Consider the following 72,089-nt stretch of genomic DNA (forward strand, 5'->3'; position numbering starts at 1 on the left):
CAGGCGCTTTGTGTGTGTGTGTCTGTGTGTGTGTGTGTTTTTCTCTCTCCTGCGCTGCTGAGTGTGTGTTATGTGTGTGCACGAGCGTAAGTTGACACCATGCCAGTTGTGTGTGAGTGAAGCACCCCCTCTGAATGTCAAACACACACACACACACATTAAAGGCGAGAGAGAGAGAGAGAGAGAAAGTGTGAACCGGCACGGTGTCAAATTAAGCGCGCACACACATAACACACACCCTCAAAAACTGACACACAGTAACGACAAGACACACACACTCTGCAGCGCAAGAGAAAGAAAAACACACACACACACACATAACACACACACTCAAACACTGACACACAGTAAAGGCGAGAGAGAAAGACAGTGTGTGTGTGTTTGTGTTTGAACAGGCGCGGTGTTAATGTAATGTGCGCGCACATACATAACACACACACACTCTGCAGCGCAAGAGAAAGAAAAACACACACACTCAAACACTGACACACAGTAAAGGCAAAAAAAATAGAGCGTGTGTGTGTGTGTGTGTGTGTGTGTGTGTGTGTGTGTGTGTGTGTGTGTGTGAACCGGTGGTGTCAAATTATGCGCGCAAACACATAACACACACACTCTGCAGCGCAAAAGAAAGAAACACACACACACACACACACACACGGATTGATTATACCAGTAAGGGACGAGCACTAAGACCCAGCAGGGGAGATGAATACCCGCAGCACCAGAGAAAAAAATTCTCGGAGCTCGTAAACCACGACAACGCTGTTTTTTTAAATTAAATCTTATTAAAAATCCTTGCTCTTCTTTCAGGACACTCGTAAACCGCATTACTCGTAATCCGAGGTTCCACTGTATATACTCAGCAAAAAAAGAAACGTCCTCTGACTTTCAACTGTTTTACTGTTTTTAGGTGCACCATTTTGGTTTTGACTCTCTTGCATCATGAGGAACTATGGTTTATGAAATGCTCATAAAGCTATTAGTTTCCAGAGACATAATTTAAGCAAATATTTATATCTGTTTTGAAATTGTATGAAATTAAAAAAACAAAACTTATCTTACTAGTATATAAGTCTGGCAGATATGTGTAACAGATAATAAATTAATAATAAACTATTTTCCATTTCTCCCCTCCAGGAGTTGCTGTTCTGTTACTGACACTATGTACAGCATGTGGAACTTCACTTTACCGTAAGTAAGCCATAACAGAATCAACAGAACTTCTGAGACACATTTTTTTAAATGTTCTTGTATAATGTACATAAATTAATTGCTTAATTAATAAATAAATGAACAAAGGAAGTAAAATAATACTTAAACATACACTGACAAGGTATGTTTAAGTATACACAAACTAATACAATACAGACAGGGGATACATACCAGACAAGACAAGACTAGAGGACTTAGAACAAGCTTAGATCACTGCCGAAGCCAGGCGTAGGATGCAGCAGCGGCCTGCACCTAATGCTGTGTGGCGGAGGCGGCAATGGCTTGTCCTCGGGGCTGAGCGGTGATGGACTCACGGTGTCATTGCCAGGTGGCGGAGGAAGCAACAGATCGATGGTGTAGGCCGGGCGTTGAAGGCAGCGCTGTATCGCTCTTGCATGCAGAGCGGCGCAAGCAGCACTGAGTCGCCCTCCAAGTTGGCCGGCCAATGCAGCACTGGGATGTCCTTAGGCTGGGCGGCCGATGCAGTACTGGTTCCTCTTTTGACACTGGATGGCGACAGAAGCACGCTCTGGTTCCGCCTTCAATGTCAGGCATCGCAGTCATCGCAGCCGGGCGGCGGCGGTAGCTCTGGCTCCTCTCTTGAAACCAGCCGGCTGAGGACGAAGCTGGAGAGCGTGGTGAGGGCTTTCTCTGGGCATGGCTGGGTTTTCTGGAGATCTGGAGCCTCCACTGAGGCTCTCTGGAGATCTGGAGCCTTCACCTACTGGAGATCTGGAGCCTCCACCAAGGCTCTCTGAAGATCTGGAGCCTTCACAAAGGCTCCCGGCAATCTGAATTCTGACGTGGGGCAAGCTGATTATCCCTCTCAGCTTGCTTCGGCATCCCCGCAGCATTCCCACCCCCCAAAATTTTCCTCCGGGGGGCCCCTCTAGTATGCCTTTGGAAAGGTCGAGCATTTGGACTTTCAATGGTAGTGGTTTGGACCGTCAATGCCGGCGGTTTACATAATTTCGTGCATCTAGGGGCCCAAGAGGTGACGCTCAATCGAAATTGGGATTGTGGGAGTTAAGCCAGGGAAGACCTAGCATGACAGAATGATCTGACCAAGGTAGAAAAAAAAATTTTAACTCCTTAGTATGATCGCGGAAGGTTAAACGTAGTGCCGCTGAAATGAATTTAATAGGCGGTTGTTCCAAATCACGACCATCCAGAGCTTTAATGGATATCGGGTACGGAACGAGGTGGTGAGGGCATGGAGCGTCTGTGAGGAGAGGTTGGCGGAGAGCCTGGTATGGCGAGCTGCTTGACACAGTGTGCTAAGTCATTACTGCTCGCGCCAGGTTATCAATTTCACACTGTTGTAACTTGACATACCGGTGCATTGGGGTGTCTTCCGCTGGCAGGGGGACACCTGCTGCGTCCTGATAGGTCGGTCCATCTGTCATGTTTCCACACAAAGGCCGGACGCAGATGCAGGTGTGGGAACAAGTATAATTTATTCTTCTCGACAAGAAACACAAAAAGTAATTCAGAAAACACAACTTAAAGTCTCTTTTCTTCTGTGGAGTGTTCAACAGGGATTTTGACTCGTGACTTCAAAGTCTGTTCATTCCTGAGAAACAGGCAAACACATATTCTTACAAATGGTCTCAAAACACACAACATATGCAATCACAACGGTGGACGGACATGGAGCTACGGGGTCGGCTGGTTTATGTAGGATTGCACACAAGGGAGACACAGATAAATCTACTTTAGTGATATCAGTGAGACACATACACATGCAGACACACTAGGGGGAGACAAAGCGCCGGATCAGTAGTCCGGAGAGCCAGATCTTTTTCCTTGAGGCGGTGGTAGCAGAGGTGTTACAGTTTGTCTTGTTGTTATAAAATAAGAAGACATAAAGTGAAAACAATGAGCAATATAAGAAGTTTGAATGTGATGTATTTGAAGTCACATACTGCACTTCTTTTTTTTTCTTTGTTTCTCAGATGATAATTGTTGTGTAGGATGAGGAAAGTTATTTGAGCTCAATAATGAACCTTACAGCTTGTTTGGGAACATTTGCTCTTGACTAAACTAACCCAGTTACATAGTAAATTTCCTTCCAGTTAAATCAAATGCATTTCTCTTGTAAATCTCAGACAGAATGTTTAGACATTCTTTTGCTCTATCATGAGTTCCATAATCAATAAAGATGAATGAGAACATTCCATAAGCAGCTGTGTGAGCCCAAGGCATAACACTACCTTCACCATGCTTGTCTCATCAGTTTGTATGTTCTCGATTAGAAGCTGATTATTTCTTTTCCATCACTTTGGTAGCAGTCAATTTCAGTTCCAGAACATTTTAGGCTTGTCTCTGTTTCTTAGTGAATTCCAGTCTGGAATTCTTCTGATTCTGATGCTAATAAAAGATATACATCCTGTACTATGGCTACTATAGATCTGCTTTAGAAAGATTAATTGTGAAACCTTTAGTCCTTCCTTGTGACGGTTCCTTTTTAATTTCACTGAGTGGAGATTTGGGGTTTCCCTTCAGAGCAAAATAATATTTTGTCATGAACTGATGTTGGCTTCATTGGCTGCCCTGTTTAATGTCTGGTTACACCAGTGGGTTCTTCCTCAGTCCTTTTCCACAATTTAGTAGTGGCTATGTCAATGATCGGTTTTCCCTCTTTTTCTCATTTTCAAAATGATTTGTTTTTTTATACTGAACTATATACTGTATAAGCACTTAATATACTGTATATGGAATTTGAATTACTTTTATATTTTTTTTTAGGATTACCTGTTGTCTTCATGAACTATATTAACATGGAAGACATCTTCGCACCCAGTTACTTTGACACAAATAGCATCTCAAATAAAACACTAATGTCAGATGTGATCTCGCTCTCTCTTCCCCAAAACAGCTTAGTATGTTTTGAATTCGTAATTACACTAAAACACACCAAAGTATGTTATCAGTTGTATTTTTTTATTTTTTTTTTTTTCAAGTAGAGTAAATTATAATTTACGTTTTTTTTTGTTTGTTTTTTTTTCCCTTCGGCTAGGAGTTAGTCCCCAGTGCCATTCTGTCCTGCATGAACTGGGACACAGTAAAATGGCTTTGTTTTATCTCATAGACCCAAAGAAAATACACTCTATGCTCTTGCTATTCTGGAGCTGCATTTGCTGTCATCAGTGAGACTGACCCATGCATGGTAAGACATGTTTATCTCCTTCAAAATCATCACTTTTATGTGATTTTTTAAAATTATATAATTTTATAATATAAATTATAAATATAAATTCATTACTTGATAAAAAAGGAAAAAAAAAAACAGAACCTTAATTATGTATGCTAAAAGATTATGTGGTTGTTTGACTTTAGGGCTTCCTATTAACTTTCACAGTCTCATTTTTACTTATATTCAACACCCCAACACATGTAAACACACAGACACAGGTTTCAGTCTCAGACTCTGAGTGCAAACCCACCTTAGGGTAGCTACAGCAGCCCAGAGTGCCTCCCTGACCCAATACTTCTCAGTACTTTTTAAGGTAGCTAACTAATGTCATACAGCTCTACACAGTGATTATGCCTACACTAAGGTGCAAAAAGAATTAAGCATTAAGGGATAAGAGCAGTAGTGCATATAGTGCTAAAACATCAAGACTGTAGAACAAATATGCCCAAAAAACAAAAATCCTATTGATCTCTAACATCAGAATTATTTTTTATTAAGTCTGCTCATGTTTACTATTTTTTCTAAAATACCTAGAGAAAAGACTGTATAAAAAGTTACCTGTTTCGTATGTTGTACTACATATATCCTATAGATCAATTATCACACAAGGTAAGACTTATGATTCTGTTATTCTTTAACTGATAGTAAAAGTGATTCAATTTTTTAATTTTAATATGTGTAGACTTAAATTTTAATGTGTTAGTTGCTGTGTCGACTGTGATGAATTATTTAATTATGGCACTGAACCTTATGTTAAATGGTAAAAAAAAAAAAAAAATTGGGTGAATGGATATATGGACTATGGAGATATATTACTTTATGTACATGAGAAACTGCTGTATTTACTGAGGACAGCATTAGATCATGACAAGATCTCTAGTATCACTTTTCAAACTTTAGGTATGGAACCTGCTATAAATAGGAATAATAGACCTATACTGTCTATCCTGTGTGTGTTACTGTACAAATCCATTAAACATTCTACATGGAAGTGTAACACTCCCAAATTGGTCAAGGGCAAGCTAAACCATAACTTAACATCAACAATTCTTAAATAACATTAGCACATTAGCCGTTTTTCATAACTATCAGGCTATCGTGCTAGTCACGAAGCACCCATGCTATTCGTGTGCTTAGCATGCCGACCTCATGGCACCCCTTCAATTTAGTTCAATTAACTACTTTAAACACTACTTTAAACACAGAACTCAGCAATATCACTTGAACAGTGTATGAATATGAACAGTGTACCTAATGGAAGTGTGTTTTGTGCATTTAATTATTGCAAATACCTGAACAGAAGATTTAATTAAGAAAATTAATTAAAGACATGCGCAGCAGTGATGGCTTCCTCAACGCTGTATTTTACACGAATGAAGCACAGCACATGCGCGCCACCTACTGAGGCATGCGATGACGTCATGACACAGGTATGCCGATTAACAGGGAGCACTATTTAAAGGCACAGAACACCCTTTCCTTGAGTAAGCACAAGTAAGCAGTCAACAACCATTTTCAGAATCACATCAACATGACATGTATACAATGTACTGTATATCACACTAAGCAGACTTAGCAATCTTATCAAAACATTTAACATAATGTGCATTTACTATAGTTATCACAGAAGAAAACTTTCAACTTTAAGCTACAAGTCAGCTGAATCCTGACTAATATCTTTTCAGAAATTCAGTTTTTTTGGAATTAGTTTTACGTCCAAATTCCAGCCAACTTCACCCTTATACACATCAATGTAAGCTTTTGGCATTTTTATTTTTTTTAAGGATTCATAATTTTTAATAATTACTTTTTCCTCCTTTTTGTCATCGACTAGGAGTTAGACGGCATGACGGCATTCTCTTATGTGCACTGAGGGAATGGCATCGGTGGTATACAGGTGACTGTCGTGTCACACAGACCAACAGCACACACACTGTGTGTTCTTGTGATCAGCTGGAAACCCTGGCTTTATTCATGCTGACTATTTCATGCAAGGTATGGAATTATTATAACCTCAACATCTTTTCTTTAGTGCCACTGTCTTTAAGCTGTAGAGCATCGCTGTCTTACCATTGTCTTGAACACCTTTTCTTTCATTCTCGCTGATACTTTTTTATTACACAACACACCTGACACTTTTCTCTACCAGTTCCAACCTGCCTGCACACGCCCCTTCACCTGACCTTAAGTACTTAAAGTCCTGCACCTTCTTTACCTCTGCCCCCTGTAACCTCACCATTCCACTTAGGTTCCTCTCATTCACACACATGTATTCTGTCTTACTGCAGCTAACCTTCATTCCGCTGCTTTCCAGAGCGTACCTCCAACTCTCCAAATTTCCCTTTACCTGTTCCCTGCTCTCGCTACAAAGCACAATGTCATCTGCAAACATCACTGTTCATAGAGACTTCTGTCTAACCTCATGTGTCATTCTGTCCATCACCAAAGCAAACAAAAAGAGGCTTAGAGCCGATCCTTGATGCAGACCCACCTACACCTTAAACTCTTCTGTCACACCTACAGCACATCTTACCACTGTCTTACAGCTCTCATACATGTCCTGCACCACTCTAACATACTTCTCTGCCACTCCTGACTTCCTCATACAACACCACAGCTCCTCTCTTGGCACCCTGTCGTACGCTTTCTCTAAATCTACATAGACAAAATGCAACTCTCTATTACCTTCTCTGTACAGTACTTCTCTATCAGCATCCTCAAAACAAATACTGCATCTGATGTACTCTTTATGGGTATGAAACCATATTGCTGCTCACAAAAGCAATTTAAGATTTTTTGTTAATATTCACTATTAACTTCACAGTAAGAAAATAAACATTAAGCAGTATTTAATGAGTACCTAGCTACTTCTACTACCAAGTTTATTACTCTCTAGTGTTTTTTAAAGCCACTGCTTTGACAGCTGCTTAGACATTCACATTGAATTTGTTTGTTTGTTTCATCTGTTTGCTTTGCAATTTTTTAAATTAATTATGCTTTGTGATTTAATTTTGGGTCAGAATAGGGTGGTAAATATGATCAATCAAAGTGTAGTGCAAAATTAATTAATAAAAACAATGCTGGTTGCATGGATACCAGAGAATTTACAACATCAGAGAATTGAAAGTGGATGTTGGAATTTGTTGCATTATTTAGCATATGATGTGGTATCAACCAATGTATGCCACATTAATAAACCGAGTAGGAATAATAAATAAAACATTTAAATTAAAAGGTGGCTTATTGTATCTTGCATCATGAAATATGGATCTATGCATCATTGTCGAACAATTGTTTATAAAACAACAAAGTATAACAATTTTTACAATTATCAAACTTAATATGTGTCCTACACATTTGAAAACTCCTAAGACTAAACTTTATACCATGGGAGATCGAGCTTTTTCTCAGCTGCACCCAGACTGTGGAATGCTCTCTCTGAGTATCTGAGGACGCCACAAACTGTTGATGCTTTTAAATCTGGTCTTAAAACTTATCTTTTTATCAGAGCTTTCGGGTCGAATTAATTTTGTAGCACTTTGAGATTTGTTTCAAATATAAAGTGCATTATAAATAAAATGTATTATTATTATTATTATTATTATTATTATTATTAAGAGAGACAAAAAGGATGAGTCAGATAAGTTATGACTAAGCTTGATGGCTGACCCTAATGCCCAATCAAAGTTCCCTCAAAATGAACCTTCCAACCAACTCAATGCTAATTTCTTTTGCATTATTTAGCATATGATGTGGTATCAACCAATGTATGCCACATTATTAAACCGAGTAGGAATAATAAATAAAACATTTATATTAAAAGGTGGCTTATTGTATCTTGCATCATGAAATATGGATCTATGCATCATTGTCGAACAATTGTATATAAAACAACAAAGTATAACATTTTTTACAATTATCAAACTTAATATGTGTCCTACACATGTAAAATTGTCTGTATTGTGTTATCATACCATCCATGAATATGCATTTGAACACTTGATAAACTATTTAATGAAAGCAATCCAAAAGGTTTTGTCCCCTGATACTGTATAGAGTTTATGCTGTCTCCGCTGGGTATTTATTTTTGTTGTTTTCTTCAAAGTACTGGGGTAATTCAATTGAATTGAATTAAATTTTATTTACATAGCAATTTTAACAATGGTCCTCAAAGCAGCTTTACAAAAATGAAAGAAATTCATTTAAAAAAATAAATAAAATTTATTTATTTTAATTTAATAATAATAATAAATTGTGTATGTGTGAGAAAATGTGTCTAGATAATAATGAGATGAATGAATTAAATGTCTCTGATGAGCAAGCCAAGGGTGACGGCGACAGTGGCAAGGAAAAACTCCCTGAGATGGCAATAGGAAGAAACCTTGAGAGGAACCAGACTCAACAGGGAACCCATCCTCATTTGGGTAATAACAGAGATGATATAACATCATGTGTATTATGCAGCTAAAAGTACAATATAACAAAAATTCTTTAAATTAACATGAAGTCCAGTTCAGCATAGGGATGAGTCAGTAGGTGCAGAGGCCAGATGGCGGGGGTCCGCGGCACACCACCGGGCGATTTGCCCTCTTCGTCCGGGAAACGCGCAGCCCCGGTGAGCCAGAGGAGAGACTCACCGGGCTCCCTCCAAATCTCCAGCACGACCGACACCACCACCTCTCATCTTACTATTCAGGTAATCCTCCAATTTGGCCACAAACGAGTCAAAAGTGTAGCGTTCATCGACTCTGGTGCCGCCGGCAACTTTATTGACTCCACTTATGCCAAAGAAATGGGGGTAAAGATCGAGGCGTTATCCCAGCCAGTGCAAATCACTTCTGTCGACGGACGGCCCCTGTCATCCAGCCCCATCACCCACCAGACTCAGACCATAACCCTCATCATAAATCAACACCACGAACCCATTCAATTCCACCTCACATCCATTTCCTCACCTCCCATTATTCTCGGATACCCCTGGCTGCTACAGCACGGCCCTCTCATCTTCTGGATCAGAAATAGAATCCTCCAGTGGGTGCCGACCTGCACTGAGTTGTGCCTACGGGACCCAGCTGGGACGTGTTCCATGGAGTCCGAGGCCCCGATGTCGACACCAACGCCATTCCTTCTGCCTACCGTGACCTGGCTGCAGTTTTTTGTAAACGGAGAGCCACTCACCTTCCACCACACCGCCCTTACGACCTGGCGATAGAGCTGCAGCCAGGCTCTGTTCCCCCCCGTGGCAATCTGTACTCGCTGTCGGCTGCTGAGACACAGGCGATGAAGGAATACGTCGCCAGTGCCCTTCGCCATGGAAACATCCAGCCCTCCTCGTCGCCAGCGGCCGCTGGCTTCTTTTTCATGAAGAATAAAGGGGGTGAACTTTGTCCATGTGTCGACTATCGGGGGTTGAATAAAATCACTATCAAAAAACGACATCCGTTGCCGCTCACCAACTCAGGCCTGGACGCCCTCTCTGGTGCCACTGTGTTCACAAAGTTGGACCTCCGGAGCGCCTACAACTTGGTGCGCATCAGAGAGGGCGATGAGTGAAAAACGGCCTTCATCAACTCACGGGACATTACGAGAGCCTGGTCATCCCCTTTGGACTATGCAACGCACCCTCGGCCTTCCAAAAATTCATAAACGATGTCCTGAGAGACATGTTAGGCCAATGGGTCTTTGTATACTTGGACGACATCCTCATCTACTCTCGCACCACTGAAGAACATATCCAACATGTACGGGCGGTACTTAAGAGATTGCTCGCTCACCAACTGTACTGTAAGTTGGAAAAGTGTGCCTTTCACCAGCACTCCACCACGTTCCTGGGTTTTGTCATCTCGTCCCAGGGTGTGGCCATGGATCTGCAGAAAATGGAAGCTGTTGGTCATTGGCCCCTACCCAGGACTCTCAAACAGCTTCAACAGTTTCTCGGGTTTGCAAACTTCTATCTTCGCTTTATCCGGGGCTACAGTACAGTTGCAGCACCACTAACCAGTCTGACCAGGCCCTCCTCTCGTCCCTTCCATCTCACTCCTGAAGCCACCTCCGCCTTTCAAGAACTCTGTTACTGCTTCTCCACTGCACCCATTCTTCTTCACCCAGATGCCAACCAACCGTTCGTTATAGAGGTGGACGCGTCAGATGTGGGCGCTGGCGCTGTTCTCGAGCTGTTGGCCATAAAGTGGGCCTTGGAGAAATGGCGTCACTGGTTCCAGGGCGCCAGTGAGCCGTTCATGGTCTGGACGGATCAACAGAACCTCATCACCATCCGGAATTTAAAACAACTCAATCCACGACAGGCACGGTGGGCATTGTTTTTTGAACACTTCAACTTCCATCTATCATACCGCCCGGGGTCCAAGAACACGAAGGCCGACGCCCTCTCCCGCCAACAAGAAGGGGAGATGCCCTCACGGATCATCGCACCCCTCCACTGGGACATAGAAACAAGGGTTCGCCAGGCACAGGCTGCGGAGACTGGGCTGGCAGGTGCGCCGCCTGAAAGACTCTTTGTACCCCAGCATCTGATACCCGAAGTCCTCTAGTGGGGCCACTCCTCGCCCGTCGCAGGACACCCCGGGACCCGGCGCACTCTACAGTTTGTAAAACGGGCGTTCTGGTGGCCCACCATGAGGAGGGACGTTGAGGAGTTCATTCAGGCATGCCCGGTGTGCGCCAGGGCCAAGGACTCAACCCAACCTACCCCCGGAGAGCTCCAGCCACTGCCCATTCCCCGACGGCCCTGGACGCACATCGCCTTAGATTTCATCACGATCCTGCCGGTTTCCGAAGAAAAGAACACCATCTTAACCATCAACGACCGGTTCTCCAAAGACACCGCCGAGCTGATATTGGAACACATAGTCCGCCTGCATGGGTCCCCCAAGGACATCGTCCCGGACAGGGGGCCCCAGTTCACTGCCCGGTTCTGGAAGGCCTTCTGCGGTCTGATCAATTCCACCTGCAGTCTGTCTTCCGGTTATCACCCCCAGACTAATGGTCAGACGGAACGGGCCAACCAACAACTGGAGCACTACCTGAGGTGTTTTGTTTCGGATCGCCAGCGCTCCTGGGCCCGCTACCTCAAATGGGCCGAGCTGTCCCACAACCTCCACGTCTCCTCGGCCACCAACCTAAGTCCATTTGAGGTATGTTATGGTTTCCAACCTCCAAGGTTCAACCATAAAGAACCGGAGGTTGACGTACCATCGGCCCAACAGTTGGTCCGTAGGTGTCGGTGGTTATGGAACCAAGCCAACCTCGCCATCCAACGCGCCATTACCACCTACGTCGCCCAGCATTGCCGCCGACACCCTCCGGGACGATTGTACCACGTAGGTGACAAGGTATGGCTCTCCACAAAGAATCTGCACCTGCATACAGAATCCCGCAAACTATCTCCCAGGTTCATCGGTCCATACCGCATCACCCACCGAATAAACCCTGTCACCTACCGGCTCCAGCTGCCTACGGCGCTCCGGATCCATCCAGTTTTCCACACCTCCCAACTAAAACACTTCACCACCTCTCCAATGAATGAAATTTGTGTTTTTCCCTTGCTCCCCTTTTGTGAGAGTCCTAAAAACTAAAACGCGTGGTTATCCTACCTACTCACTCTCTTCCGCGTTTGGCTTCACCATCCACGCTACATTGGGCTAATCGCTAAAGCTAAGTCATCTGGTCGCCTAGGTTAGTTCATCCTGACAAATTTCCCACGGGATAAATAAAGTTCCTCTTATCTTATCTTATCTTATGTGCTGATTTCCATTTTTTTATACACATATCACACAAACAGTGCTTAATTCTGCATTTGGTCGGGATTAATTATTTTCTGAGAGAATCTACATTGACTCTATGCAGAACATTCAACTTGCTGCAGTTTTCAACATGAACAAAGAGCCTGTGTGTTTATCTGTCAAATATTAACATACAATCCATTGTGAAACTTTTCCGTGAACAGTTTCATGTTTGGTTGCTGCTTGTTTATTTTAATAGATAGTAGTACATTTTATGGCTGCTGTGTGGTTTTGTTGTACTGCTGTGCATGCAAATGAATAACAGGTTCTGAATGGAGAAACACACTAGCATGTATAATAAGAAAGAGGTTAAAAAAGCAACTTTATTTAAGTAGATATAATGTGCATATGGCAATTGTAAAAGGTTGGCTTTCATCAAGGTTGCAGGTCCAGTATGTTAGAATTTCAAGAGGCCCAGAATCTGTACTGAATGATGAACTGCATAAATGATAATAATAATAATAATAATAATAATAATAATAATAATAATTATTATTATTATTATTATTATTATTATTATTATTATTATTACATTGCTGTGGCTTGTTTGTTTTTTACTTTTAGTCCCTAGCCTAGAGAACCAGTGTTGAAACGCATGATGTGTGCTATAAAAAACCCAAAGTCTTTGTTTAATTAGACAACATGTACTGTAAAATAGAGAAAATAGGATTGAAATTAAGTAAAGCTGTTAGAACTAGACATCAAAACTGTTCATGTTTAATATTTTAACACAGTAGTTGGCAATGCTTTTTATTTATCAATTGCTTTGTCCATAATGAGTATTAACATGTACTGACATTAACACAAATAATATTGTAGTGTTAATCACCACCACTGACCAAACATGTGTGGCTAGTGAAGTAACTTTATACTGAATCAGATAGAATTTAATCTTGAAAGGAGGTAATTCCCTGATTTCAAGATTTTAACTTAAGTCAAATCCTCACAACAAAAAAATGACGGCAAGTAAATATATTGACACTGATCCAAATAATTGACACATTCTTAAATGCTTATGAACCTGATTCATAGAAGACATTTATAAATAAAGGTAAATATCCACTGACAAAATCAACAACATTATTTTGGTAAAAATAAGCAATTGTGGTGTGGTGTTCTTCTTAACATGCTTCTGTTTAGATTGTGTTACACCAAAAGAGTATTAGCATGAGTACTTTAATTATCTTAAACTGATTAAAAACCATTTATATATATATATTTAGGCAGAACAGTCCTATGTTGCTGAGGATGGAGTGATTTAGATGCTGGTAGATGCTACTGTTTGTTAGATGTATTGGAAGCTGGGAAAGCATTCTTATATTTGACATTTATTCATGTATTATTTCCTGTAAATAAAAGTATCAAAATAATATTCCCAGCTGCATAGATAATGACGACTTAATGGCACATCTAATGGTACTCATCCAAGAACACACATACAAAGAGAGGATGAACATCACAGCAAAACCCCACCACAACATTTGACTATGATGTGGATTTCCTGGAATATATGCAGATTTGCTCCTACCAGCACTGCTTCAAGAGAAAAAACCTTTGTTCAGTTCTTTTAGTGGGAAGTTTATGATGTGTTGCCATGAAAACTCAAACATTTGTGGTACACTGCTTTTTTTTTACCCACAAGCCGACCATCTCCTCAATACAAAGAGACTGGACTGATAAACACACACACACACACACACACACACACACACACACACACACATCACTCAGACGTTCTAAATAACATCAGGACTGAACTGATAATTACACACTTCATACCTACCTGATCTTCTCTTTTTGCTCTATATTGAACAATATTTATCTTCTTGCTATTTTTTGCACAAAATATTTTTAAATCATTGCTGCTATTTAGAAATGTTTACTGTTTCTCCTCCCACTACCCCAACTCATACCTTATTACTACAGAAGTACTGAAACGTGTTACGTTGTTGTTTTGTTCACTCTGTAGCTCTTTGTTTGCACATTTTCATGTGCACTTTGTTGTCTGTCATCTATTGTTGTCTCTTTTTTGCATAGAAGTAGTTACAGGTTAAATAATTAAAAAAAATGTAAATCTGTCATATCTGAGCTAGTCAGCTAATTAGGTCTTTTAATTAGCTAGCTGGTTCTAGTAGAGTTGTGCTGTTAATTTATGTTGTTGCATGTATGTAGCACCTTGGTCCTGGAGGAATGTTGTTTCGTCGCACGGTGTACTGAACTGTATATGGTTGGAATGACAATAAAAGCCTACTTAACTTACTTGACTTGACTTTCTTCTGCCATTACCAAAGCCATACTAACCAAGCAAGATCCTGATTAATTGCATTACGACAAAATATTCCACATGATTTGAGGAAAATCTTTACATTGATGACTTTTCTATTTAAAATTTATCAAATAAAGTCAGGGATGATACAGAAAGGTGAGACAGAAGCCACATCTTTTTAGTGCTGCTACTCTCCTATTGGTCCTTGTCCTGATGATGTCACCACCACTGGTTAGTTGGACACACATGAGCTTGTCTGACATCGCAGTCTTTTGATACTCCAGGAGAGGACAGGAAGAAAAAAAGATGAACTCCCTTAGCCTGTGTGAGTGTCTGATACTTATTGCATTTTTATCACACTTATAAAATTATGCAACTTTGAATTGAATGTATTAATAAATCAGGATTTTGTTTCTATATTTTACCAGGGTTTGCTTTAATTCTTCTGACTGTAATCACAAACATCAGCACTTCTCAATATAGTAAGTTTATTACATATATGTTTATTTCTTTACCATACTTTCAGAGTATTAAGTTATTAATACAATAAAATTATTCCAAAATCCTTCAGGATACCCTATCATGTTACCTTACAATGTGGTCTATTATTATATCACCCATCAAACTTTTATGGTTTAATAATTTACACTGTAAAAAAAAAAAAAAGTAAAAAAAATAATGTCAAATGACTGGTAGCAACGGCTGTCAAACAAAAAACATAAAATTAAGATAAACTGGCAACCTTAATTATTTTACACAGAACAGAAAAATGAAATATGCAAAAACTGTATGAAACAATACACTACAGTATATATTTACTCATAAATGATATGTAGTTTATTCTCGAGCATTTCATAGTGTGGTAAAATTTACTAAATTCAATTTAATTTTATTTGTGTAGCGCTTTTATCAATTGTCATTGTCGCAAAGCAGCTTTACACAATCAAAAGAATTATTTAAGTTTGTATGGAATTTGAATGTGTATTAATCAAAATGGTCAGTTTGTCCCTGGTAAGCAAGCTGAGGGCGACAGTGGCAAGGAAAAACTCCCTGAGATGGTAATAGGAAGAAACCTTGAGAGGAACCAGACTCAACAGGGAACCCATCCTCATTTGGGTGAAACAGAGAGCAGGAAATGATCTGCATTTATACAGTGTGTAGGGTGGGAGGCAGTTCAGCTATAATAGTTGATGTTAATTGATGTTAATATGGAGTCCAGGTAGTTATTGAAGACTAAAGTCCTGAACTATCGAACTGTCAAGTCCCCAGAGAAACAGTTGCCAACACCAGTCGAGGCCGGAACCATCTTCTAGGTAGAGAGAATCATCCCCAGACACCAGACGCATCCCAAAGAGACACACAGGGCATCCATGTGACGAGATCTTCAACCAGAAGCGGGGCACCAGGATGGGTCAGACAGGTCCAGAGGGCAGAGGGAGTCTGGATCACTGGCAGCTCAGGAACGACATGTGTAGCTCGACAGAGAGAGAGAAAGAGTGAAAGGGGGAGACAGGAGGAGAGAGGAAAGGGAAAGAGGGGGGAAAGAGAAGAAGAGGAGAGATGGCAGTTAGGTATGGTCACAGTCACACAATGTATAATGTGAATGTATATTAACTGTAGAGTGCAAGCAGAGACTCCGGCAGGACTAACTATGACAGCATAACTAAAAGGGAGAGCCAAAAGGAAACACAAACATGAGGGCTTCCTGAGATGTAAAGCAAACAATCACCTCACCGTCAGCAAACCTGAGTGATCAATGAGAGTGAGAAAGACAGCATCTAAACATACCAGTTCACCATAATACTCTACGTCCATGAGTCCCCCAGATCTGCTCCTTTACCTATGGCAAATCTATTTATAAAAATGCTTGGCTAAATAAATAGGTTTTTAGCCTGGACTTAAACACTGAGACTGTGTCTGAGTCCCGAACACTATTTGGAAGACTATTCTATAATTTTGGGGCTTTGTAAGAAAAAGCTCCGCCCCCAGCTGTAGTTTTCATAATACGCGGTACTGACAAGCAGCCTGCATCCTTTGATCGAAGTAGGCGTGGCAGTTCGTAAGACACTAGCAGTCCACTTAGATACTGTGGCATGAGACCATTTAATGCTTTATATGTCAAGAGTAGTATTTTAAAATCAATGCGAAATTTCACAGGGAGCCAATGCAGTGAAGATTAGATAGGGGTGATGTGCTTATATCTTCTGGTTCTAGTGAGGACTCTCGCTGCTGCATTCTGGACTAGCTGAAGCTTATTTATGCATCTAGCTGAACAACCAGACAGTAAGGCATTACAATAGTCCAACCTAGAGGTCATAAAAGCATGAACTAGTTTTTCTGCATCGTTTAGCGACAATATATTTTTTATCTTGGCAATATTTCTGAGGTGAAAGAATGCTATCCTGGTAATATTATCTACATGTGCTTCAAATGAAAGGCTGGAATTTATAATCACACCGAGGTCTTTTACTGTTGCACTTAATGGAACAAATAGGCCATCTAAAGTTACGGAATTTACACAGAAACTGTTTACTGGCTGCAGACCACCTCTTTGTGTGCTAAACATTTGAAGGTCACCTGTTTCCGAATGGCTGGTTTATATCACATTACATCTGTGTCTGATCCCTTAGCAATACGCCAATCAGAAAGTGAGAAAATATGTTTGAGTATCAGTCTCCTAAATTCTCTTTACATTCTTTGAAGGCATGAAGCAGATACTGTAGCTTACATGTAAATGTGGGGTTTTTACTGCCTTACCTATGCCATTTCCTGTGGATAATCTTTTAAAAAGTCATGAAAAAATCCAAGAATTGCACCTAGGACTTGAACAATGTCAAAGTATTTTAAAACTAATATGAATTACCTTAAAATTACAAAGAAAAACATAAAAGTGTTTTTAGGATGGACATTAACCTTTAATGAGTCTCATAATTCATTTAATTACAATGTATTATTACCATTTTACATAAAGTTGTACTTAATTTACGAAAACAGAAAAAAACAGTAAAAATAATAATGTTTACTGTTAGAAAATGCGAAAACTTTCAGTATTGAAATACTGCTTAAAAAACAGACGACTTAATAATTAACAGATAATGTCTGTAATTTTGCATTTGAGATTTGTATTTGGTTTTAAAAAAAAGGAAAAATACTATAAAAAATTATTTTTTGTAAAATAAGAACTTTTTTTACAGTGTATTTGTTCTTTATGTACTTTATTCATGAAGATAAAGTCGGCATATTTGACATCACACAAATTAAATTGACTTGTAGAGCAAAGTTTAATGGCACGGTGGCAAAGTGGTTAGCAGTGCCACCTTCAACTCCTGGGTCCGGGTTCAATTCTTGCCTCGGGGTCTGTGTGCATGTCCCTCCCATGCTTGATGGCTTTCCTATGGGTACTCTGGTTTCCCACATCCAGATTAGGCTAATTGTGTGTACAAAGAATTGACACGCTTACCCCGCCTTATAACTTAAGTTTAGGCTCCAGGTCCCCTGCGACCCTATATGCAAGTATGCATAACCCTGTATGCAAAGTTTCACAGTAAACACAGAGCTCAAATTAAACTAAACAAATATTATAGAATCCATTGTATTGATTTGAATGTATGATTAAATAAAAATTTGCTTTTAATTTTATTACTAAGTTGAATATATATATATATTTATTTTTACCAGTAGTAGTAGTACAGTAGTAGTAGTAGTATTTTAAATAGAAGTTTAAACAGAGAAAATCATAGAAACCATAAAATCAATAGTATAAAATCAAAAAATGATTACATTCAAACACCTTCGAATAAAGCAATAACAAAAAAAACTAATATTTAACAAATTTGTCATTAATTCCTATGAACACATGTCCAATAAAGTGTTAACAAAACTCAAGATTATAATATTTGTAAAATAGCCTGTAGAACTGTGACACAGTATAATACAAGTATGATGCAAAATACAATAAAAAGTTCGGTTTTATAGCATTACAGTAAAATACTTCAATGAAAAACAAAATGAAATATTTAGACTATAGTGCTACAACAGTAAAACATTCTGTATCACAAACTTAAACATTGCTGTGTTATCCTTAAAATAACCTATGAAAAAATGAACAAGTTCAAAGAAGATTTCCAAAGTTCCAAAAAAGTTGGATTGGAAACTTTATTACATTTTTTTTTTTTTGTTAAAAAAAAAAACAGTCAACTTAATAATTTACAGATAATGATAAAGATTTTTATGTAGTTTTTTTAAAGTTTTTTTTTTTTTTTTGTAGAATTAGGACTTTTTTTTACAGTGTAATTACAAGCATGTGAAAATTTTAACTTAGTAATATTAACAAAACATATCTTTATGTTTTATCCTCAGCTTCTTGTTCCAGTTATAAAAACATTTCCGATCCGTGGCGGAATGTTGGCTTTTGCAAGAAATCTTTGAATAAGAGTGACGCTAACCTTGTGGAGGGATGGTATCGCTTCATCGGTGCAGGTGGAGACCAGGTTGTCTCTTCCTGTGCATTTACTAACACCAGTGGAAACGTCACCATTTACAACTTATTTACGTGTAATTCAAACATCAACTACACCTATTATACACCCTGCAGTGGAGGATTCACAGTCTACTACCTCCAGCCCATTAAGAGAACCTATGCTACACGTGAGAACTACTAAACTTTGACTTGACCTAACTACCTAATTTAATTATGCTTTAGAAGAAAAATAATGCAATTCTATTTTCTAATGATTTTGTTCTGCATAATTATCCTTATTTTATGGTTACAATTGATACAATCACTGTAATTTATGTAACATTGGTTATGAGCAGTGTAAGGATAAGACCAATCTCTATATCCATGTAACATATACATACATTTTTATAATGTAGAATTTTCTTTCTTTCTTACTTTTTTCATTCATTCTTGATTGATTGTTTGATTAATTGATTGCCATTTTAAAATCCCTGAAACACCTACTCTACTCAGACGTAGTTCTTATGGTGATTCAGCCAGCATTGGTTGTCTGCTTTGCCTGTGTAGGTTCTTCGACTCGGGTCGCACCATAGACCCACAGACTTTATTAGGGAAAATGGGAAGGAAAGGGGTTTAAACAAGGGAGGAAGGGCAGTGGCCAGCTGACATGTGTGCACTTGGCTGAAGGGTTATGGTGGTGGGCAGAGTGTCATATCTGTAGTGCACCCTGAGTCAAAGATCTTACAGTCTGTTCGAGTCTACTGCTATAAAACAACTTTAATAATAATAAAAATAATAATAATAATAATGATAATAATAATAATTATTATTATAATTGTTATTATTATTATTTAAATATTATTTTAATATGGTAAAGTAAGTGTTTTTAGTTGTGACTATTAGAACTGATGGCATTATATAAGTCAATCTTATTAACAAACAAAACTATAATATGAATAATATCCTTGAATATATATATATATATATATATATATATATATATATATATATATATATACAGTATATATATATATATATATATATATATATATATATATATTTTTTTTTTTTTATTCTTTTGGTTTCTTTAAATTTTACATTTGCATTTTACATTGGTTTGCATATTGTAGCTTTACAATACAAGAAATCTGTATTTCACTGTTAAAAAAAACAGTCCTTCCTCCTCTTGATTGGAAAAAAGATCTGGAGACTGACTAGCAGCTAAATAATTGATAGTATTAAATCAATTATTAAGTACTTTTAAAAAATAGAATAAAGTATTGCTCTTTCATAACTGTTCATAATTATGTCATTACAATATTAAACCTTAAGCCAGCGGTAATTGTAAATACAGTTTTTACCATCGGACAGCAACAATAATCTATTATAATTAAATAAATGGTTGCAGTGCAGGAAGTCTGTAAACATATTATTTAAAAAATGATTGTATATTAAGGCGGTACGGTGGTGTAGTGGTTAGCACTGTTGCATTGCACCTCCAGAGTCTGGGTTCGATTTCCGGCCAGGCTGTGTGTGCATAGAGTTCTCCCTGTGTGTGCATGTTCTCCCCGTGCTTGGTGGGTTTCCTCCGGGTACTCTGGTTTCCTCCCACATTCCAAAGACATGTAGGTTAAGTTAATTGACATTCCCAAAATTGCCCGTAGTGTGTGAATACATGTGTGTGTTTATGTGCCCTGCGAAGGATTGGCACCCTGTCCAGCGTGTACCCCCAAGCCTCCTGGAATCGGTTCCAGACCCCCCGTGACCCTGAATACAGGATAAAGCGGTATAGACGATGATGAGTGATGATTGTACAGTATATTAATTTGTATGAGTTGTACTGTAGGTAAAGTAAGTGAATAAAAATGTTCACAAATGTTCAGGTGTCCTATGAAGGTGACATGACTTTTCATCACTGTTTGTTTAATTTACCCATTATCCTCCTGTCCACAGGGCATTCACAATGCAGCAATTCTTCTTGTGGAATAGGCGCTCAGTGTGGTACTGTTTATGGCAGCTGTGTGTGTGAGCCTGGCTTAGACGTCCCTGACAACTTTACAAGCAATAACACATGCTCAGGTATAATAAGGGCCATGCTCATTAAAGTTATTTAATGCATATAATATATTAAATAGGATTGGATTCCTTTCTTTCTTTACTTATTTCTGTCCTTCTGTTTTTCTTTCTTCCTTTCTTTCTTCCTTCCTTTCTTCCTTTCTTCCTTTTCCCAGTTCTCACAGTGGAACCGTCTTGCCAGGTAAGACTGAACGAAACTGTTTAGCCTTTGTAATATTATTTGTAGGATGAATAATAATGTTTTGTTCCTTTGCATTTTAATCTCTACAGTGTTAAATTATGATGTTAGTTTACAAACTATGGTTTAATTGTCATGGCAACCCCCCCCCCCCCGCCCGCCCCCATGTTTCTTAATGATACAGCAGTTAAACAGAATGTTCTGTAGTCCATTGAAATTTATTAGAAATTGAAAATGCAAATGTGTATATTCACTCACACTTTACATAAAACTGAATGCTATGAGCTATGTGACCTTGTATAAATTATATAGTAAGATCTTTGACTTGGGGCACACCACAGCACAGCACAGCTGTCACCCTGCTCTTCTTGGGTGCATCCGCATACAGGAGTCTAATGCCATCGCAGCCAACGCTGGCTGTCGCACCTCTGGTTACCACTGGCAATTCTGGCTGGGGAAAGCAGCCTTTTTCTCTTGAGCAGCTGGATCGTGAAGGCTGGCTCTCTGTAAAATGTGAAAGTGCCACAGCAGCTCATGCAGTCCTTAGTGGCTGCCTCCTGTGTGACAATCAAGTGGCGGTGCTCAGTCCACCCACCTTTGAAGTTCCTGGGACGCATAGCATCCACCCGCTTTCATTCCATTCTCTTGAATAAACATCCAGGAAGTCTGAGATCCATTAACAATGATCATCCACCAGCGATGCCCGATCTAGTGGGCCCGCCCCTTCAGACACCTGCAAAAGGGGAGGCTGCATACGAAGTAAGCCTTTGGAGTGAGCGAGGGATGGAAAAAAAATTGGGTGCATGTCCGAAACTGATCCATCTGTGAAATAGAAAAGAAAAAGAAATTGGCTTAGGGTTTTTTTTTGGTCATTTTAATTCTGTTGTTGTTGTTATTGTTGTTGTAGAGAACAGACTGTGCAATTAAATTTCTGAACGAAATTGACGATCTTCTAAATAAAACAGAGGGCCCACTGCCACAAACAGTAAGATGTATTTGTGATGCAATTACCTGATTACTGAGTTTACAGATGATCATTGCACATGGATGTGTAATCACTAGGTCTCTCTCTTGCTCTCAATAGACTGTGGAGACTTATTTGAAGTCAGTAATGAATATTACAACTACCATTGTTGTGCAAAATTCTACTAACGACAGCAAACTAATCGAGTATGGAAATAAAGTACTGGATGTCACTGAAAAACTGCTGGCTGCAGTAGTGACACCAACTCCCACCCAGAACCAAACAACAATTTCCCTCAGCAGTATGGGTATGGAACTTGTTTTAAAATGTATAGCAATCCCATCTTACAATACCAGAATAAAATGACATAATCAAAAATTACAGTTAAAAATCCAATATTTGAATATTTTCAGAGGCTGAAATATTTACAGTTGGGGACGGGACTACCCTGAGTGAAATCCCCCGCCTCAATGCAAGCAACGCCTCCCTGAATATTGATCTCATTGGGATTTCCAAGAAAAACAATGGTACAGTAGTAATCTTTTCATGTTCAATCTTGCATCTGATGAATTTTAGTATATTTAAACTAATTGGTGAGCTTGTTTTGGTAGATTGATCTGATCACCCACATAAGCATTCTAAAAGATTGTAAAGTTTTTCTGTCATAATCATTTTCTTTATGATCATTTGTGGATGCTTTCTAAAGATTAGATTTTGTAGGTGGGGCTAATGCAAATGAGCTCGGCAGCTGGTAATTTACACCGAAAATGATGAATAAAAAATTATGACGATATTAAATGCTACAATAAGTAGCATTAGTTTTTAAACATGTTGAATGTGGCATGCAAAAATTATCATTCTCATATAGAAAAAAATGTGTTATAAATTTAAAATTTTGTCTAAGATCTTGCATTGCTAATGTTTAATATTATTTGTATTTGATAATCTATCTATCTATCTATCTATCTATCTATCTATCTATCTATCTAATAAGTACATATTTATTAAAAAAAAATGAACAGTGCAATTGTTTGTTTGTTTGCCTTTGTTTTGCTTTATTTTCAGGATCTGCTTCTGTGGTGTTTGTGAGCTATAATGACATGGGCAGCATCCTGAAGCCTAGTTTCTTTAACCCAAACACCAATGCAGTTAAAACCATGATGTCCAATGTGGTGTCAGTGACACTTCCTAAAGTCACAAACACACAACTCACCAAACCTGTCAACCTTACCTTCAAATACATCAATGCAAGTGTACGTGCATGTTATTCACAAGTTCTGATGCATGTCTTTTGTTACACAGTGTCACTGACGACTCCAGATGTGCGTTGATTTTTTTGTCTCTTGTTTTATTTTCAACATCAAAGTACAACGGTTGTTACAGTTTCTTGCATAAATCCACTGTAGTCATGACAAGTCGTTTGTTGTGTTCTGTAGCTTTAGTTAGATTACCGTTACAACAACTTATTTTACTGTACCTTTTAGCTTACTGTCTCACCTGGCTCACGATATCACGTTATCACGGTCAAAAGCTTGTGTACTCCAAACCTTTTTTGTATCCTTCCGTGTCTTAACAGCAACTGAACAACTAACATGCGTGATAGACATACAGCCACTTCACTGTGGGATGATGTCACAGAACAACTTATGAAATGATGTCACAATACAACTTACGAGTATAATACTAAATGCTTAAACTAACATACTTAATGCTTAACTAATAAATTGAAATGAAATAAACACAACAACAAATTACAAGAATGAAATATGGCCCTTACAGCAAGTTACTTTTATGTTTTTATTTGGTAACTGTAACAACGCGGGTGTCACGAGGGGCAAAACCGGGCATAAATACTCTGCACTGTGCAGAGCGGGCAGATCCGCAGGCTGCTAACTCGCGGGGTTCTGAACAGGCAGAGGTGAGGACACATAGACACGCAGTTGCCAGGCAACGCTACAGCAAGCCAATCAGCATAAACAGGGTCCTGATACCTCGGCACTTTTTGCGATCAATAAGGTAGCACCGGTAAGGGCCAAGACAGAGGCAAAGAAAAGAAAAGAAAACAAAGAAAGACGGATAAACAGACAGACAGACAGAAACAAAGCCTCTGCCTCCCTCATATATATATTATCATATAAATCCTTAGTAAAGGCCAAAGAAGATCTTAAGTTTTATTTTTCATCTCAAAAGCCCCGTCCTCGCATAGATGGCGAATAGTAGATGGCTTTGGTTATTTTTGTGTTTTCAGTTTTTTTTTTTTTTCCTTTGTAGTTTCTAATTAATAATCCCACTTCATCTCCGAACAATAGGGTCTTCCCTTTGCATGTCATAAGCACACTTGCAACCTATTATTCCATCGACTCCCTCAGAAGCCCTGCATTAGGGCTCTTATAAATATCAGTATATCTCGTGGTGCGGCTCTCCAACCAAGTAACAACCACATCCCATACCACGTAACATGACCATGAACTGCTAACTAACATTAAGCGTTCCACTGTTTTACAGTGTTGGGTGTGTAGTAAGTAGTATGCACTCTTTATATGCCAGAAATTGTCAGCTGGCAATCACATTTCATATAAATAGATCCTGTAGCTTCTGTAGCTTCAGCTTTGGCACAGAGCTGATAACTGTATGGAAAAGTCATGGATCATGTGGACCAAATGTTTTGTCAAAGTCTGAATTGTGTTCCAAATCAAGGCAAACAGAACAATTTAGGGAAGCGAAAGAATTTAGAGAGAGTAAAAAACTGAATAATGAAGAAAAAAAAAACGGAGACAGGTATATTATTAGTTACATAAATCATGGAAGCAGAACATAACTTTATCACAAACTGGATTAACTTAATAATAATTTTGTTTATCCATTTAAAATCCTATTGTTATCACTATGTCTTTCGTGGTGTAATGAATGGTAGTATATCCAGTACTAAAATACTGTACATGTAAAAATTTGAATATAAAAAAATATATAATATAATATAATGTAAAAAAATAAATCACTAAACAAAAACAAAGAAATTTGAAATATTTATTTCATCGCATTAATTGCTTAATACATATTTGATAAACTATTGACCATTAATGTGTTCTAACTTAAAACTGTAACTTCTTTGTTGTCCAGACATTCAACCCTAAAGGGAATTTCTTCTGTGTGTACTGGAATGCAACTGAATGGGTTAAAGATGGGTGTAAAATCAGTGAGAAGAACAGTAGATACACGATATGCTCTTGTGTTCACCTGTCCACCTTCGCTCTCATCATGATGCCCAACCCAGATGCAGTAAGAAACAAACCTCTGTTCTAACAGAACGAAAGTTACTAGCTTTTTCTAAAAAAGATACTCTAAATAAACCCATATACTTAATGGGAGTTAAGGGCTGTGGGAGCACAGGCTCTGAGGTCAGTGCAGAATGGGATTGTTTTTCCATTGGCTTAAATTCCATGTTACTATTTCAGGATGTGTTGAAGAAAGAAGTTGAACATCATGTTTTTCTGTATTTAGATTATGTACTATTGTACTGTACATATCCACTTCCAAAGCTTGCACATCAGCAATTATTTTGATTCTTAACAATTTTGGCGTTTTTCCTGGATACAAATAATAATTTCGAAAAAGGGGGCAAGTTATCCAAGAAGTAAGCAAGAAAATAACACAGATGTACCAGAGGATTAAATGTCAAATGAATGAATAAATCAATAAAATAATGTTGTTTGAACTGGTTCATAAATAATTACATAAGAAACAGGCGCTTTTAAAATCCAGTGCTTCAAGAGTTGCTAAGTTCTTTTGTCAGGTGTATTATAAAATAACAAGTATTTGATTTGCAGGATGAGAGTGAGGATGATGCCACAGATCTCTTTAACACAGTGGCGGTCTCTGTGGGGTTAGTGTTCCTCACCTTGACTGTACTGACTCTTGCTGTTTGCCAGCGAGGACCAAAAATCACCAATGCAGCTTTGCTCAATCTGTGTATCAGCTTGTTTTTTGCTCACCTGACATTACTGCTCACACAGAAGTTCTTGCAGAGCATAAAAGAGCATACTCAGGTAAGTTTAGCTACTAATATACAATTATCTGATGGTAGAGAACATCGCTTTTTCTACATGTGAGTTTGTCTTCAACTCTTTGCTACAATTATCATTTGTCAGGAATAATAATAATAATAATAATAATAATAATAATAGTAATAATAATGATAACAATGAATTTACTATAGTATATTATACCAAGTCTTTACCCACTCACTGATTTTCCTGATTGACAAGGTCTTCTAGGCACTATCCTGCCATTATCTTTCTATTTTTGTGTTGCCTTGCTGCAAAACGTGGGTGACACATATGGATCACTATCAGTTATCTCACCTTGGCAATGTCATCGTCGTCATCCATTGTCCATCTTTGTCATACGTTTCCTCTATCCGCAGCTCCTACTAAACCATTTACTGTACTAAAATTTGACCTTTACAGAACTGTTGTTAGGACGCATAGACGTGTACCAGTTATTTAATTTTCAGAAGTAGTCAATTTAGTGGGCATTCATTTCCCTTGTTGGGCATTTCTGTTTCAATGTATATACCTGTCTCAGGTGAGAAAGCGTAGCACTTCTTAACAACTCATAACGAATTGTGAAGAGTCTTAGATACTTTGTAACAGTTGGTTGATGAATCCTGACAGTTTTTAGACAGTTCTTGGCAGTTTAAAATTAATTTGTCACAGTTCATAGCATAGCACCAATATTACAGCAATTATTTCTAAGCCAGTAAATTAATCATTGAAAGTGTTTGTTTGTTAGTTTGATTAAACAATTCACATTTCCTTAAAAATAGAAGAAAATACTGTTTATCTTTCTATAAATTGGCTTGGATGACAGTCTGTCTTGCAAAAATATAAATATGCAAACCTGACACATTAAAGACATCTCTCTCTCTCTCTCTCTCTCTCTCATTCTCTCTCTCTCGTTCTCTCTCTCTCGTTCTCTCTCTCTCTCTCTCTCTTGTTTTCTCTCTCTCTCTCTCTCTCTCTCTCGTTCTCTCTTTCAGGTTTGTTTCATGCTGGCTGGAGTCATACATTTCCTCTTTCTTTCTGCGTTTGTGTGGATGTTCATTGAAGCGGTGTTGCTCTACATCTTTGTCAAGAACCTATCGAGGATCAGCTCAAGGGAGAGTCAGATGCTTAGCTGGAAGTATATGATCGTGATTGGATACATCATCCCCCTGGCAATAGTGGGCATAACATCTGGACTGAATCCTAAAGGCTATTATTCGGAAAAGTAAGAGTCTGGTTCAAACTTTAGCTTTCATTCATTGTAACACAATAAGCTTATGATCTTCTGACACTAAAGCTTTAAAAAGCCTTTGGTTTACCTTTGTGCAGGTGCTGGCTTAAAAAAGAATTTGTCTGGAGCTTTCTGGGTCCTGTGGTGTGCATTATTGGTGTAAGTTCTAGATAAAGATGCATCAAGAAGTCAGGGTTTTAAGATGGATGTATTTATAATGTCTATTGTTTATCTTTTTTATTATTATTGCAACAATGATCTACTAATTACTATCAGTAAAAGAGAGACCAAGAATATTTATTTTATACTTAAGTTTTGGATTCTGATTGGATAAGTATTGATAGGTATGTTTAACTCATTTCAATGAGTTATCATATCTCAAGTAGCAGCATACTCAAAAAGATTTGAAAAGAAGAGACAGGGCTTATAGATAGGTTGGACGCAATCACTGGAGCTCAGCATTGATTTAACTGAAGACAGGAAAACAAGAAAGTGTCAAATAAAAAAAAACCCAAACCTAGGAAAACATGCACCAATCAGCTACTATGCTAACACTATTACCCACACTATTACCAGTAAGGTAAACATCATTGATTATCATTTATATACCAGTAAACTGTTAACAGGATCTTGGGCACCCAAGGCTCACCCATGCCTGCCAGGACCAAAGACCAGCCTGCCCTGTTGGGTCCCACAAAGAAGCCAGTGCAGCACAAATCTCTAAATAAAATTTAATGCTGGCCACAAAAGAAAGGCACCAGAACACCCAGTGTACCAAAGCCCACAAGGCTCAGCAGGTTAAGAGCCCAAAGCGAGTGCACCAGCCTCTAAACTCCCCAGATCCTATCATCCGAGCACTCACGGGATGCCCGAGACAAACAAGTCTAAGACATGGTTACACAGAGAGCATTGAACATACAAGAGAAACACAAAGCTACTGGATGTTAAGCAGTACTGTATGTGTCGAAAACCATAGCATGTCCTGCTATTGGACACAGTTAAACAGTTAGTGGGCATTATTCCTCTTCATGGTGAAAGTATCATCGCCGCATTTCAGTTTGTACTTTGTTACTATGCAGTATATTTATTATATATTTGTCGATCATGTTGCAAATATTACATGTTTAATTTAATTCTTGTTTGGATATATGGTTATGATGATTTCTTCATTTCCATTACACCTACAGATCAACTTGCTTCTCTCTTGTGTGATCTTCATAAATCTAAAATGGGCTTTGGCAAGACTGGATAAAAGCGTTTCACAACTAAAACACACCCAGTAACACACATCAAGTTATTCCTCTAACATGATATTTACATATTTATAGAGTACTTACTTTTTGACTTGTCTCTTTCTCTATGTAGGACCCTTGTGTTTAAAACCCTGCTCCAGTTTGTCATTCTTGGCTGTCCCTGGGTTCTGGGTTTCTTTGCTGAGGGCAACTTCATTTTAAAGAATGTGTTCCTGTTTTTAAATTCGCAGCAGGGAACCTTCATCTTTATCGTTCATTGTGTCCTCAACCAAGAGGTGAGAAGTCACCAGTTATCATATATCAAACATTTTTAAGCATACAACGGGGTTAACAACTAAAGTTTGAAGTTTTATGATATGATAGAGGGTGGTGAGGGAATGACTGTTTATCATGAAGGACAGGATCATGTGCACCCAAGGCTCACCCATATCCATGGGAACCAAATCCCAACTCATCTGTTCTAATCCCACAGAAGAGCCAATGCAGCAAATTGAATTTGAATTTAAAAGAAAGTGAATGCTGGCCAGAATAGAAGGGCACCATAACATAGAGTGGACCACAGCCCGCATCACAAAGGGCCCAAGGCCACAGACCCAGCACCAAACAACCCAGATCCCAGTTTGACCAAGTACCCATTGTATGCTCTGAACAAATAAGTCTAATCTATGGAGGCCCCACTGTCTGAGCTTCTCGGCAGCTCAAGGGTTCGTGTAGAGTACTAGTGGAGATGATGTTGGGAGTTTCCAGTTAGAGAAACTCAAGGCAAGAGATATTGTTTCAGCTGAAAGGTTTATTGGGATTATTTCTGCATGCATGAGGCCTACGGCAATAGTTGGTTGGTTGGGTAGGTGCTGTGGGTGTATGCGTGTATGTATGTGGTCTACAATAAACAGAGGCAGAATACAATAACGCATTATATTTTTTTAAAGCAAAACAATATCAAGACATTAGGCATCGTGCAAACAGGATCATCAGTCAAGTTGTGAAACCATAAAATAAGACTAAGGTTATGTACTATAGCTTTTTTTTTTTTAGCTTAGATAGTATTGGTAAAATGTGTTGCATTAAGTACCTAACACGAAAATACAACAGAAGACTTAAACTGCTAAAATTATGACCTACAGTATCTTTTACTAACTACCTATAGAACCTAGGTTCTACCAGCAACATTTAACATGATATAAAACTGGTTAGCAAACAATGCTATCATCATTAATGTTATAAGTACAGTCAACAAAAGATTGGTAAGCTAAATACAAAATATCTTCCTGTAAACATTTTAACTGTTTAAACATTTTAAACGAACAAACATGCGTCTATCCACAAACCTGGCCGCTAGAAGTTGTCTTCGGGCCTGCCTGGACTTTTCTGGATGTGCAAACTTCATACATTAGAATATCACTTGGGGGTGCTGTTGGTCTTTCGTACACCCACCTTGCAACCAACAGCATCCAAATATCAGGTGCTAATGTCCTGGTGCCAGACAGCAACCCTAGGTGGTTATAATGTTATGGGTGCAAAATTTAGGGAATGAGTTTGCATGATAGTGTATGTTTAAATAACAAAATGCACTTTTTGTATTATTTTGTTTTGATTTTAGGTCAGGCGGCAGTACAAGCAGTGGTGGTTTGCCCTTCGCCACAACTCCAAGTATAAGACCATGGAAGAGGACGTCGTTGTTAAAACCTCACATTTGCATTTAAACTAATACAAAACAATGTTAATGCCTAATGTGGAATCAGTTTATCACAATGTGTAAAACATGTAATATTGGAGTACAAAAAAAGAAATATTTAAATATCTGTAGTAAAAAAAATATATATTAAACTGTGATATTAATAGTAGGCTGTTTGTTTAAAGATCTTTTACTTTTTTTTTAAATGATGACAAAATGTTGTGATAATATATATATATATATATATATATATATATATATATATATATATATATATATATACTGTTGACCTACAGGGTGCCGGTGGAAATTGGGCTACTGTTGGTCAAAAAAGGAGAGGAGGAAGGCATGTTCGAAAGCAGAGAGAGAAAAGGAAAGTCAAGAGTTTAGGAGTGATAGTAGGGACTTTGAATGTTGGGACTATGACAGGAAAGGCAAGAGAGTTGGTTAATATGATGCATGATGCAAAGAAGGAAGGTGGATATACTGTGTGTCCAGAAGACCAGGTGAAAAGGTAGCAAGGCTAGAAGAAAGAAATGGACTAGGAGTTATCCTGAACTAGGATAGAGAAAGAAATGGACTAGGAGTTATCCTGAAAGAGGAGTTTGTTAGGAATGTTCTAGAGGTGAAAAGAGTATCAGACAGGTTGATGAGTATAAAGCTGGATATTGTAGGGGTGATGTTAAATGTTGTTAGTGGCTATGCCCCACAGGTAGCATGTGAGTTAGAAGAGAAGGAGAAATTCTGGAGTGAGTTAGATGAAGTGATGCAGAGCATCCCCAGAGATGAGAGAGTGGTGATTGGTGCAGACTTCAATGAACATGTTGAGGAAGGGAACAGAGGTGATAAAAATGAGATGGGCAGGTTTGGTCTTCAGGACAGGAATGTAGAAGGACAGATGGGGACTTTACAAAGAGGATGGAAATGGCAGTAGTAAATACTTTCTTCCAGAAGAGGCAGAAACATAGGGTGACATATAAGAGTGGACGCAGAAGCACTTAGGTAGACTACATCTTGTGTCGACATTGTAATCTGAAAGAGATTAGTGACTGCAAAGTGTTGGTAAGGGAGAGGGTAGCCAGAGAACACAGAATGGTGGTGTGTAAAATAACACTGGTGGTGAGGAAGGTGAAGAGGACAAAGGCAGAGCAGAGGACAAGTGGTGGAAGCTGAGAAAGGAAGAATGTTGTGTATTCCTCAGGGAGGAGTTGAGACAGGCTATGGGTGGTCAGGAGGTGCTTGCAGTTGACTGGACAACTACAGCCAATGTGATCAGGGAGACAGGTAGGAGGGTACTTGGTGTATCATCAGGTAGGTCAAAAGTGGACAAGGAGACTTGGTGGTGGAATGATGTCCAAGCATGTATACAGAGAAAGAGGCTAGCTAAGAAGAAAGTGGGACTCTGAGAGGACTGAAGAGAGTAGACAGGAGTACAGGGAGATGCAGCATAAGGTGAAGGTAGAGGTGGCAAAGGCCAAACAAATAGCATATGAGGACTTGTATGCTAGGCTAAACAGTAAGGAGGGAGATGTGGATGTACAGGTTGGCGAGGCAGAAAGATAAAGATGGGAAAGATGTGCAGCAGGTTAGAGTGATTAAAGATAGAGATGGAAATGTACTGACAGATGCCAGGAGGGTGAGGAAAAGATGGAAGGAGTACTTTGAGGAGTTGATGAATGATAAAAACAAAGAGTAGATGTGACTGCAGCAGGAACTAGAAAATATTAGTAAAAGTGAGGTGAGAAGGGCGTTGAAGAGGATGAAGAGTGGAAAGGCTGTTGGTCCTGATGACATACCTGTGGAGGTATGGAAGTGCTTAGGAGAGGTGGCAGTAGAGTTTATGACTAGTTTGTTTAACAAGATCTTGGAGAGTGAGAGGATTCCAGAGGAATGGAGGAGAAGTGTATTGGTGCCGATTTTTAAGAACAAGGGAGATGTGCAGAGCTGTGACAACTACAGAGGCATAAAGCTAATGAGCCATACAATGAAGCTGTGTGGAAGAGTAGTGGAAGCTAGATTAAGGGCAGAGGTGAGCATTTGTGAGCAGCAATATGGTTGCAGATGCAGTATTTGCTTTGAGGATGCTGGTTGAGAAGTACAGAGAAGGTAATAAAGAGTTGCATTGTGTCTTTGTAGATTTAGAGAAAGCATATGACAGGGTGCCAAGAGAGGAGCTGTGGTGTTGTATGAGGAAGTCTGGAGTGGCAGAGAAGTATGTTAGAGTGGTGCAGGACATGTATGAGAGCTGTAAGACAGTGGTGAGATGTGCTGTAGGTGCGACAGAAGAGTTCATGGTGGAGGTGGGTCTGCATCAAGGATCGGCTCTAAGCCCCTTTTGTTTGCTCTGGTAAGGGACAGGATGACAGATGATTTTAGACAGGAGTCTTCAAAGACTATGATGTTCGCAGATGACATTGTGCTTTGTAGCAAAAGCAGGGAACAGTTGGAAGAAAATTTGGAGAGATGGAGGTATGCTCTGGAAAGCAGAGGAATCAAGGTTAGCCGCAGTAAGTGTGTGTGAATGAGAGCAAACCAAGTGAAACGGTGAGGATACAGGGAGCAGAGGTAAAGAAAGTGCAGGACTTTAAGTACTTAGGGTCAACGGTCCAGAGCAACAGAGAGTGTGGAAAGGAGGTGAAGAGGCGGGTACAGGCAGGTTGCAATGGGTGGAGAAAAGTTTTAGGTGTGTTGTGCGATAAAACAGTATCAGTGAGAATGAAAGGAATGGTGTACAGGACAGTGGTGAGACCAGCAATGCTCTACAGCTTAGAGACAGTGACACTGAAGAAAAGACAGGAGGCAGAGTTGGAGGTAGAAAGCTGAATATATTAAGGTTCTCCTTGGGAGTGACAAGGATGGATAAGGTCAAGAATTAGTTAATCAGAGAGACAACCCATGTTAGATGTTTTGGAGATAAAGTCAGAGAGGCCAGATTGAGGTGGTTTGGACATGTTCAGAGGAGAGATGGTGAATATATCGGTAGAAGGATGCTGAGGTTGGAACTGCCAGGCATGAGGTCTAGAGGAAGACCAAAGAGGAGATTTATGGATGCAGTGAGAGAGGACATGAAGTTAGTTGGTGTGAGAGAGGAGGATGCAGAGGATAGGGTTAGATGGAGGCAGATGACTCAGGTGACTCCTGAAAGGGAACAGCCGAAAGACAAAGAAAAAGAAGAAGGAGATTTAAGTGGTATTAATAATAATGATTATGATAAAAATAATAAAATTTTTAAGTTTTACTTTAATAATTAGTAGTATTATAATTAGTAGTAGTATTATAGTAGAACTTCAGCATTTTGTTTTACTTGCTATTTTATTAATTTTAATTATATCTATTTAAAAACAATTCTGAACAGAAAAGACAGCAGATCAGATCAGAACAACCCAAACAAGGGCTATATATTAAAAGAAGAGTAATCAAATAAACAAGGTGCAGGTGTTTACATGGCTGGTGTGCAGTGTATGATGGGAAATTTAGTCCTGAGGTGAACATTAACATAAAAGTCACAAAACACAAGTCGCAAAACAGGTCAAAAACACCCAAAATGGGACAAATGCAAGAGGATCCTGACAATCACTTAATAAAAAGAAGTGAGCAGAGAATCCGGATTATACAACACCAACAGACAAGCAAGAAAAAAAAACAAAAAAAACAAGCAAATAAGTAAGAAGAAACCAAGCTCATCAATAAAACTAATCGTACAATATTTTCACAACTTTTTCTACTTGTAATTAGTGTTATTATACAACAAATATCAACTAAAAAGTGCTTATTTCTCATAAAAGAATTAGAAAAATATCGTTGGAATAAATGGTGTGGTCAGCACTGTCGTGTACAACTCCAGGGTCTGGCTTCGGTTCCCACCTCTGGGTCTGTGTGCATGAAGATTGCATGTTTTCCTCATGGTTGGTAGGTTTCCTTCAGGTTTCCTCCCATGGTCCAAAGACATGCAGATTAGGCTTATTGTTGTTCCCAAATTTCCTAATGTGTGTGAATAAGCATGTGAATATGTTTTTGTGCCCTGCAAAAGATGGGCACTCCATTCAGGGTGTACCCCACCTCATGCCCTAAGTCTACTGGGAAAGGATCCAGGCCCCCACAAGCTGGTATACAGGATAAAGTGGTATAGACCATAAGTAAGAGTGAGTGAGTGAGTAAGTGAGTGAGTAAATGATAGCAGGGTAAAAAAATAAATAAAAATCATGAAAACAGTGAATATAAATATATATTTTTTAAACAGATCAAAACTGACTAATCACGTCTTTCAGGCATAAATAATTCCTGTAATGCATGTGGATGTCTAAAACATATTGTGGCGTGGGCGGGGTTTCGCTTGGGAACCATCATGCTTTGCGGGATGGGACTGTTATGTGTTCACCCTGTTGGGAAAAGGTGTTTGGGTTAGTGGCTTCGGCCAGGGTATGTGTGCATGGGGGTAGGTGTGTTAGTAATGGTGGGAAGTGTTTGTGTGTGCCATACCTGCTGTGTGCTAAATAAAATACTCCCAGCCATTTGCATTGGGCAGCAAATAAGCTCACTCGTCTCTCCACCATCCTTTCTGGCGTAAAAACGCTACAATATAAACTATTTTGCACAGAGTATTGTAATGTACCATATCAGCGCACACACTGCAAGACAGAGGTTGCACACACAGGTAAACAGAGCTCTATTGTGCCAAGAGAACAAACTACAATACGTAAAGTAAGATTCAGCAACAAGAAATGGCCTGGTGATGTGCAAACAATGTCACAAGGGGTAAACATGAACCAAAATCAGGGAAAAACAGGAACAGGATTGTGAAACAGGAGGGTAGACAGTACACAGAAAAAAAGCTTAGTATAAGGTGGCAAATACTGTATGTACTACATATTGACTGTGTGAAACGGGATCTACCAAACACTGGCTATGTATGGCAGAATAAGCACTATGGAAAATAAATAGAAGTTATTTTAAAAACTTCCTATGTTTCTTGGTTTTTCAATAGTTTCTATTTATTCAGTTATATAATGTGTGATCAGCACTATTTTCTTCATCTTTACACTCATTCTACGTTTGCAGTTGCCTGTTCAAGTCCTACTGTATATGCAAAAACTGCTTCGTTGAATTTCTAACAACTCATTCACTCAACATTCCAGTCACTAAATGCAAATCATTAAGATTTACAGATAAGAACACAGAGGATTTATTATCAAGTTTCATTTGATCGACACTCACTTGCACCATCATTCAGTTAAGAAGAAAATTTATATCAGATACATGAAAGGATTTTGGATAATATAAGGAATTTTTTATTTTTTTTTTTTACTATTAGAAGGTGAGTGTGTAAGCTATATAGTTTTTGTTATGATTTTTGATATATATCTTAATTAAATAGAATATTTCATTATAAAATGTGTGGCAGGCATACAGTGACAGTACTATTATTGAAGTATTATACATGCTGTACTGTATATGGGTCATTGATGGATAAGACTTTTTTTTTTAAAAAAGCCTTAAAAAAAGTCATCTGGGGCGACCGTAATATATCTCAGAATTCACATTTTTATGTATCATTAAGACTAGTTAAACTCATATCAGTAAGTAGATAAAGATAAACTTTAGTGCCCTTTCATTTTTATGAAAACCATTATTTCACAAGTTTAATCTATAATATCAGAGTCTCCTTCATTATCCAGTTAAAATAAATGTTTATCCCTATAAAAGGAATGGAAAATGGCTGAATTTAGGAAAAAAAAGATAAAATATACAAATATTATACTTAAACAATTAACTCTATGTATATAATTGATGTATAGAATATGAAAACTACAAATATAGGACATATATCTATCATTTAACACATTTAGCAGTGGTCGCCCCACATGATACTCGGTCGCCCCATATGATGTTTTCAAGTTTACTTAAGTATAACAGGCTAACGGTTAGCCTCAGAAACCAAACTAGCTTCTTCTAGTGACAAAGCACTATCAAATTTATCATCAAAATATAGATTTGTGGAAAAAAATTATACTTCACAGTTTTGGGGTGGTCGCCCCACATGATGACCAAAAGTGACTACGACATCACAGCCGTTAAAAAACAGCTTTTTCTTACTATATGAGAGAGACTGATTTACCTTACAGTTGTTTCCAGGGGGTCTTTACTTGTGTCTGGCTGATGCAGTATCCCATCCTTGAGATGTTTTTTAAAATAAAGGTCCCAAAATTGTGGTTTGTTGATGGTCGCTCCGGATAAAATGGATAGAATCAACATAATTCGGACAACATTCGTTTGTATATCATGATAGAAATATATGAGCAAATGCTTTATAGTTTTGTCAATAGATGTAAAACATGTTTAAGATTATGCCAACTAGGAAAAGAGATATATTTAAGTTGATTTAAAGTGTTTTTAAACCAGTTGTCCTAACTAAAGTCAAGGCCGGACGGTCGCCCCATATTGTGTTTTGGCATTTCGGATAGCAGAAAAATGATAAAAAACTTAAAAATTTGGAGAAGTTAGAGTGGTTTAGTAGGTAAAGAAGGTATAACAAGTAGATGAGAAATTTTTATGTATTTTTTAGTTTTTTCGGCAAAATAAAATTAACCCGGACAGAAAAAGGGGGCTTCACGTCATTGACCCATATGCACATATACTATGATGAAATTAGTGATTAGAAGTTAGTGATTACACTATTATTTTAACGGACATGTTTATGAGGTGTGTAAGCACAGAGTTTAGTTCCCTTTCAAAAGCTACACTCGATGCTGCGCGAAAGCGCTATGGGAAACGATTCCTCGTGACCGGTTGTGAAGCACGTGTGTGTCAAACACGCCAAATATTTTGGCATCTATAACCTCAGGCAGGTGACGTCAACCGATGAGGTGCACCTGGAAGTTATAAATAGGCATGAACCGGAAACACCCTCAGATCATTTTCTCTTCAGGATCCATGTTGTGTGTGTGCGTGTGTGCAAGCATTTGAACAGAAAGCGAAAATAGAAGTGTCTTACTACTCACCAGAAAGATGGCCGAGTAAGACACGAGTCCGTCCCTCCGTGTAGAAGAATATCTCGCTGAGGGCAATCTTCGCGTTTCTGTCTGAGTGTTTGGGGGAGGAGCACGCTATCTCGGGCTTCAGGGAGCAGGTAAGTATTGCGATTTTCTCCCTATTAAAGTCCCGCGCGCTCGGGTTCGCCGTCTTAAAGTGAAACCGCGACCCGCAGCGCATTTCTGGCGTGCAATCTGGCCGAGGTGCGCGAGACAGGATTTTCCTTTTCTCTCGCTCTCTCGCCGGATTATGAGTCTTTTACCTTCCACTTCTCCAGCGCGCTTCGGCGCTTCTGGTGAAGGGGGGAAAAAAAAAAACTTTCTCTCTCGCTCCCGCGGAGATGGAAACTATCACTCCAGACCGCTCCTCTAGTGATGAGCCGGTGTGTTAGTTTGTGTTAGAGGTGGTAACGCGCGGTCCGACGCATACACCTCGATTCGCGGTAAAAATAAAAATAAATAAATTAAATAAATCCCCCAAACGCTCACGGTCAGCCGACAGGTGTCTGTCGGGTGGCCGGAGGAGGAGGGGCCTCAGTGATGGCCCCTCCCCTCCTGGCGACCTCCATGAGTTAACTCTTTCATGGAATAAGCCATATTTATCCTGTGTTTTTGTGCTATTGACATTTGGTTTGTTCCAATGTCATGGATGAAAGCGCGGTCCTTTATGATGTCCCAGATCAGAGAGACGCTCACGGGCTATCTCTCCCCTGGGAGCTCATCCTCTTGGGAAAAACCCACACTCCCTACCAAGCGTGTAGACTAACATCTTCGTTGGTGGGAGAAGATTTTTCAGGCAGCGGGTCAGCCTGGTGCAGCCCTGCACACGATGGCTTTGCAGGCAGACCAGACTGACCTACTGAGAGCTGCACCTTTTAGAGCGGCTGGCAGCGGGGAACCTACTGCCAGCTATGTCTCTTTAGGTACGAAGCTATGAAGAGGACCAGCATCCTTAGGAGGCCGTGGTTTAATCTCCGCCACCATTGGTGTTTCGGAGAGCAGCGGTCTCCAGTGACACACCCATCTAGCCGAGGTGGTAAAGTTCGTGCACCTTTAGAGAGGCTGGCAGCGGGGAACCTACTGCCAGCTATGTCTCTTTAAGCACGAGGCACTATAAAAGACCACCACTCTCAGGAGACCGGTGTTCAATTCCCGCCGCCACTGGTGTTTCGGGAGACAGCGGTTTCCAACAAAGTGTTAGGTGCTCGGTTCCCTCCTGTCGTGTTTTCAGGACACCAAACACCTAACAGCCACCACCATCACCACCACTCCTCTACCTAGCTGAGCAAAAAGCTACCGCCCCTTTGGAGAAGCTGGCAGCGTGAAAGCTACTGCCAAGCATGTCTCCTGGACTACAGGATTCAGCCATTGTGTTTCTACGGCGTGGGGTTCCACCTCCGTGAAACCACAGTGAGCACCTCTGTTAATTCAAATCACAGGCTGGCTGGCAAAGGGGGCCATAGCGCATGTTCCCCTCCCAGACGAAGCCATCCGGCGCCAACACGTCGCCCTAGCTCACCTATCTTTCTCTTCAGGGCAGAGTTCTAACGCCCAAAAGCGTTCTCCTTCCTGCACGAGATATGAGCTTGAGTGTCATGCGGAATCCGAGCGCAAGGCCGGCACAGCTGTTTCCTGCGTGCGCCGAATTCCATACAGCACTCCAAAAGAGTATAAGCTAGGCCAGGTGGTAACATTACTGCTCCCAGAGTGGTTTCAGTGGTGGCTCAGTGCCGGGGGATTTCATCCAAGGGCCAATCCCCAGAGGCAACAAGGGTTACGCGCCGGGAGCTTCATACCCTTTCTATGTGGTTCAGACCCTCGTCCTTGACTCTGGGTCCCACTCTAGGTCCGTGCTGTCGTCGCGAGTTGCTAACGGCAGACGTTTTTCCCTTAGGGGCCGGAGCGCGACCTTAGATGGCCGCCCAGCCCAAGGGAGCTGGAGAGGTCATCTTCTCGTGTGGCACACTAATTGCCCCGAAACGATGACTCTATTTCTGGCCCTGAAATACTCCCTCCAGCAACTGAGAGGCAACAAGGGTTACGCGCCGAGAGCTTCGTACCCTCTTCATGGAGCTAGCGCCTTGGCATTAACATGTCATCGTAGCTCACCTCGTTTTCTTTAGGATCGAGTCTCAACGCCATGGAAAGCGTTCTCTTTCCTACACAAAGCATACATTGAGTGTCATGTGAGATCCGACCGCACTGCGGGCACAGCTGTCTCCTGCGCGCGTCAAGTCCATTCTGAACACTCTAAAGGAGTTCAAGCTAAGCAGGAAGTAACTTTCACCGCTTCTGTGGTGGCTAAGTGCCTGGGGATTTCATCCAAGGGCCAATCCCCAGAGGTAATAAGGGTTACGCGCCGGGAGCTTCGTACCCTTTTTATGTGGTTCAGACCCTCGTCCTTGACTCTGGGTCCCACTCTAGGTCCGTCCTGTCGTCGCAAGTTGCTAACGGCAGACGTTTTTCCCTTAGGGGCTGGAGTGCGGCCTTAGATGGCCACCCAGCCCAAGGGATCTGGAGAGGTCATCTGCTCGTGTTGCACATCATTTGCCCCGAAACGATGACTCTATTTCTGGCCCTGAAATACTCCCTCCAGCAGTCAGGAGGTAGGTTAACATGTCCTAGCGTGGAAAACTACACTAGGACATGGCAAAACATGCAGACCCAGTCCACTGCCGAACTGCTTCAGTGCTGGAGCTTCTGCAAGAAAATTGACCTCAGGCTTTTGCCCTAGTGCACTCAGAACATACGTAGCCGCTCCTCGCCTACGTCCTGACTGATGAGGCTGGTGGAAAGCACCCCTTAGTTGCAGGCTTATTCACGGGCCTCATCAGCCTTCTTATTGTGCTTAGGCTTTGCCATTGGCTAGCTAGAGCTATTCTGCATCCTCACCCAGCTATCTTCTGCAGTTGTCTTCGAAGCTTCTGTTCTCCGCCGTTACAGCTACGGGGCAGTAAGACTTCATTAACTGCGTCTAGTTCATGCTCATTAGGATTTACAGTACACCACCGCACTAGCCAGTGGCGTAAATCAGAGCAGATTTCATATGTCTTGGGGCCGCAGCCGGTGGGCAGCCGCCATTAGACGAGTTGGGTTAAAGATGCTAGCGCTCTAGCCTAGGAGTACAGGAGAAATTCTGTCCCTCGGGACCTTTTACACTCCAGCCCAACTATCTTCCACAGTCGAAGCCTTCTGTCCTCCGCCGCTAGCTCCGGAGCAGTTAAGACTTCAGTCGCTGTGTCCAGCTCATGCTCTTCAATTTACAGCGCACCTCTGCATTAAGCCAGGGCCGTAAATTAGAGCAGGGTTTCATACGTCTTGGGGGCGCGGCCGAAGGGCAGCCGCCATTAGACGAGTTGGGTTGGAAATGCTAGTGCCCTAGCCTAGGAGGACAGGACAAATTCTGTCCTTCAGGATCTTTTACATTCCAGGACATAAAACATGTAGACCCAGTCCACTGCCAACCTGAACTGTTACAGTGCTGGAAGTTTCTGCAAAAAAAAAAAAAAAAAAAAAAAAAAAGCCGTTCTGCATTTTTACCCAACTATCTCCCACAGTTGAAGCCTTCGGTCCTCCGCCGTTAGCTCCGGAGCAGTAAGTCTTCATTCGCTGTGTCCAGCTCATGCTCTTCAATTTACAGCGCACCTCTGCATTAAGCCGGGGCCGTAAATTAGAGCAGGGTCTCATATGTCGTGGGGCCGCGGCCCAAGGGCCGCCGCCATTAGACGAGTTGGGTTAAAGATGCTAGTGCTCTAGCCTATGAGGCGCGTGGCATACTTCGCCTTTAGTGCTTAGGGCCGTTCGACCAGGAAGCTTGCCTTTGTCTATTGCTCCGGCAAGAGGGGCTTCCAAAGATGGCATGCGGCAGGCTGCCTTTCCGCAAGACATCGGTCAGGCGTCATGGTTTGATGCCATGCTTACGGGGTCTAGGACTCCTTGGGGGTACTGTGCGCACACGACACAACCCTGGGGGTCCAGACACTTGCAGTGCGGCGGAGTGGGTATTCTCGTTCCCATAGCGCTTTCGCGCAGCATCGAGTGTAGCTTTTGAAAGGGAACGTCTCGGGTTACTTTGCTGTAACCCTGTTCCCTGAAAAAGCGGGAACGAGATGCTGCGCTACAATGCCGCACTGCATGCGTGACTGGACATCCTTCAGACAAAATTGACCTGAGGGTGTTTCCGGTTCATGCCTATTTATAACCTCCAGGTGCACCTCATCGGTTGACGTCACCTGCCTGAGGTTATAGATGCCAAAATATTTGGCGTGTTTGACACACACGTGCTTCACAACCGGTCACGAGGAATCGTTTCCCATAGCGCTTTCGCGCAGCATCTCGTTCCCGCTTTTTCAGGGAACAGGGTTACAGCAAAGTAACCCGAGACGTTTTCCTTGTTTCTTTGTTTGTTTGTTGTCTGTTTGCTTGTTTTGCAAAAAAATAAGTACAATGAACAAACAAATTCATGCCCACAAAATACTTAGATTTGGCACAAAGCATACTCAAAATGAGGGAGCAAAATAGGGAAATTCTAAATTTACTGAAAACAAGGGAACAAAATAATATAATTGTGCTCTCTTTAAGCCAGATTTATGTGAGATGCAGCAGCTGCTTTATATTAAAAGTCTAATGTAGCACAAAATAATAAATGAATTTAGGCAAGTCCTGTGAAATTGCTGCTCGCTGTTCTTCTGATGTAGTGATATAGTCGATCTGTATACCTTTACCTTACATAAATAAATATACCTTACATAAATAAATAAATAAATAAATAAATATGTTAATGCAATAGCATTTTGATCACATAACCTGGATTTTTTTTTTTTTCAGGATCTGTAAGTGTATAACCGATATTATTACAAAATGATTTCTTGGGTCTGCCCATCAGGAGTAATTGCTCTCTTACTAACAACCATTACAGCAATTGATACTTCCCACTCCAGTAAGTACTACAAATGATAGAACTGTGGAATCACACATACTGTAATATCTTATAGAATTCATAGACTTTTTCTTATTCATAGTAAATTCTGTTTGCACAAAGAAAGAACGAAAGAAAGAAAGAATGAAAGAACTGCAATAGATTTTACAGATCGTTTGCTGGAATGTTTCCATATGTGTAATGCACTCCATTTCTCAGGTTTCAGTGTGACTCTGTCTGAAAAATGCAAGGTAAAGAAATTGCTGAATATTATTTAGCTAATGATTATCTTTGTTTTCTTACGTGTATTTATTTGTATTTTTTAGAAACAAAGATATTGTGATTTTACTGATATTTTGTTGTTGTTGTTGTTGATGATGATGATGATGATGATGATGATGTTCCTGTAGGTTAATTTGACAGTAAAGTGTGTACAGGACCTTCTGAACCAAATCATGATACTCACAGTTAAAACCTTATCCCAAGAAGTGAGGCAGTCCAGATCTTTACCTCTGTACAGAAACATCAGCTTCCCTGATCAAAACTTGGGTAAAAAAATCTTCTTTTTTGAACATCCAATATTTCATCAAACAAACAAACAAATAATAAAAAAAACCTCTTGATTGATATCTTTCCAGAGGTTCAAGTGTTTGTGATTGGACCAAAAGTTGCCTTGAACGAAACACCCCAATTCGTCACAAATGACGTCTCTGTGGACTTCAGTCTCGATATAATTTAAACAAAGAACACCAGTACTTTCCTCACTCACTTATTCTCTAAACTGCTAAGCAGAGAGTTTACACAGTACAGCTTTACATTTAATGAACTATCCAATAAAGGGACATGACAAGACAGAGTTTACCAGACTTATTTTGCTAGTTAATGAGTAATCGTAATTTATTTCACCTTATCTAAACAAATCTATAGAGCACTACAACAATCTAGTTCATAGTGGAGGGTTGCTTATAAGGACATTTATCTTAAAAAAAGGGAGAAGTGCCTTAAAAATAAAATGCAATATGTGCAAAAAGAACAATGTTTTTTCTCTTTTGGAATTTTAGCATCAGTTGCTGTGGCCTTCATGAGTTACAGTGACATAAAGGACAACCTGAAACTTAGGTTTTTCAACCCATTGAAGACTCTGGTGTCTTCTGTGATGTTAGCAAGACTTCCTAAAACCACCAAGACGAACCTCATTAAACCAGTCAACTTCGCATTCAAACACATTGTCAAAGTCAGTGTGACTTTGATTTACTTTTCTTTTAAATAATGTAATTAAATTAATAAATCATAAGGTTTTTAATCGTTGTAAATAATTACCTCTTTCATCTTCTCAATTGTCTAGGATGGGGATCCAGAAGTTAGATTCTCCTGTGCATACTGGAATGGAAATGAATGGGTTGAAGATAGCCATGCTGTTATACACACTAACAGCACTCACACTGTGTGCTCCTGTGATTACTCATCAATGTTAGCGCTCGTCATGGAGATCGTTCCATGTAAGGTAAGAAACTTTATTTAAGTATTAGGCTGGATCACGAGCAAACAAAATATCATAACATATTTCGCGAAAGCAACAATGACATTAAGGACCTTCTAAATTTTCTTCTTTTTTAATTATTTTCTGTCACTTTGGCCATTTTAGGTGCATGTGGTGTTTACGAATAGAAATGTATATAGAAGAGAGAAATTTCAACAGGGGAAAGTAGTTGTCGCAGCATGGTGGTGTAGCGGCTATTATTGTCACTTTGCACCAGCTGTGTTCAATTCCCACCTCGGATCTGTGTGCATGGAGTTTGTGTAGTGGTGTAGAGGAAATCCTATAAGATTACATTCATTGAATAAAAGACAAAATGACAACAAAACACATGTGTACATCACTGAGGGACTTATTACCACAATTATACAAGTATATAGTGTAAAATCATCTATTATTTGCAATAAAATGTAATCACTGTCAAACTTTTGTGACTTACCGCTGTGAATTCACATGCAGACTGGGAAGAAGCTAAAGGTTAGCACTCTTCAAAACGGCATGAGGACACAAAAAATCCAAATATTGTCATGGCAAGTGGAATCACTAAATACTGTTTTAAAGGCATACTGTACCTGCTACATTTCCATGTTCTCCCCGTGGTTGGTGGGTTTCCTCTGGGTACTCCGGTTTCCACCCACAGTCCAGAGACATGCAGGTTAGGCTAATTAGCGTTGGCCATAGTGTGTGAATGAGCATATGAGTGTGTGTATGTGTGTGTGCCCTGCACTGAATTGGCACTCTATCCAGGGTGTACCCCACCTTGTGCCCTCCTGGGATAAGTTCCGATAAAGCCATATAGACAAGGAGTGAGTGAGTGGTGAAAGTAGTTGTGTTTCCAACATTTCCTCTGTTTATTATAGATTCAAAGATAAGTTTTGACTGTGAGTTTTGTAAAGTTTCATCTGCTTCCACATTGTAGAACGTCATGAAATGGCGACAGTGTTAGATTGTCAGTGTTAGACAAATTTATTTTACAGTCACATCTATAATCCATGCCACTATGACATAAAGTGAGACAATTTTAATTCCATGCATATGTAGACATCTTAAACTTTGAATTGATAAACTACATTGTATAAACAATATCTTCAAACTTTAAAAAAAATCTATTTCAAAACAATAGAAACTATTTAAGATTATTATGTGTGTTACTCTTCCTCTTTCTTTGCTTTATCTATTCTATATGTAGACACTATTTGGAGTCATGGTGTCCCTGCAATGTAACACAGTCTTAAACAAGACCATTGCTCATTGAGTTGGAGTTGTCTTCCTAACATTGTGTCTACTAACATTTACATTTTTCTTACAAAACACAACTGATACCACAACTGCTCTAATAAACCTATGTTTGAACCTCCTGGTCTTTCACCTTCTTGACCTGCTCAAACCTCTTTTCCGCCTCCATCTACAATCCCCAGTGAGTGCTGTTATCACCTCTATACACCTCATCACATCTTAAAATGATACTTGAATGATTCCAAATTTCTCAAAACCTGAGTTTAACTTAGTTTTTCTTTTTTTTTTTTTTCTCTCAGCAAGCCTGTGCAGTTATGACAGGCATCCGATGATACTTCTTTTTTTCTACTTTCGTGTGGATGTTCATTGAGAGTGTGCTGCTCTTGCTACGTGCTGTAAACCTTTCAAAAGTCAGATCAAACCAAAAGAAATGGATTAGTTGGAAATGGTTACATTTGTTCGGATATCTCACTCCCCTGGCAGCAGTGATCGTGTGTGCTGTTGTGTTTCTGCAAAATTCATATAATGATGATGAATCATATGATGAGTAAGCATGGAAAAAAGTTGCTATTTTATATTATATATCTCTATATATATATATATATATATATATATATATATATATATATATCTTGAATAATATTAAAATATTTAGATGATTTTTTCTAACAGATTAGGGACAGATTTAGTCAAGTGGATTGGTTTGCTGTACGTTGTATATCCGTGCCAATGGCGTATAAGATTTATCTTGTCTGACTTACTGTAATAACAAATACTACCTGTATATACAGTTTACAGTATCAGTGAAAAAAACACAGAGGTTTGGGCACTGGTTTGGATTCATTTTCTACATTCTAGAACAATACTCTAGAACAATATTTTCAAAACTAAGAAATAGCACATACAGCATTAAGTAATTAAGTAATAACAGCAACAACAGTCAATTGTTATTTTAGGACATGAAGGTCAACTGTTTTGTAGCTAAATTGTCATGGGCCAACCCATGAAAAATAACGGATCAATCACCATGATGAAACTGTCTCTCATGAAAACAGAAGTCTGCTGCAGAGGAAAAGTTCATTAAAATTTACCAGTTTCAGAAATCACCAATTAACAAACGACACCTCAGATTAGAGCTGTTATTAAGACTTTACAGAGCAGAAGTAGCAGAAACATCTCAACGTTAAAAGGAGATATAGTGTTATAGATTTTCTCTTTATAGGTGCTGGGAAACTAGAGAGACAGACATGATCTTGGACATTCCAGTACTTGTTGTTGTTGCACTGAGTATTACTACAGACCACATCTGTATTATTGTATGTGATATTTACAACAGCTGTTTAATATATTTTTTTCTTTTGCCCTGTCTAGTCAAACATGATTCTTTACATCGTCACAATCATCGTCATGATATTCAATCTTAAACACTTAAAAAAACAAAAACTTGCAGAAGACTAACACCAGCGATACAAGACTCATAATGCGGGTGATGTTTATAAGTCTGGCCCAGTTTTGCATTCTCGGCAGTTACTGGATATTCCTGTATGTCGCAGATGTTAATGGGGTTTTATACAATGTCTTCCTGTTCCTTAACTCCCAGCAGGGCACCTTCATCTTCCTCGTCCACTGTCTCCTCGTTCAAGAGGTCCGTGCTTATCTGAAAACCTTTATATATATAAAGTGATTATTTGTGACTATAAAGTGACTATTTTCAGTTGGCAGCTACAATTGAAGGTTTTCTGGGGATCTTGCGCAAAATCACCCAAAAATATTCAATCATTTTTAAGGACACCCCTACTCGTAATAAAAAATAATGGCCTAGAGGGTGCTCCTACTAATTGAATTTGTAAATACTAACAGGGTCTGAACTGCCATACTTCTTTATCCTCTAGGTCAGACAGAACTACAGGAAGTGCCTGTGTGAATTGCGCTGCTTCAGACTCCCAATACAAAAGATCCTGAAGTCGTTAAGGTCATGCTTCTAGATGTCAGAAGTCAAAACAAATCACACCACCCTTAACACCTGAAATTATTACTATAATGAAGTAAAACAGAAACATGCCTGTTTGTTAATGAACATCATATTGTACTTCTACTGTACTGTATATAGATCTATTTAATGTTGTGCAAAGTCTGTAAGTTGAGGATAGGACAAATAAATAAACACAAATAAACAGACAAATAAGTGTGTGTTTCTGTGGCCCATGATGGATTGGCACCCCATCCATGATGTACATTGCTTTATGTCCGAGTCCCCTGGTCTCCCATGACCCTGTACAAGACGGAGAATGAGTGAGTGAGATGAGCTCACCAGTGCATTTATTTATTTATATTTTTTTCTAATGTACTACAGTTTATTTGGAAACATTTTTTTTCTGTATTTCTATATTTCTTCGATCACTTTGATGAGCTTGTTTAAATTTTTCATCATGATGATACTTTTCTTCATTGGCACTGCCAGCACTTTGGATGTTGTATTAAAAGTTAACAGTAACAGATTTCAAAGAATTTAGGGTAAAATTTATATTTTTGTTCTGTATTTAATCTGCTTAATTGTGTGTGTTTGTGCATGCATGTGCTGTGTGCGCGCATGTGTGTGTGTGTGCACTGTAAAAAAACTGCTGTTAAAAAACAGCCACAATCCAACAATAATGTATCTGTTTTCCATTAAAGAATTAATGTGCTGTAAACATAAATGTATTCTGGGAAATATTTGGCACTTTTTAACAGTAGTTATCTGTATTTATTTAATAGTTATCTTCTGTATTTTGCAATGCATTGTGGTCTACTTAAATAACGGTACATTTCAGTATTTTTTGTAAACTGATTGGAGGGTATAAGTGCAAAGCTAATGAAATCTCAGTACTGTTCTATCGAATTATCATTTGCGTTATTATCTTTAACTTAATTTTAAGAAGCACGAGTTTAAAAGATACTTTTCAGTCAAGTATATGTGAACTTGCTGCAAACATCATTATTTAGTTATAAAGCTGAAGAGAATTACAGAATTATAATTCTGAAGAGAATTCTTTCTTTATTCACAAATAAGTTATTCGTCTTCAACTTTTCGATTATTGGCATCTTGTAACGGGTGCTGTGTGTGGGCTTTGAGAAACATATAGCAAAAGAGACGATCAAGTGGAAAAAGGTATTTTAATAAAGGAAGACAGAACAAACACTCACGTAAGGTAAATAAGGGACAGCAACACGGGGTCCAAGAGAAACCAAAGGCTAAGCGAAACAGGATCTAAACAGTACAATAACTAAACAAGAGCTACGCTAAGGCAATGGGTTAAACTAAGTGCTAGACATGACTTGGAGACACACATGGCTAGCTGCTAACACCTGTCTAGGCACAGGTTAGGAGATAACATAACAACCTAGGAACAAAACATGACAGTACATAAACAAAACTTAAACCAAGAACAACACAAACCAGGAGCTAGGGAAATGACATGACACCAAGAACATGGACGCATGACACCAAGAACATGGACGCATGACACCAAGAACATGGACGCATGACACCAAGAACATGGACGCATGACACCAAGAACATGGACGCATGACACCCACTTAACTTAACAAAAGTTAACACAACAGATGCCAGACGCAGAGCACCTGAACAAAGGGCTATTTATCACAATACTAATCAGTCTCTTCTAATTAGCTTCCTTGTGTTCAGGTGAGCGTTTCCGTCACCTGACCGAGGTGTACTCTGGGAAATGAAGTTCTAACACAAGAAAACACAACTCAAATTTAAGTAAAGTCAAAATAAAGTCTCTGCGTCTGGCTCCCTCTAGGGGCTAACCGTGACCCATCTACACCAACAAACTGAACAATAATTTAAACCTTTTTCTTTATTTTCTTGACAGTATTTTATTCATAAAGGTTGTATTACCAGAAGCTATGCATGATGTTCATGCTTAGCAAGCTGTCGAGTTTGTGAAAATGTGTTTAGTCCTTTCTTTAGTGCTGACATGCTCAAGCATTTATACTTTCATGGATTTTGCTCTTACCAAGCCATATTACAGTACATTGTTTTAAATTGTCTTTTGAATGTTAAATAGCGTCACTCGCTTCATGTTAGTGTTAGCCATCATTATTAACAGAGATAAATTCAGTGGCTTGTGTTTAAATGTGAGGAAGTAGATTGTTTTTGTGAATAAAATATATAAACACTGATTGAATTTACTTGGTAGATGATTTGAAGTTTAGATGCAAAGATTTGTACAGGTGGTATAAAAAAGTGCTAATTACAACAATGTTGTCATCCCAAAACCCCAGAAGTTATCATGAGCTTGAATGTAACTTTTGATCAAATATTGGATGGTGAAAAGTTATTTATATCTATATAGTTATATATTATTATTTCTGCTGATCAGGTACTATAGAGTTAATTATATACAGTAGATAATGATTTTTCTTTATATTAGATTTCTCTTTGGGCTAACCTTAAAACTTCATAAAAGTTAAGCAAACTTTGTTAATGTTAGGAATGGGTTGAGACATGTTTTTGTTAGACAATGCTGTGTGAATATCACCTTACTATCTGAGTTGTTATTGTTGCTTAACAATTCTAGCGAAAGTTTCTAAATTACTGCTTGCAGCTTTTTTTGCAGTGGTACTCCTGAATAAACCTGGAGAGAAACAATGAGCCAAGCAGTGATTACAGGTACAGTGCATGTGTCCCCTCACAGGACCCGTAGAAAGTAAATACCAAAATGTCACTTGTACTGTACTCATTTGTTATTACTCTTATTGTTTAACAATGTTTTAACAAGTTTTTATGTGTTGTCGAGCCGCCGTTATTATGCAATTTAATGCATATATATACTCAGCAAAAAAAAGAAACGTTCCTTTTTCAGGACTGTGTATTTCAACAATAATGTAAAAATCCTAATAACTTTACAGATCTTCATTGTAAAGGGTTTAAACAATGTTTTCCATGCATGTTCAATTAACCATAATCAATTAATTAACATGCACCTGTGGAATGGTCGTTAAGACCTTAACAGCTTACAGAAAGTAGGCATTTAAGGTCACAGTTCTAAAAACGCAGGACACTAAAGAGACTTGTCTACCGACTGTGAAAAACACCCAAAGAAAGATGCCCAGGGTCCCTGCTCATCTGTGTGAACGTGCATTAAGCATGCTGCAGGGAGGCATGAGGACTGCTGATGTGGCTAGGGCGATAAATCGCCATGTCCGCACCGTGAGACGCCTAAGACGGCGCTACGGGGAGACGGGAAGGACAGCTGATCATCCTCGCAGACCACGTGTAACAACACCTGCACAGGATCGGTACATCCGAATATCACACCTGCGTGACAGGTACAGGATGGCCACAACAACTGGCCGAGTCACACCAGGAACACACAATCCCTCCATCAGTGCTCAGACTGTCCGCAATAGGCAGTCCATGAGGAGGAGATGCACTGCAGTACTTCAAGCAGCTGGTGGCCACACCAGATACTGACTGGTACTTTTGATTTTGAGCCTCCCTTCATTTAGGGACACATTGGGAAACATTTTTAGTTTATGTCTTATGGTGTTGACTCTTTTAGTGTTCATACAAATATTTACACATTAAGTTTACTTAAAGTAAAAACAGTTGAAAGTCAGAGGACGTTTCTTTTTTTCCTGAGTATATATCTATATATATTACCATGACCATGCCTCTGATATTCAAGAATTATTTATGGCTATTGTTTTTACTATTTTAATAATAAAAAAAAGTTACATAAAATTTTTCTCTGGCTCGTTTGTAATCTATTGTTATTTAACAGGCACGTGCCATACACCTATAGCAGCATGGCTCAGGTTCTGTATACTCTATGAGGACAGAGAAAATTTTAAATAAAGTTAAAATAAATCCCGACAGATAAGAGTTTCCGTTAGTGTTTTTGCTTCTGCTGTGTATGTGTTTGTGTGCGCATGCGCTGTGTTTGTGTGTGCTTGTGTTTGAAGCTAAAGTAAGAGGAGAGAATAAATGACTCCGTCCCCTCTAACACACTCTCGTCTTACACAGTAACTCTTCTGTTTCTCTTATTTGAGAGGGGTGAGGACTACTATGTGGGACAACTTTCCCACACAAAAATACACACACTAACATAAAACTCCACCTCATCGGGATAATAAACATGAAACCTCCCTAATGACACTCGATCACTGCTGTACAATAAAAATAAAACAAATTAGCCTGCACTTTACTTCTGAAAAGAATCGCGACAGAGCAGTGTTTCCATTAGTGTCACAGGAGGAGGCAGACACGGAAAGAACCCAATTCCAGATCCAGACACAGGTTCACTTAAAGGAATTCTATGGGTTAAGTACATAGAGGCAGAAGGAGAGTGGTGTGTGTGTGTGTGTGTGTGTGAGAGAGAGAGAGTCAGTGCACAGCAAAGGGGTTGCGTGCATGTATGTGTGTGCACAAAATGCTTTGGGGAATACCCTGTGACGTGCCAAGGGGCAGGGCGAAGACATCAGGGAACCACAAAAAGCTAATAATAATTTAAATAATAATAATAATAATAATAATAATAATAATGAAGATGATGATGATGATGATGATGAATGGAGAATCATTATTGATACAAAGAATGGAGAGAATAAAATAAAATAAAGTTATCCCATGGATATAATGGGAGATTGTGTGTATGATTGTGAATCTCTCTCTCTTTCTCTCACACACGTGCGGGCATGTGTGTTTTTCTCTTAATAATGTTTACTAGCTTTTGACTACCTTATGGATATTAAAAGTGCCACATGATAAAACTCAATACAAACATAATAATAAATAACATATATTTCCCTCCTTCGATAATACTACTGTATGGATCTTGTCTTCCCCCCAGCACACCAACCACACACAAGGCTTTTCAGACTGTTTGTATTATTCAAATAATAATCATAATGCTCTTTTTGGTGTTTGTGTCCAGCATTGAATTCACTTTCTTTGCATTCACAGCATTGGATGATTAATATCACTCCTCACACTGTTTTGAAGCAGGTGCAATTACATGCAATCACAATTCCATGGTAATATGAATTGTCATGCATGCCAATGTTCTTCATAGGTTACTGCTGACAGGCTTTCACTTAAATCATCTGGTAAATACCTGCACTGCATCATTGCATTATCATATGTACAGTATGTGCTGTCGGACCATTCATAACAATGACTAAAGCTATTTGCTCAACAGTCATTAAGTCATTAATGTTTGTGTCCAGCATTGAATAATTATTTGAACACAAACATCTGGAATAAGGTTGTGAATTTAAGACTGAATAAAAGCTGCTCATACTGGTCGAACTTTCACTTTGTTAAAATCGGCTTGATTTTACTCATAAAAAGTGGCAACTTTTGCAAAGCAGACTAAAATGTAAAAGTAATAATTGCATGCCAAAAAAAAAAAAAAAAAAATAACAGGCCACTTTTTTTTCTGTTTGGCCTTTTTAGTATCACTAAACTTATAAAAAACATACTCGCTAAATTAATGCTGCCTTTTGCAAAGTGCAAGTGCATCCTAGGTGAGCAGCATTGTTTCAGTCATAATAAACTCAAAACACAAAAAAACATAGCGTTGTCATGATTCCTAAATCGACGTGTGTGTTTCGGTGGCATAAGTGCAGGAGGCGAGCTGGCGGTTTGGTAAAGGTTTTTATTAATTGAACACATAAAGAACACCGACATAAATCAACTTAAACAACAACTAAAGCTAGACGCCTGACTGCGCTCCAGTCAGGCTATTTATAATAAACTTAATTAGCTTACCTCGGTTCAGGTGAATCCTTACGTCACCTGACCGAGGTGCAGTCTGGGACACGAAGTCCAACCTAAACAAAAACTACAACGTAAAAAGAACAAACCCAGGCGCTTTGGCGCCCTCTAGGGGTTAACCATTACAAGCGTAGCATAATGAGGTCATTATCATCTTGTTAACACCTCTGTAATAGTTCTTAATAGTCAGCAGCGTCATTTTAACTGCTCCTTATAATGGTACTGTCGTTACTGGTTTCATTATGGTTTATTTAGGGCTCAGTAGAACATTGCTAAATTCCATAACAGCCAGTTATTGAAATGTTATGACAATATGTCCGTATTGCTCATATTGGTTTTGTCAAAATGTGTTGCAGCCGCTTTCATGTCCTTATGAATTTGTTCCCATTGTTAACGGCTCAATTGGATTGATCGCTACGCTTGAAATTTTAACTGAACCGACAGCTCAATGAAATGGGGGCATCGAGTAGAATAAAGGAAATTACTGTAATTGGATTAAAAACTGTCCAGCACATTTTTTAAAACCTGGAAGAACTGTTCTTAACCTTCAAATGTGTGGAAGAAATGTGGTCAGAAAAAATCATGAATGGCGATCACTTAAATGCTTAGTAAACATAAATGGTAAAAAACTGACAGAAATTAGAGCTATGTTTATTAGTGACAATTAGAGCTTTTCCACACACACACACATACACACACACACACTCTTCAGTGTGAGGCTCTTCAGGCTCTTGATCATAAATGTTGCAGTTTCAGAGCACTAGGTGGCATGCTGACTGTACCTGTGTGGATCGACCGATGAGCTCATACAGTATATAAAAGGACCATATAATAAATATTGCACCTTGGAGCAATGGACAAAGGTCATGTGGACTCTTGAGTCAGACTGACCCTATTCCAGATTGTTGCGTTAGGGTAAGAAGGGAAGCACCCATCATGCATAGTGTCCACTGTACAAACCTCTGGAGGCAGTGTTATGATCTTGGGTTGCTTGAGATGCCCAGCAACGTCATGAAGTCGGCTGACAACCTGAATGTGCTGAATGGTTATCACGTTTGTGGAGTGTTTCTTCTGCCATATTCCAGCACTGAGATATGTGAAAAAGTGATTTTGTGAGCATGAGGAATCATTTTGACACATGCATTCACACCACACTGTGTGTCATAATGAAAAAGCAGCTAATAAAATATTATTATTATTATTATTATTATTATTATTATTATTATTATTATTATTATTTTGACAGGCGTAGGGGCAGGATGTGTCTGGTTAAACTTTCTTGTCAACTTTCTTGTTCTTTGTTTATTTTATAACATTTTGCCATTAAACTATATCTGTTATCAACTCAACACCACCCTGGCGAATAATATATAAAACGTTTACCAGTGTATATGCAGCTCTAACAATAGTGTATCACATCTCTTGTGCAAAATGCAAATGATTGCAAATAACTGTGGATATGTGCACTAACAAGCATTTAAAGGTTATAAAGCCATTTCTAAACTCATCCGAGAGGCCACAAAAGACCCCAGGACAACATCTAAAGAACTGCAGGCCTCACTTGCCTCAATTAAGGTCAGTGTTCATGACTCCACCATAAGAAAGAGACTGGGCAAAAACGGCCTGCATGGCAGATTTCCAAGGCGCAAACCACTTTTAAGCAAAAAGAACATTAAGGCTCGTCTCAATTTTGCTAAAAAACATCTCAATGATTGCCAAGACTTTTGGGAAAATACCTTGTGGACCGACGAGACAAAAGTTGAACTTTTTGGAAGGTGCGTGTCCCGTTACATCTGGCGTAAAAGTAACACAGCATTTCAGAAAAAGAACATCATACCAACAGTAAAATATGGTGGTGGTAGTGTGATGGTCTGGGGTTGTTTTGATGCTTCAGGACCTGGAAGGCTTGCTGTGATAGATGGAACCATAAATTCTACTGTCTACCAAAAAATCCTGTTCGTCAACTCAAGCTGAAGCGATCTTGGGTGCTGCAGCAGGACAATGACCCAAAACACACCAGCAAATCCACCTCTGAATGGCTGAAGAAAAACAAATTTTGTGTTCAATTATGTTATCTTTGACTAATAGTTAAATGTGTTTGATGATCAGAAACATTTTGTGTGACAAACATGCAAAAGAATAAGAAATCAGGAAGGGGGCAAATAGTTTTTCACACCACTGTATATAATAATAATAATAATAATAATAATAATAATAATAAAAATAATGAATGTATATGGGTCAGCATTTTCATCTCCTCACATTAAAGGCATGTTGTGCACTTCTTTATGTACATTTTCCCCACCCAACCCTAATCTTGTATTTCTTTCATCTCTGGATTTTTGTATATGCAAAAGCTGCTGCACTTCCTCTTTATCATAGATGTATCCCATTTTTAAATCCTAAATGCAAATAATATACATACGAACAGACATGTGGATCATCCTGTTTCATTTGGGCCAAACTCATTCCCTAACCTTCTCTGTAAACAGGAGCCTCCACTACCACTACGCATAAAAATTCCACCTAAAATACGTAACAGCATGATTCCTCTGCTGAAAGGTGAGTATCTTACTGATACACTGACTGATTGATGAGGGTTTATGTTTTATGTGCTGTTAAAAAAAGAAACGGAAAACAAAATAGTTCAATTAAGTTATTTTACAGATGGATAACATTTGATCATTTTTTGTAAAAAAATTTATGTAACATTAATTAATTATTTAGTAGTGTAAACCTAGCTTTTTAAGAAAAGCTGAGCTAGTTTTATATGATGAAATAATGAATTAATGTTAAATAAAATATGTTACAAATATTTTTTACCATTTAAAATAATTGAAAAGTACAAAAGATGGAAAGGTTTGGACAACTTTAATAGCCAATACTCTTTCTCAGTACTCTCTCCCCCCCAGCAAAAAAAAGACTCAGCAAAAAAAGAAACGTCCCGGACTGTGTATTTCAACAATTATGTTGTAAAAATCCAATAACTTTACAGATCTTCATTGTAAAGGGTTTAAACAGTGTTTTCCATGCATGTTCAATTAACCATAATCAATTAATTAACATGCACCTGTGGAACAGCTAACAGCTTACAGAAAGTAGGCATTTAAGGTCACAGTTCTAAAAACGCAGGACACTAAAGAGACTTGTCTACCGACTGTGAAAAACACCCAAAGAAAGATGCCCAGGGTCTCTGCTCATCTGCGTGAACGTGCATTAGGCATGCTGCAGGGAGGCATGAGGACCGCTGATGTGGTTAGGGCAATAAATCGCCATGTCCGCACTGTGAGACGCCTAAGACGGCGCTACAGGGAAACAGGAAGGACAGCTGATCATCCTCGCAGTGGAAGACCACGTGTAACAACACCTGCACAGGATCGGTACATCCGAATATCACACCTGCGTGACAGGTACAGGATGGCCACAACAACTGCCCGAGTCACACCAGGAACACACAATCCCTCCATCAGTGCTCAGACTGTCCGCAATAGGCAGTCCATGAGGAGGGGATGCACTGCAGTACTTCAAGCAGCTGGTGGCCACACCTGTACGTGCATGAAGGGTCCAAAATTGTCTACCCCTACGTTAGTGAACGGTGGGTGATCTGGTGTTATTCTATCACGTGGCAGTTCTGACATTTTTTGTTCACTATTCTTTGCTCTGATCTTTCTACATGTCACACAACTGGACAGAAATTTTCTCACAATGGAATTTGCAGTCGGTATCCAGTATTTCTGCCGCAATTTCGAAAGCATATAATTCCTTCCACAATGTCCGACCTGTTCGTGAGTGTTTCTTAAGATTAGAGTTGTAATGTGTGAGTCTTTGGGTATAATGACAGGGTGTTTTGCATGCTCAGGCATTGCGGACCCACCAAGACGTCCTCCAACTCTTAGCACTCCGTCCTGCAGTACTGGATCTAGTTTGGAGAGACAACTGTTTCTTTTTACAGATGCATTACCCTTTTGTAACATGGAAATTTAGTCTTTGAATTTTTGGTTTTAAACGAACTTAATGACTTCGTTTTCTGCCATTGTTAAGTCCTTAATTGTTAGAGACTTAGGGTTTTCTGTTATTAAGTTGCTTGCCCGTTCCTTAATCCTTTTTGTTCTCTGTTTAGGCATGTCTTTAATGCAAAGAATCCAGGCAACGGATCTTTTCAGCTTGTACCAGTCAGAGTGATAGTTAATCAATTTACTCACGGCATTTGTGCTCTCTGTAGTCTTTACGAGATTCACTGAGGCTGAGTGTTTAATCTCAATGTCATCCTCTTTCGTCGACAGATCATGAATGTACTCAGGCCATTTACTCTCTGTTTTTTTAAGAAAGGGGGGACCATGGATCCAATTGTTGTTTTTCATGAATTTTTCACAGGAAACTCCTCTGAAAGCAGCGTCAGCTGAGTTTTTTGAAGTGTTGACATACCTCCACTGCTGTGGCTTGGTTGTACATGCGCTCGTTTCATGACTCACTGTAACAGGCAGTGTTTTAACTGGTTCGGTTTCGTCAGCCTTTACAATCGCTTGAGCTATGTCTTGTGCTGCAATGTGCATGCAAGGATGTTTCTTTGAGCACAACTAACATGTAATTTTCTTTGCGCAGTCTTTGCTTAAGTGTCCTTTTACTAAACAGCCAAAGCAGAATTCATTCTTTTTTAAAAAGTCCAATTTGTCCTTATATGTCTTATCGTTAAACTGGTGGCATTTATCTAGGGTATGGTCTTTCGCACAGAATGCACAAGGTTTAGTGAAGGCACTAATAACTGATGCACCACTACTCTTTACTGTAATCAAGTCTTTATGATTTGAGTCTATATGACCTGTTTTACGCCGGTTGCAAAGCTGCTACCTCTTTTTCCTTCTATTTTGAGCCCTGGAGGAAGTTTGTTGCAGTGTTTTTTATCACTAGTTGAAACGTTCAGGTTGCCGAAAAGTGGGTTGGACATTACAGTTGCTTCTTGCTCTACAAATTCCATCAGCTGCACAAACTTGGCTCTTTTCTGGGTGCGCCTTTCGTGCATGTATGCATGGTTCCTTCATCTTTCACGCAATTTGTAGGGCAGTTTTAAGACTATAGTCCTCAAATTGGTAGCATTGTCTAGCTCATCCATGTAATCGATGCTTGACATGGTATTGTAACATTTTACTAGAAACAGGGAGAATGTCGTCAGCGACTTTCTGTCCTCTGACTTTATTTCCGGCCAGTTGAGTGCCTTTTGCATCAGCATTGTAGCGATTATTTGTCTGTTTCCAAACTTGTCATGTAACAGTCTCATAGCTTCTGTGTAGCCGCGATGTTCTGGCATGAGCTGGCAGCTTGTCACAATGTCCCTAGGCTGTCCTTTAGTATACTGCTCAAGAAAGAACAGCCTGTCCAGATTGCTATCAGTTTTGGTTTCGATGACATGTTTAAAGGCTCTTACAAAGGACGTGAACTCAAGAGGGTCACCATCGAATAAAGGAACGTCGCGCGGAGGTAAGGAAAGTTGCCTCTGACTCTTCGGAAACATTTCTGTTAGATCTGCCTGAAGTGGCATCCTACCCTGAGGCTCCACTATGTCAGTGTTGTAAAGTGAGTGTTCTTTACCCTGGGTAGGCCGTTCCATTAGGGTGCTTGACATTATGGGTTTGGCACTCACGGGCATGCTTAAGTGGGTTGCTCGGAGGCGTGATGGCAGTTCGAGGTATTCCGTTGCCGAACTGTGGTCGTAGTGGTCGATGTGCTCCGGTTCCGGGGGGCATGCACCACTCGTTTCGACGACCATGCTCCGTCTCGCAGGATGTTGTTTTTTACGGTTCTGGTAAGAATTTAGTTCAGCATTGGCTATTGCAAGCGCCGTTTCCATTTCCAGCCTTTTCTTTTGTGCCTTTAATTGTGCTTGTTTAGCCTTTAGTTGTGCTTTCAATTGCTCTTCCTCAACCTTTAATCGTGCTTTCATTTGCTCTTCCTCAGCCTTTAATCGTGCTTTCAATTGCTCTTCCTTAGCCTTTAATCGTGCTTCCTCCAGTTCCAGCGCCTGCTGATCTCTGAAGGTTGCTGCTTTAGCCAGCAAAGCTGCTCTGTTGGCTTCTGCCCTTTTTAGTCTAGCTGGGGGGGCGGGCGTCTTGCGCTCCAGCATTGACACACTGTCGTTTGGCGAAACTCCATCGTCAACTGTTTGGGGCAACTTAAAGCAATTACTAGTTTCTGCGATCCACGACTTTACTCTTACCATGAATTCTGAGCAGCGCGTCAATTTAGGGTGAAACTAGTGGTGCTGATCGGTTTTGCGCTCTTCATTCTTTGCGCACGATCGCACTTTTACATTGCTTTCAATAAAGTTATTTAGCAGCACTTTGTATTGGCGGCGCTTGGCTCTAACGTCATGCAAATTACAAGCATTGTCTATAAGCGCCTCTAGTTCGTTATATACTGTAATATAGTCAACTGACTCCACTTGCCTTCTCTGGCATTCTTCAGTTCGTGAAGCTTGTCTGGAGAATCATTTTTGTCGAGCACCATCACCTGCTCAGATTCGATGATAGCGACGTTGTCCTCGCCGTGTGACATGGTGAAGTTTAAAGCAGGCAAGTCCTCTTGTCTCACCGAAACAGAATCAGACAGTGATGGTTACATATCGGACTCTTTGCTGATTCTCACCCCTGAGGAAGAAAGAATGCCAGTGGTTTACAGCGAGGAGTCCATACACAGCTTCTTAGAAAAGACAAAAGGAGGCTCAAAAATCAAACTGGAAGATCACTTCCCAAACAAGAGACAGTTCATTCACGACGTCAAATATTACAAAAAACACAAAGCTTTTATTGACCGGGAAATATTCAGAATAAAGTAATAGATCACTAAAATAAACAAAGAATTCGCTGAGGAGGACTTCTTAGAGTGATTTTACCTCTCTGCTGGACACTGGTATGTTTTCTTTCTTTCTTATATATAAGACTGTTTTTTTTTTTATCTATACACCTTGTAATGAATGGAATAAACATTGCGAGCTTAAATATTAATGGGGCAAGAACATATGAAAAAAGAGCTAAACTTTACGAACTATTAAAACAGAAACACATCGATGTGGCTCTACTGCATGAGACACACAGCGACTCTAAAAACTCTGCGGACTGGTCAAAAGAGTGGGACGGGCTCGCAATTCTGAGCCACAATACACCACTGTGTGCTGGAGTCGCACTGCTCTTTGCTCGCAATTTTATACCGAACTCTTATACAGTAGAAGAATTTTTAAATGGGAGGCTTTTAAAAGTGAGAACTTTTTATGAGAATGAAGTCTTTGTTTTTATTTGTGGGTACACTCCCACCAAGGCAGTAGAGAGGATGATGTTTTTAGACAAACTAAACAGCGTCATTAATGACTGTAACTCTGCTGATATTTTAATTCTGGGTGGGGATTTTAACTGCACAACCGACAATTTGGACAGAAACCATAAAGAACCTCACATGGCCTCCCGTAAACGCATGTGGGAGATGATGGAGGCCCAGGACTTAAGTGATATATGGAGAAACTTAAAAACAAAACAAAGACAGTACACCTGGGCCCACTCCGTAGATAACACACTCTCTCTGGCTAGACTCGATATATTTTATTGTTTTAAACATCAACTGTCTTATTTTACGAAATGTTTTATTACCCCAGTGGGCATCTCTGACCATAGCATGGTGCAGTGCATAGTCAGTAGGAAAAACCTAAAACCTAAAAGTGCCTACTGGCATTTTAATACTGTACTTTTAGAAGATGCCAATTTTATTGAGTCTTTTACTTATTTATGGACCAGTCTTAAATCACAAAAAGCTGATTTTAGCTCTCTACAGCAATGGTGGGACTTAGCTAAAGCACAAACAAAAGTTTTCTGTCAACAGTACACTCTTAATGTCACAAAAGACATTGTTAGATCAATGAGAGCTCTAGAGACCGAAATAGTGGAACTCCAGTTTGTTTGATCACAGAGTGAGTTTGGAGATCACAGGAGATCGAGGAAATATTGAAACCCTCAAAAACAAAAAAGCCGTAATGAACGACCTGCTGGGCACTGCAGCACAGGGGGCGCTGGTCCGCTCACGTTTCAAACATGCTACGGAAATGGATGCTCCTTCCAAGTTATTTTTTGGTCTAGAACAAAAAAATGGACAGAAAAGAATCATACATGCTGTGCGATCAGAATCAGTGGATCTCGTATCAGAGCCCACTGAAATTCGCAAGCAGACAAACAGCTTCTACTCAAAGCTGTATAGTAGTGAGTGGTCAGAAGCACATGCAATGGAGGAGACCTTTTTAAAAAATCTGCCCAAATTGTCAGAACAAACGGCCACAGACATGGCAACAGAACTGACACTGGCAGAGATTCAGGAGGCTCTCCAAGGTCTGAAGAACGGGCGGGCGCCAGGTATAGACGGTCTCCCTGTAGAGTTCTACAAAACCTTTTGGTCAGTAATAGGACAGGATGTAGTAGAGGTGTTGCAGGACAGCGTGAAAGGAGGAAAGCTCCCGGTGAGCTGCAGGAGGGCTGTCCTGACCTTACTGCCAAAAAAGGGAGACCTGACGCACCTGGGAAACTGGCGCCCGGTATCACTGCTGTGCACTGACTACAAACTACTCTCAAAAGCATTAGCCTCAAGACTGACAAAGGTACTGGAGCAGATCATTCATCACGACCAGACATACTGCGTGCCTGGTAGGTCTATCTTTGATAACATACATTTAATTCGCGATTTATTTTGGATGTCTCTAGACTTTTGGATTTAAAGACTGGTCTTATTTAGCTGGACCAGGAAAAGGCTTTTGACCGGGTTGAACACGAATATTTGTGGAAGGTGCTGGAAAGCTTTGGGTTCAACTCAGGTTTCACAGCCATGATCAAAACATTGTAAAGTGACATGCAGAGTGTACTGAAGGTTAATGGTGGTTTATGTGTTCCTTTTAAAGTACACAGAGGTATTAGACAGGGCTGCTCTCTATCAGGCATGCTACATTCCTTGGCAATCGAACCTCTTTTATGCAAACTGAGAGATCAGCTTTCTGGTTTTAATATACCTCATTTTAATATTTTAACCTGTCTTTCAGCTTATGCCGATGATCTAGCTGTAATGGTGAACACACAGACAGATGTGACTTTTTTAACTGACGTTTCAGAAGATTTTAAGATTTTATCATCGGCTAAAATCAACTGGAACAAAAGCGAAGCCATTTTAGTAGGAGAATGGGGAGGCGAGCAGCCCACACTACCAGGGGGTTTAACATGAAAAAAGGGCGGTTTTAAATACTTGGGTGTCTACCTGGGTAGTGCTGAGTTTTTGAACAAAAACTGGGAGGGTATTGTTTAAGGCATAAAAGGCAGACCAAGCAGATGGAAGTGGTTGGTCCCAAAAATGTCTTACAGAGAACGAGTGCTGGTCATCAACAACCTAGCAGCATCGTCCCTGTAGCATAAACTGGCATGTATGGACCCTCCACCAAACCTGCTAGCAGGCATACAGGCCCTACTGGTAGACTTCTTCTGGGACAAACTGCACTGGATTCCACAAAGCCTGCTTCACCTGCCTAAAGAGGAAGGAGGTCAGGGCCTGGTGCAGCTAGCCAGCACAGAACCTTACACTGGCTGCTGGAGGAGTCCCTAGTCTGTGGAGGACATCTAGACATCTCTAGCAAAACCACCCCAGCACTATCCAAGACCCTGGTCTCCGCAGGGATCGTGACACTCCGGCAGCTGGTAAACATTACTGGAACAGACCTGTCTCGAGCAGAAGACTTGGCAGCACACATGGGACTCCGGTCTCAACGGGTCACCAACCAACTCCTGCATCGATGGAGAACCACCCTAACGTCGGAGGAACGAGTTCAGCTGATGGAATATACAAGAAACAAGACCAGCTCTATAGAAGAGGAACCCTTTCCACAGCTGACCATAACTCCAGACCTAGAGGGATACGGCGGCCCCCTCCTGGAGCACAGGGGTGAGGACGAGATGAACTTTGAGACAGTGTCTTGCGTAAAGGTTTTAAACAAGAAAAAAATGAATGGGAGGGTGGACACCCCATGGCGCACTGAACTGGGTTTTAATAATGATATTAAACCAGAGGTGAGAGCACTGTATAAACCACCATTAACCAAAAAGTTTGCTGACCTCCAATGGAGGATTTTACACGGAATTGTCTCTGTGAACTCTTTTATCTCTATTTTAAATCCAGAAATAACACAAGAATGCCGCTTTTGTTCACAGAGAGAAACTGTTTTTCATGCTTTTATACATTGTTCCAGATTGTCGCCCTTGTTTAACCTTTTAAAATGCATTTTTTTTACCACTACGGGTAGATTTTAATCACCAGGTTTTTATTCTTGGTTTTAAATATGTCCGGAGAAAGAGTTTTAAAAGCCAGCTTATTAATTTCACCATTGGTCAAGCCAAAATGGCAATATATATAAGCAGAAAAAATAAGTTGGCACAAAGTACAGACTGTGACCCCCAAAAGATCTTCTCCAGACTTGTTAAATCAAGAATTTTAATTGATTTCAATTTCTACAAAAACATGAAAGACATAGACATGTTTACAACAATATGGTGTTGTGGAGAGACCCTGTGTTCAGTAGAAGATGATTTTTTTTTTTTTTTTTTTTTGAAGAATGAAAATATTTGCTTAAATTATGTCTTCGGAATCCAATACATATACTGTTTATATATGCCATATATAAGTATGTCAGATATGCTGATGATCTGTGTAACGGATATTATATTATTTCTCCCCTCCAGGAGTTGCTGTTCTGTTACTGACACTATGTACAGCACGTGGAACTTCACTTTACTGTAAGTAAGCCATTACAGAACCAACGGAACTGCTAAGACACATTTTTAAAAGGTTCTTGTATAATGTAAATAAATAAATAAAATCTTATTTACTGTGCATAATTTTGCAGTAAACTGGACTTAATCTAAAATAAAATGTTTTTCAAAATACTTTTGCCTTTAATTTGTCTTGCTAGTCTTACTTATTTTTATGCATCATTTACCTGAATTACATCCTAACAAAACACTTTTTATAAGTATTCTCATAAGAAATAAAGTGAAAACACAGAGCAATATAAGAAGTTTGAATGTGGTGCACAATTGTGCTCTTTATGCTGTTTTGTAGTTGATTCATGAGTTCCGGTTGTATTTATACTCATGTGAAATTGTCAGCTGGATTAAAATTCTCACATGCTGCACTTTTTTTTTCTTTGTTTCTCAGCTGGTGATTTCCAGTTGTTTGAAAGTTGCCAGGTATGTTTAACAGGATAAATAATTGGCAGGCTTTATGTAGTTGTTGCATAGTTAATTGTGCATTTATCACTGTATTGCATTTCTAGTACTTGATAATTGATATTTCACCAGATTTCTCATAATGCATCTTTACAAGACATAACCCTAGGCATCTCTCTGGTTGTTGTGTAGGATGAGGAAAGTTATTTGAGCTCAATGATGAACCTTACAGCTTGTTTGGGAACATTTTCTCTTAACCAAACTTATCTAAGATATTTTCTAAGTGGTTTATTGTCTTTAAATGAGAATCTGGTGTATACTCTGGTGAATAAAACACAATCCAACAGCAGAATCAACTTCTCTCTACCAAACCTTGGTAAGACATTTTCTTCTAAAGCAGGGGTCTCCAAATCCAGTCCTGGCGGGCCAGTGACCAGCACAGTTGGTAATTCACCAACACCTAAACACACCCACTGAGCCTAGTAATTAACAGATTAGTTAAATCAGCTGTGTTTGAGAAGAAGAATCACCAAACTGTGTTGGACACTGGCCCTCCAGGACTGGGTTTGAAGACCCCTGTTCTAACAGATACATTTCTAATCATTTACTATTTGACTTGGAAAAAGAGAAAACAACCTGATCTCACTTGGCCTTCTTTACTATCTTTACAGAAGTTCAGGCTTTCATTATTAGACCTAATGCTCTGACTGGATTCTACACATTCATCACAAGATCCGACTCACTGGTCATCTATCTCTATGGGTATACACAGGTTACCAATGGTAGGGGAATAAATTAATTAATGCTATGCAAGCTAATTGGGCAGAGTTGCATAGAACAATCTCCAGATAGGGTGAGCACTTTACCACTGCTCCACTCAGAGGATTTCTGTGTTTCTTTCTTTCTATCTTTTTTTTATCATTTTCTTTCTTTCTTTCTTTCTTTCTTTCTTTCTTTCTTTCTATTTCATCCCCTTTTCTCTGCTTTTTTCTCTTTTTTTACCTCTATCCACTGTTATTTAAATATTGATTGCAACTTTTAAGTCAGAATAATTACACAAAAAGAGTTCTAAAGAAAAGTTTTATATATATATATATACAGTGGAACCTCGGATTACGAGCATAATTTGTTCCGGAAGCGGGCTCGTATTTCAGTACACTCATAAATCAAAGCACATTTTCCCATAAGAAATAATGGAAATTAAAATTATTTGTTCCACAGCCCCAAAAAATAAATACATAAAAATAATTAACACAAAATATAAAGTAAAAAAAAAAAAAATTAACCTGCATGTTACCTTAAAAAAAGTAAAAATAAATCCCGACCAATAAGTTTTTCCATTTATGCGCACAGGCGCTGTGTGTGTGTGTTATGTGTGTGCGCGAGCGTTTTTTTCGCTGTGCCGGTTGTGTGTGAGTAAAGCACAAGAGAGAGAGAACCGGCACGGTGTCAAATAACGCGCGCACACACATAACATACACTCAAAAACTGACACACACTAACGACGAGAGAGTGTGTGTGCAAACCTGCGCGGTGTCAAATTAAAAAACACACACACACACATAACACACACACTCAAACACTGACACAGTAAAGGCGGGAGAGAAAGAGAGCATGTGTGTGTTCGTGATCGAACAGGTGCGGTGTCAAATTATGCGCACATACATAACACACACACTCTGCAGCGCAAAAGAAAGAAACACACACACACACACACACACACACACACGGATTGATTATACCAGTGAGAGACGAGCACTAAGACCCAGCAGGGGAGGTGAATACCCGCAGCGCAAGAGAGAGAAAAACCGTGGGCTCAGTTGTGATGACGCGACGCTCGGTGTCAAAACAAGAAGTGCATGCGTTATACATGATACTCGGAGCTCGTAAACCACGACAACGCTCGTTTTTTAAATCAAAATCTATTAAAAATCTTTGCTCGTCTTCCGGAACACTCAGAAACCGCATTACTCGTAATCCGAGGTTCCACTGTATATATATATATATATATATATATATATATATATATATATATATATATATATTATATAAAAAGTAATTGCCAGGTAGGTTTGGACAGCATGTTTTCCTTAATAAAAGAAATCATTAGTTAGAACCTTTAAAAAAAAAAAAAAAACAGGACAGGGCAAATACTTTTTCATACCACTGTAAAATGAAACATATAACATTTATTATTTGAATGCCTGTAACTTGCTTGTAATAACTGCATCAAACATCAAACTGTTACTGTATGTTCTTTTTTTGTAATGTTTTTTCAGGCTTTTATTGCAGCTTCATTCAGTTATTGAGTCTTATGGTGGTTTCTCATTTTAGTCTCCTCTTCAGGAGATTCAATGCTTCTCAGCTGGTGATCTGCTGATGGACTCAGTCAGTCTAAAGCCTTCCACTTTTCCGCTCACAAGTCCTGTGTTGTGTTGAAGTGTGTTTTGAGTCGCTGTCATGCTGCATTTGAAATTTAAAAATTCTTTTTAATGTCACTGAGTGGAGGTTTTGGGGTTTCCCTTCAGAGCAAAATAATGTTTTTGTCATAAACTGATGTTGGTTTTATTGGCTTCCCTGTTTAATGTCTGGTTGTCAGTATGCCTGCGGTTTCTTTCTCATTCCTTTACCACAATGATGAGTTTTTCCTCTTTTTATCAGCTTAAAAATTATTTGTTTTTTGCCCATGAAAAGCTGTCTGGCCTTCATATTGGTTTATTCTCTTTTGGCAGAATAAACCCAAGGCTCAAAACAAGATTTAGAAATTTAAAATTAATTTAATTGTGTTAATTTGTTAATTGTTTAAATGATCGATCTAGCAGAGCCCATGTACTGTAAGCAACAAGAAAAATGCTAATCATGTTTTTAGATATTGTTTATTACTTGCGTGATGATGTGTGGGTTTGAAGTTGTTAAACACATCTAGATGAAAATATGAGAATATGAACATTGAACTTCTGATCTTCTGATTTAAAACTGAAATGAGTTCAGTGGGTACCAAAAACAAACAACTATTACAATATTTATACATGGGACTATATATAAGCACTTAATATGTATGGAATTTGAATTACTTTTATTTTTTTTTTCAGGATTACCTGTTGTCTTCATGAACTATAGTAACGTGGCAGACATCTTTGCACCCAGTTTCTTTGACACAAATATCATCTCAAATAAAACACTAATGTCAGATGTGATCTCGGTCTCTCTTCCCCAAAACAGCTTAGTATGGTTTGAAATCGACATTACACTAAAACACACCAAAGTATGTTACTAGTTGTATTTTAGTTTGTTAGTTTTTTTTTTTTTTCAAGTAGAGTAAATTATAATTTGAATAAATTATTTATTTTTTTCTGCTCTACTGGCTAGGAGTTAGACCCCAGTGCCATTTTGTCCTGCATGAACTGGGACACAGTAGAATGGCCTTGTTATATCTCATGGACAACCAGTAATTACACTGTGTGTTATTGCTTTTCTGGAACTACATTCGCTGTCATCAGTGAGACTGACCCATGCATGGTAAGACATGTTTATATGTCTCCTGCAAAATCATTACTTAATGAAAATAATATAATTTTATAATATAAATTAAAAATAAAAGATAATATAAATAATATAAATATAACATTTAACTTAATATTTTATTTTAATATAAAAACTTAATTTCAACACATTCAAACACATAGACACAGGTTTGTTTATATTTCAGTCTCAGACTCTGAGTGCAGAACCACCTTAGGGTAGCTACAGCCCAAAGTGCCTCCCTGACCCAATTAACCTCAGTACTTTTTATGGTAGCTAGCTAATGTCATACAGCTCTACACAGTGATTATGCCTAAACTAAAGTGCCAAACGGATTATGCATTATGGAATAAGAGCAGTAGTGCAAATAGTGCTAAAACATCAAGATTGTAGAACAAATGTTGCCAAAAAAAAAAAAATAATCTACAGTAGAAATCAGAGCTATGTTTAATAGTTAAAGTAAATGAATCTCCACACATACACACAATGTAATGAGTGAGAGTGAATAAGTAAACCAAAAGCAAAAAAATATTTTGTTATTTGGCTAATTAAAAAAAGCAGTTTGGTATGGAGCATAAAGATTGGTCTTCACTGGAAAATGGTCATGTGGTCTGATGAGTCTAGATTCTATTGCAGAGCACATAAAGAAGGGAAGCACATGAAGCATGGCTCCCAAATACAGCAAAGCTACTGTTAGTTATAGCAGGATTAAGAGGACAAAAAAACATGTATTGATTTGGGAAGGAAAAGGTTACACCACAGTATTATTAATATTTCCATGACAAAGGGGGATCTACTTAATATTAGCATGTGCTGTGTGTATGTATTTGTCTTTTGATTGCCAACTGAAATCTGCACAATAAAATTCCATGTGTTCAACTATCATCCAGACTGTAATAATTTATGTTACTAAATTCCAAAGTTATTGCATTAAAATTGACTAACATTAGAATTATTTAAAATTAAGTCTCTTGATGTTTACTATTTTTTCTAGAATAACTGGACAGAAGACTGTATAGAAGGTTACCTGTTTCGTATGTTGTACTACATATATTTTATAGATCAATTATCATACGAGGTAAGACTTATTATTCTGTTATTCTTTGACTGATAGTAAAATTTATTAAATCTTTTAATTTTAATATGTGTTTGCTGTGTAGACTGCGATTAATTATTTGAATATTACACTGAACCTTATGTTAAATGGTAAAAAACACTCTGAGGTGAATGGATCTACTATGGACTATGGAGATATATTACTTTATGTACATGAGGTACTGCTGTATTCACTGGAGACAGAATTAGATAATGACAAGATCATCAATATCAGTTTCCCAACTTTAGGTATGGATCCTACTATAAATAGGAATAATAGACCTATACTGTGCATCCTGTGTGTTGCTGTACAAATCCAATAACACATTCAATATGGAAGGGAACTTTAAACTTTAAGTCAGCTGAATCTTGATTAATATCTTTCCAGAAATTCAAGGTTTTTTGGTTGGATCTAATGTTACCACTGTCATCACAAGCAGCGCCTCTATGGATATCAATTTCACAAGCAGCGCCTTTATGGATATCGATTTCAGTTGGAATAATGGTATATTGGTATATTGTTTCTGGTTAATCACAGAGTGTTGTTAGCATTGACAAAGTGTTCATGTGTTTTGTGGGATGTCTTTGGAATGAAGACTGAATAGAGAGGCTGCATTGTTAATACCATGGGTTTCAAAACCCTTGGCTTTACTAATGTTTATGCATAATTGTATTTATTTAAACAAAAAAATAATAGTAATTTTACATTATCTGACCGACATGGCCTCATTCTAAAAGTATCAATTATAGTCAATTATTTCACAAAATTCACCAAATATCTCAGAGGTCACAAGTGTAATTTAAATTATTATATTTCAATTTTAGGATTAATTCCTGTGGGCTTCCTGAGCTACACCACCTTGAATGATGTCCTAGAACAGACCTTTCTCGATCAATTTATGGACTCTAATAAACTTATTACGTCTACAGTAGTGTCTGCTGTAGCACCTTATTATTATTTTTACTTCCAAATTCCAGTCACCTTCACCCTCAAACACATCAATGTAAGCTTTTTGCATTTTTATTATTTTTTTTAAGGATTCATAATTTTTAATAATTACTTTTTCCTCCTTTTTGTCATCGACTAGGAGTTAGAGCCTGACGGCATTCTCTTATGTGCACAGAGGGAATGGTATCTGTGGAATACAGGTCACTGTCGTGTCACACAGACCAACAGCACACACACTGTGTGTTCTTGTGATCAGTTGGAAACCCTGGCTTTATTCATGCTGACTATTCCATGCAAGGTAAGAGATCAGCAGGACACATCATTCAGCCTATTAGCCTAGTTAATGGGGATAAAAAATTAGTTGACACTATAGAGTGTTGTTAAACAACTTATAGGTAACTACGCTGGAATAAAGGAATAGTTTCTCGTTAATACTTATTCCTATTACCTACTAAGAACTACTAATTATTTACTCTGTAAGAATTTTAGTTCTTCTTCTTCTTTGTCTTTCGGCTGTTCCCTTTCAGGGGTCACCACAGCGAATCATCTGCCTCCATCTAACCCTATCCTCTGCATCCTCTTCTCTCACACCAACTAACTTCATGTCCTCTCTCACTGCATCCATAAATCTCCTCTTTGGTCTTCCTCTAGAGCTCCTGCCTGGCAGTTCCAACCTGGCCTCTCTGACTTTTTCTGCGGCTAACCTTCATTCCTCTGCTTTCCAGAGAGTACCTCCACCTCTCCAAATTTTCCTCCACCTGTTCCCTGCTCTCACTACAAAGCACAATGTAATTTGCAAACATCATAGTTCATAGAGACTCCTGTCTAACCTCATTTGTCATTCTGTACATCACCAAAGCAAACAAAAAGGGCTTAGAGCCGATCCTTGATGCAGACCCACCTCCACCTTGAACTCTTCTGTCACACCTACAGCACATCTCACCACTGTCTTACAGCTCTCATACATGTCCTGCACCACTCTAAAATACTTCTCTTCCACTCCAGACTTCCTTATACAACACCACGGCTCCTCTCTCGCCACCTTGTCATATGCTTTCTCTAAATCAGGGGTCTCCAAATCCAGCCCTGGAAAGGCAGTGCCCAACACAGTTTGATGATTCTTCTTCTCAAACACAGCTGATTTAACTAACTGTTAATTACTAGGTTCAGTTGGTGTTTTTAGGTGTTGGTGAATTACAAACTGTGCTGGTCACTGGCCCTCCAGGACTGGATTTGGAGACCCCTGCTCTAAATCTACATTGACACAATGCAACTCTCTATTACTGTACCTTCTCTGTGGTTGTGCATCCTCAAAGCAAATACTGCATCTGATGAACTCTTTCTAGGTATGAAACCATTTTGCTGCTCACAAAAGCAATTTAAGATTTTTAGTTAGTATTCATTATTAACTACACAGTAAGAAAATAAACAACAAGCAGTATTTAATGAGTACCTTCTGTAGCTACTTCCTAAGTTCATTACTCTCTAGCAGGAGTGTTTTTTAAAGCCACCGCTTTGATAGCTGGTTAGACATTCACATTGAATCTGTTTGTTTGTTTCATCTGTTTGCTTTGCAAGTTATTTAAGTAATTATGCCTTGTGATTTAATTTTGCGTCAGGATAGGGTGGTAAATATGAACCATCAAAGTGTAGTGTAAAATTAATTTATAAGAATAATGCTTGTGCAGGTTGCATGGATACCAGAGAATTTACAACATCAGAGAATTGAAAGTGGATGTTGGAATTTATTGCATTATTTAGCATATGATGTAGTATCAACCAATGTATGCCACATTAATAAACCGAGTGGGAATAATAAATAAAACAATTACAGCAAAAGGTGGATTATTGTATCTTACTTTAGAAATATGGATCTATGTGTCATCGTTGAACAATTGTATATAAAACAACAAAGTATAACCATTTTTACAATTATCGAACTTGATATGTATCCTAAATGTATAAAATTGGCTGTACTGTGTTATCATATCCTCCATAAATCCATGAATATGCATTTGAACACGTGATAAACTATTTAGTGAAAGCGATCCAAAAGGTTTTGTCATCTGATACTGTATACAGTTTATGCGGTCACCGCTGGATATTTTTGTTGCTTTCTTTAAAGTACTGGGTTAAGTCAATTATTTATTTTTTGTTTTGTTTTGTTTGTTTGTTTGTTTATGTTTTGCTGCTCTTTCACGGTCTAACCTTTAAAAATATTAATATTCAGGATTGTAGGCATTTTTTCCCCTCCCAAACGTGCATTGGCTGCTGAAATAATTGTTGATTCTGAGGCTATGCTGGGGAGAACAGTTACACCACAGTGGCAGCGCAAACAAACAGAAAGGAAAAAAAAAGAACTAATGCCCTTGTTTTGGTGAAGCATAAAATAAACACATTAAATTGTTTTTGTTATAGCTACGAATTCACAG

At 39.1% G+C, this 72,089-nt stretch overlaps 1 protein-coding gene and 1 pseudogene across 1 annotated transcript; both read left to right on the plus strand.

The window, feature by feature from the left end:
* Positions 1-14,763: 14,763 nt before the first annotated feature.
* On the plus strand, positions 14,764-30,484 carry LOC128506867 (adhesion G protein-coupled receptor E3-like). The gene is made up of 16 exons (XM_053477475.1): positions 14,764-14,801; positions 14,905-14,958; positions 18,836-19,123; positions 20,889-21,014; positions 21,167-21,192; positions 22,097-22,174; positions 22,274-22,460; positions 22,567-22,680; positions 23,219-23,406; positions 25,274-25,432; positions 25,981-26,199; positions 27,192-27,421; positions 27,526-27,586; positions 28,615-28,706; positions 28,793-28,955; positions 30,281-30,484. Exons 1-16 carry the CDS (start codon positions 14,783-14,785, stop codon positions 30,386-30,388), a joined length of 2,112 nt encoding a protein of 703 aa, XP_053333450.1. The 5' UTR covers positions 14,764-14,782; the 3' UTR covers positions 30,389-30,484.
* A 12,898-nt stretch (positions 30,485-43,382) lies between these two features.
* LOC128507006 (adhesion G protein-coupled receptor E3-like) lies at positions 43,383-47,059 on the plus strand (annotated as a pseudogene).
* Positions 47,060-72,089: the final 25,030 nt, after the last annotated feature.

This window comes from Clarias gariepinus, chromosome 18 (assembly GCF_024256425.1).
Source record: "Clarias gariepinus isolate MV-2021 ecotype Netherlands chromosome 18, CGAR_prim_01v2, whole genome shotgun sequence".
In the NCBI taxonomy this organism is placed as follows: domain Eukaryota; kingdom Metazoa; phylum Chordata; class Actinopteri; order Siluriformes; family Clariidae; genus Clarias; species Clarias gariepinus.

Coding starts and splice junctions, on each gene's coding strand:
- LOC128506867 (XM_053477475.1), top strand. Junction 22,175..22,273: donor AGGGCCCACTGCCACAAACA/GTAAGATGTATT, acceptor TGCTCTCAATAG/ACTGTGGAGACTTATTTGAA. Junction 27,422..27,525: donor AAAGGCTATTATTCGGAAAA/GTAAGAGTCTGG, acceptor ACCTTTGTGCAG/GTGCTGGCTTAAAAAAGAAT.